General features: G+C 48.8%; 4 protein-coding genes across 9 annotated transcripts; 3 read left to right on the forward strand and 1 right to left on the reverse strand.

Moving 5' to 3' along the window:
- Positions 1 to 1,622: 1,622 nt before the first annotated feature.
- Positions 1,623 to 16,142, reverse strand: MFAP3 (microfibril associated protein 3). Of its 4 annotated transcripts, XR_009278608.1 has the most exons (4): positions 15,969 to 16,096; positions 11,062 to 11,522; positions 8,839 to 9,701; positions 1,623 to 2,266 (listed from the first exon to the last, which is right to left on the reverse strand). XR_009278608.1 is itself a non-coding variant. In XM_058848339.1 (3 exons), the coding sequence occupies exons 2-3, from the start codon at positions 11,339 to 11,341 to the stop codon at positions 8,956 to 8,958; spliced, it is 1,026 nt and encodes a 341-aa protein (XP_058704322.1). In that variant the 5' UTR covers positions 11,342 to 11,522; positions 16,005 to 16,142; the 3' UTR covers positions 4,318 to 8,955. The 4 variants fall into 4 exon arrangements, 3 of the variants coding, with proteins under 3 accessions (XP_058704322.1, XP_058704320.1, XP_058704323.1); XM_058848339.1 differs by lacking the exon at positions 1,623 to 2,266 and having other exon boundaries at positions 4,318 to 9,701; positions 16,005 to 16,142; XM_058848337.1 differs by lacking the exon at positions 1,623 to 2,266 and having other exon boundaries at positions 4,318 to 9,701.
- FAM114A2 (family with sequence similarity 114 member A2) lies at positions 16,044 to 24,976 on the forward strand. The gene is made up of 14 exons (XM_058848336.1): positions 16,044 to 16,182; positions 17,249 to 17,454; positions 17,665 to 17,761; positions 18,201 to 18,296; positions 18,592 to 18,704; positions 19,668 to 19,802; positions 19,970 to 20,128; positions 20,480 to 20,603; positions 21,557 to 21,636; positions 22,248 to 22,376; positions 22,586 to 22,725; positions 23,466 to 23,538; positions 24,087 to 24,140; positions 24,856 to 24,976. The coding sequence occupies exons 2-14, from the start codon at positions 17,251 to 17,253 to the stop codon at positions 24,952 to 24,954; spliced, it is 1,503 nt and encodes a 500-aa protein (XP_058704319.1). The 5' UTR covers positions 16,044 to 16,182; positions 17,249 to 17,250; the 3' UTR covers positions 24,955 to 24,976.
- A 215-nt stretch (positions 24,977 to 25,191) lies between these two features.
- On the forward strand, positions 25,192 to 32,558 carry LOC131583832 (glutamic acid-rich protein-like). 3 transcript variants are annotated; one of them, XM_058848342.1, is made up of 5 exons: positions 25,192 to 27,619; positions 31,519 to 31,579; positions 31,674 to 31,798; positions 32,235 to 32,291; positions 32,432 to 32,558. In XM_058848342.1, the coding sequence occupies exons 2-5, from the start codon at positions 31,561 to 31,563 to the stop codon at positions 32,474 to 32,476; spliced, it is 246 nt and encodes an 81-aa protein (XP_058704325.1). In that variant the 5' UTR covers positions 25,192 to 27,619; positions 31,519 to 31,560; the 3' UTR covers positions 32,477 to 32,558. The 3 variants fall into 3 exon arrangements, with proteins under 3 accessions (XP_058704325.1, XP_058704326.1, XP_058704324.1); XM_058848343.1 differs by lacking the exon at positions 25,192 to 27,619 and adding an exon at positions 28,078 to 29,441 and having other exon boundaries at positions 31,501 to 31,579; XM_058848341.1 differs by lacking the exon at positions 25,192 to 27,619 and adding an exon at positions 28,079 to 29,441.
- Positions 32,559 to 41,976: 9,418 nt separating this feature from the next.
- LOC131584026 (LON peptidase N-terminal domain and RING finger protein 1-like) lies at positions 41,977 to 55,474 on the forward strand. Its single transcript, XM_058848761.1, has 12 exons — positions 41,977 to 42,497; positions 46,245 to 46,363; positions 46,776 to 46,898; positions 47,100 to 47,225; positions 47,832 to 47,967; positions 48,758 to 48,851; positions 49,958 to 50,072; positions 50,701 to 50,822; positions 51,219 to 51,377; positions 51,832 to 51,994; positions 52,080 to 52,226; positions 53,321 to 55,474. Exons 1-12 carry the CDS (start codon positions 42,125 to 42,127, stop codon positions 53,516 to 53,518), a joined length of 1,875 nt encoding a protein of 624 aa, XP_058704744.1. The 5' UTR covers positions 41,977 to 42,124; the 3' UTR covers positions 53,519 to 55,474.
- The last annotated feature ends 12,864 nt before the right edge of the window (positions 55,475 to 68,338 follow it).

The raw sequence follows: 68,338 nt of genomic DNA on the forward strand, positions 1-68,338 counted from the left end.
CATCCCATCCCATCCCATCCCATCCCATCCCATCCCATCCCATCCCAATCCTTTGTTATCCATGTTTCCCTGGCACAGTGCTGCTCCTCCTGCCACTGCCAGCCCAGATCCTGGCTCTGAGCTCACCTGCGTGTTCCCGTGTTTGGATTTTGCCTGGCACATAAAAACCTTGACCCAGGCTCCCTTGCAGCCAAACAAAAGAAAGCCTTCTCTGCTGAGCTGAGAGCAGCAGCAAAGGTACACCTGGCACTTCGCTGCGTCACTCCAAGGACAATTTGGAGGGAAGAAAAGCACAGGTGCTCACAGAAAAAGGAGAGAACAGCAGGGATGGCTGGCAAAGGACCATGTGTGCTCCTTTCCAGGGGTGGGAAATGTCAGGGACTGAAGGGAATTGGCCCATCCTATTGTCCCCATGCCTAAGGGGTCGTGCTCAGCCCTCAGCACTGTCCCCTCTCACCCTGATTGTGTCCTGTACTGCCTCTAAGTGTTGCATACAGGTAAAACCTTACGAAGGGAAGGCTTTGTAGAACCGTTACTCAGGCCTGCTACTTTGGCTAAGCAAGAAAGGACTGTGGGAAAGTGACTCAGCTGAATTAGAGGTAGAAAAACAGGTTATGTAACTGTTGTGTATGGTGGTTGGTTGAATGATTGTTATGATTTAAAACTGTGTAGCTGCTAACTGGCTAATTTGCTTAAAAAGGCTGGGGTTTTGGAGTAAGGCAGCTCTCCTTTGCACCTGCCTGGGGACCCTGCATCACTACAGACCATCATCTCACATCTAAGGAGACCCTTCCATACCAGGGGATGCTGGAAATGCTCTGGCTGAGAGCTAAGAGATGGGGCAGCTCATGAGTACAACATCCCCAGTGCTATTTTGAACTCACACCAACCAAATTATGTTTTCTCTTATTCAAAAACCTCCCTGTGACAAACCTCCACTAACTCTCCTCTTGCTTCACCTACAGAATTAGGCAGGCAAAAAACCTCATGGTCCTTTTGGAGCTCCTGGTCAGGTGAGCTCCACCAGCATCTGTGGGGGCAAAGATCTCATCTCCCACATGCTGCTGATCCTCTGCACTTCCCCCTTTGCTCAGAACAAGCCAAGTGATGAGATTTCCTTGATCACGCACCCAGGGGTGCTGCTCTATACTCCTGTGCTTCAGGAATGAGCAACTAGGCTGTGAGGCTTCAGAAGAAGGCTGGAAATCCTGGAAACAATGGAATTGAAATGCAGGGAAGAAGACAATGAGACAAAGGTGAATTGGCAGCTGGGGCTGGCATTCCCAGCCCAAACTCATGGGAGGAAGAGGGGCTGGCCTGTGCTCCCTGCTGCCAGTGGAAGAAGGTCACTGTGATTGAGGCATGTCAAGAGAGCTGCCATTCTGTATGACCACTAATGGTATTTGCAGCTCTGCATTTAAAAATGATGATAAAGGTAATCAAACTGTCAGGAACAAAGATGGATGGGGAGCTCCCTGAAGCCAGGAGGGATTCCTGCTTTCAGTGAGCAGCAGCAATTTATATTTCACTTGCATTACTGGACCCAGAGCAAGGAGCAGGGCTGAAGTGCTTTGCAAAAACACGGTAGGAAGGAGTACACAGACACTGAATTTGTCTCTGCTTGAGCTGCTAGACCTTTTTATGCCACCTTTAGACATCACCAGGAAATATTGCAGGGGTTATAAACTTTTCCCAGAAAATATTTTGATGAGCAGAAGTCCCTGACAGGATAACAACTTCCTGCAGCCAGGTGCATCCTGACAAAGAACAACCCCTTTTTCCCTTCCTTGTACTCCCTCTCAAGGCTTTGATGAGGTCCTGCCAGCAGGAACTGCAGCTCTTTAGATCTGTCTGAGCTATGAGGTTCAAGGTTCTTTCAGAAACACAGTGTGCAGGTCCATTGGTGGAGATGAAGGAAGGTGACAGAGGTGCGAGGACTCTCCAGCTGCAGAGCCATTGAGCTTGGCCTGCCAGCCAGGTCCACAGCTCAGATCTTTGATGGCTGTGGATCCAGAGCTGTAGAGTGGAGACCTCTCTTGCTATTCTCTGAGTTCTCCCTTTGTCATGACTCTGGCACCCCTCCTGTCTTCTGTCTTCAGATGTTGCCTCTTTTCTCCTCTTACCTTTGTGCGGTGTCACGCCGGCAGCGGGGACAGCTGGCAGCCTTTCTTCCTTTGTGACATTGAGTCATCCAGCACGGGGCTGTGTCTGTGCTGATACCGTATCCATGCAACCCTGCCTTCCAAGGATCGTGTTTGCTTTATTTCTGCGGATTATAAAAAAGCCCCAAAACCCAGTAAGAAAACAGCCTTGCTCAGAAGAGTTCTAGCAGTTAATTAGTTTCAACATTGCAAGGCCCACTGCCCAGCAGCTAAAAATCATCGTGTTTGAATGGTGAATTAAGTCAGCCAAGCAATAAATCTGAGCAACAAAACAGTCCCTTTAGCTCAGAGAAGTTCTCTTTCCCCAAAACACTGAGAAATGGCTTTTCCTGAGAGCCCACAAGGTCATCGAATTAATAAAGCATTTCAAGTAATCTGTGGAAGTGAAGTGAAGTGACACCCTGCTGCAAGAGATTTCCTGTTAAAGCCAACTTTCTGTAACAGAGTGTGATGCATATAGGATTTCCAAAGTAAACCTGCCCTCTAATTTAGGACAGTTGTCCAAACTCCTTCATGTCTGTTCTGGTCCACTGTCTTCCTCCCTAGTCATTATTTAGGAGAGTTAAGCTCGAAAAAACTCTTAAGGAAAAAAAAAAACCAAAACCAAAACCAAAAAACAAAACAAAAAAAACCACCAAAAAACAAAACAGAAAGAAAAAATGAAAACTTGGGATGCTCCCATTGACCAGGCAAGATACTCTGAATATTTTCATGCACTAAAGTGAAGACACCCAGGAGAGAAAGTGAGTGAAATTCTGCAAAATCTCTTGAGATAAGGATGGACAGGCTCGTGGGCTTTGCAGTGGCTGCCTCTGCCTTCCAGCCCCTACCACATACAGGTAGAAAGCTATCATGAGACTGCTGCACCCAGAACACTGGAGCTACTCCTTTGCTATGAAGAGCACTGCTGTCAGGGACATTTCCATGACCCAGCACAGACAGCAAGAAGGTCCAAAGCTCAAGAAGCAACACTCAGACATCCAGGCATCAAATAAACAAAAGGAGTTTGACTTCCAGTTAAATTCTGCCAGCTTAGGCCAAGCACAGAATGATCCCTCCATGCAAGGCGGGCACATAAAGCCAAGTATGGCCCCTATTTTGTGTTGCCCTCCAATTCCTTTCCTGCATGTTTGGGGTGGCCCTGGTTTGGGCTGCAGATGTAGCACCAGTAGGCATGGAAGGGATGAGATGGGTGATGCATTAAGAGATGCTTTGTGGCAGATATCAGGGAAATCTTTCCAGTAGTCTGGAGGGTTTAGCAGGAGAACAGATTGCCTGGGAGATGCAACATCTCTGCCAGCAGCTGTTTTTAAGCCAGGATGAGCATCTGTGGCTGAGAACACATCCTAGGTGGCCTCTCATTCTCCCTTCAAACCCTGTTCTCAGTGTCCTGATCTTTAGAGGAAGAGAAAGTAACACAGGACAGGATTTTCTCTTTCAGCTCTTGCAGATGGCCCACAATAGATTTATAGGAGAGCAGGGAAGGCAGGAGGAACTCCAGCCAGTTATCTCCAACCCCTTCAGTGGAAGCTTGTGTGATGGCAGCCTCTGCCTTGCACTTGGAGCCGAGTATGTTCCTTCACTTTCCACTGAGGTGGCTTTTTGCACGTCTGTAGAACCATTCAACATGAAAAATACATTTAATAATATGGTAGCACTAAGAGGCACCGAGCAGGACCAACATAAAGAAGAGATGGCAATAGCCTCTGCAGTATTGTGTCCACTGGGTCCCTTCTTCATGAAATCCTAGCCCAGGTTCCATTTGCCTTGGATTTACTCGGTACAAGCCTCTTCAGAGAGCGTCCAGTGGCAGAGCTCTGCCCTCCCAGCGCTACCACAGCTCACAATGACCGTGGTGCCGCAGGCAGCTGAAATCCGAGGGATGCTCATCCCTCTCCAGCCTCTGACAGCTCTGACATCCAAACCCTGCAGCACACACAATGTGGCTCCAGCCTCTGCACGCTCATTGCCATGCAGCAGGACCCCCAGATCCCATATGGAGCGTGGCTGCAGATGGATGGACATATGTGGATGCATTCACATCCCCACTGATGGCAACGTCCCCGTGCAGCCATAACGCTCGAGAGCGCGGTTTGCATTTGGGGCAACAGAGGATTTTTCTCCCATTAAATAAATAAAAGACATTCAGAGCAACTAGGGATAAAGCCATTCTAATCCTTTCATTCTTTCCAAAAGGAAAATGATTCCATATTCAGGGCACTGTGCAAACAATTAATTAGCCTAACGCAAATGAAAGACCTAATTGCTCGGTATTATTGCGCTCATTGGCAGCCAGGCATGACCGAAGAATAGGTACTGTTTTACCAGGGATAAAGAACAACTTCCCAGCTTTTAGAGCTTTTTTGATATTTCAGCATTTACCAGAATGATTTTTTTCTTTTTTGAATGATGGTGTAATTCTCACTTCCACATGCAAAAAAGCTGGCAGTTATTTGGAGACATCTGAATGAGCTGCTATCCAATTAAAAAAAAAGAGGAGAGGAAAGAGACTCAGCTGGCGTGAAATGACCTGGCTGAAGGGAAGTCGATAAAGCTGTAACTTGCCTGAGTTGAATGACACCGTGGTGTCTCTGCTGTGTCTCCAGCTGGAGACTTCACTCACAGAAGTGCTATAACATTAAGAAAAGATCGTACTTTTTAAGGTGTGAACCTAAAATGAAAATACAATCATCCTTAATGCAGCTCCCTTTTCAATGATCTGTTGTTACCAGATGGAAAAGTGCTGGAAATGGATGCAGATGAATTTGTTCACTGTGGATAGGATCATGAGGGATCAGGTTACAGGAGCTTTAAAAAACTGAACTGTTATCATTAATGCATCTCTTGTAAAAAGGAGATAGAAAACAGATGCTGACTGAGTATTGACCTGGCATGAGGAGTATGGGTCCAATAATTCTTCCTTTAGGCAGCTGGTTCTCAGGGGAAAATCCCCAAATATTCAGCTGTAATGCCATTATCTGCCTTGTGCAGAAACTGGCAACCAGGGACTCGTCTTTAAAAGCAGTGTGGGTGAATCCTGCTCTCATTCACGCTTGCACACCCCCATGGAAGGTACTACAGGCTTCTCAGCAAGGTGGATTTTTGGTGTTTGGGGTGAGGGATTATAAAAAGAAAACTGCTTACAATATAGAATAGTACTATCATGTGAAAAAGGTAGGAACAAATAAAACAGATTTATGGCTGAAGGTCACACACACAATGTGAAACAAAGAAGTAAACAAGGTCTTTGGTATTTCAGGTCTGTACCTGTTTGTATATGCAGCTGGGAACAATTATTAGATGCCGTTAAGACTTTGAGACAAAAAAAAAACAACAAAAAAAACCAAGACAGATCCAAAGATGTCATAGCAGGAATGGTCCTTCAGATGACTGAATATCCCAGTAACCTCTGTCAGGCTGATGAACAACATTCTGCTGAGCTCAATACAGCTGCTACATAACCTTGGAGAGACAGGCACTCCTCACTTGGAAAACAGAAAATTCCAGCAAAACGAGATCTTTCTTTTCAATTTATTTTGCAAATCTACCAATTCGTTTTATGAAAGTATGAAATCCTACATGGTTACATTAAACAATTACTTTACAATCCAGGTAATACAAATAATCACTACAAAGTTAGTCTTAGGTACTCTTGGATAACAAGTAGATTTTATATTTTTTAAAATAAGTCACAAAGAAGAGATAGAATAGCCTTGTGATTGTCAGAGACTTTAGTTTAAAGCAAGGAAACCACTGTAAATTCTTCTCATCCTACAAAAAGTTAAGAGAGAAACACTTTCAATGTTAATGTTCAATTGGATTCATCAAAGACATTAAGTGAACACATGTACTCTCAGGGTAACAAGAATAGTTCACAAGTTGTTTGGAAACTGGTGTCAAATTTCATTCTCTGGAAATTACTCTTACCATTTAATATCACTATCGTCCTTGCCTTCAGATGCATAAAAATCCTGTAAAATGCACAGAGCTCCAAATCCTCTCTAATTGAATTCAGTGGGAGTAGGATCATCTCCTACATTCATAAGGTACTCCTGATATACTGAAATCCTTACAGAACAATGTCCTTCCCAGGAATGAAATTCATTTAAGGAAAAAAATACTGCAGTAATTCAGGAAAACTCTCAGCTTTGCTATCCAGCAATTGACACTGCAACTGCATTTCTGAGGACCTTTATGCATGGTCACTCTTTCCTCTCAACCAGCAATAGGATGTATGAAGACACCAGGTAACTGCTCAGTAAGAACTTGGGGCTACATAAATAAAATACAAAAATCAAAAAAGAGATCAAATCAGTCTCGAAACTGCTCTCCTGACACCCATCTGACACACCTCCAGTGTCATTCTGCTGCCTGTAAGCTGCCACTTCTGATGTGACATCTGTCAATCATAAGTGCTTCTTAGGAAGCAATTAAATAGTTTAGATTTTGTAGAGGCACCTCTCTCTGTGTGTGCATTTAGGGGTAACACATCCATATGTTGCGTATCATGCAACAGTTCCACAGAAGCAAGGAGAGCTGTTTATATGGAAATAAGGCAGGTGTAGGTACATTCTGATGGCCTGTGGCACAAAGGAGATTAAAACAGATCATTCTCTCTTGTAGCCTTCACCTCTTTGGACCAGCGCATCCTAAAGGGTGCAAACTCCCAAATCTCCCCTCTGACATGTGCAACAAACCTGCAGAACCCATTGTAGCACAGAAGTGAAGCCAGCAGCTTCCTTCTTCTAAGAGAAATAGATATTTATCCACAGAGTATCTTTTAACACTGATAACCTCAAAAAACTTAAAAGAAACCAGACAGGTTACACAACACTATACAAACTTCTCACCTGGACATAAAGTGCCATTAAACTATGGAAGCAAAACAAGAAGTCTCTGTTGAGGCAGCTACTCGAAGTGTGTACAGAGGCTTTATTCCCCTGAAGCAGACAAAGTTTGCTACAGTCTTGGAAATGGCACAAAGCTGGTGGGAATGTTACTGTAATAAAGGCTAGCAATTTCCTTCCTGACTAACATCACTCTTACCCGACAGGCCAAAGGCAACTAGGGTGATTTAACTGGTGGCTGACTGCAGGACTTTCCCCAGAAGGTAGTTTAAAATGGTAATAGATGCTGTCATTTCCCCTCTCTCTGATATGGTAACTATAATTCGTTCAGCCCCTTCGTTCTGAGCATGTATTACCACAGTCAGCCCCACCCTGCTATTACCACTGTGCCTGCTTGTTTTCCACCTCTACTCATGTAAATGCAATGTCAAATCCTCTTAAGAATCCTGAGCAGCCCTCCAGAATCACTTGTTCAACTGACATTTCTGTAATAATAAGGAAAGAAAAAAGAGTTGTGTGAAATTAAATGGCGCTCCTGTTGCCAAGTTGTTAAAATTATATGGCAATATGCTTTCAGTAGTTGTAAGAAATTAATTTGTGGAGTGCTTACAAGCTTTACATCTACTAAATCTCAACATGATATAAAATGCTATTTAAGTGATACAACTTACAAATGTTAAGGAGAAAAAAAACCAGCACCAAAGAGTAGAAGAAGAAGGTAGATTCTTGTCTGCACTCTGATTCCTGGAGGCTGGATCTCTACAGCTGAGGAAGCCAGGTGGGAGATCCTTGGTGAAGTACTTGTGTGTCTACATATGTCAGCAGCTGCAGCTCTCCCTTCTGCCACCTCTGCAGCACAGGAGGCTGGGCTCTATCAGTGAGTCAGTCCCCTCCTGCAAACAGTGCTGGAAACAGCTCAGCCAGCCCCCACTCTCTCTGCCACTGCCTTCTGACAGGACCAGCCAGAGCAGAGCGACTCAGTGTCACTGCTTTTCACCTGCTTTGTTATAATGCTGTTCAGGAAGATGTGCCTGAGACACCTGTCTGTAGATGATAAATTCATTTACTAGTTTTGCCACAATGTGATTACTGTCATCCTTTTCTCACCACAACGTCAAATACAATATAAAACTTTGGATTTTCTATAGTGAGTGAAATCAATGAAATGAAAAGCCAGGCAGTGCCAGCAGTGCTGTCACTGCTCCGTTCTGTGGGACAGGACCATGGTAAGGCGCTTTGGCAATCAGCACCAAGTTTAAGCAAAAAGCTTTTAGAATGCACACAAGTTTCCTGCAGATGCACAGAAAACTGAGACCACCTGGTTGTTCTCTAAGCTGCTTTGAAACTACAATTCATTTAATCCAGCAGCAGATCCTGACACTATTCTTTTCCTAAGTACAGTACATTTTGATAGCAACACAGAAGCACGTGACACAAAACAGATTTGTTCAAGTTCACCATGGTTCTGATGGGCTACACGCACCAAGAGGCAACTCAAAAAGAGCACAGAACTCAATTCATCAGGACAACAACACTGACTCAAAGGAATTTCAGCTCAACTTTGTGAAGAAAGAAGGAGCTCACAAAGGAAAAGTTCTTATTGCAAGTTGTACTGCTCAGCTTGGTCACTTCTCACATAGATCTGAAGTATCAAAAACTACTAAGGAGCCAAGGACAAAGAATTCCTGTTTTGTAACTGTTTTAAATATAGCCAGCCTGCTTTAGAAAGAAAAGCCCCCACACAATATTCCAAACAGCCTTTTCTAGCAGACTGGAATTGTTAAATCAACACTGACAGAAAATACACACTTCAGAACTAGCTCTGGCACCTTGCAATTTGGAAAACTCTTGTGCACGTGGGACTGAGGCAGCTTGTTTGCAGACATTTTTGTCACAGTACCCTTGGATCACCCGAGCTTCCTCGGCCCCTCTGCGGATCTCTGGGCTCAGCAGGTGCCTTCCTCAGCAGGCACGGAGTGGCAGCTGCCGTGAGACACGGTGTCGATGCTCTGCCCTTGGGACTGGGGGTGGATGGACACCTGCACGGCGATCTCCTGGCCCTGCTCGCTCAGGGAGCCATCGTCCGAGTCCCCGGCTGGGGAATCGCTGCGCTTCATCTCGGCGCTGCTGGGGAACAGCGTGGCCTGGGCCCCGCAGCCGGGGGGCTCCTTGTGCTCCTTACCCACCTCATCGGGGTCATCCACCCGCACGGCCTCGAAGATCTCCTCCATGAACGCCCTGCAGTTCAGGATCAGAGGCGGGAGGGGAATGCTCCGGGCGAGCTCTTCGATGTAGCGAGCAAACTCCATGGTCTTAAACTGAGTGACTTTGGCCAGCTCGAGCGTTTTGGCAGATGTGATGATAGGGATACGCTTGGCTATCTCGAAAGCCTTCTGCAGCTTCTCAGCCCCTTCCGTGCGGAAGAACTCGTTGATGGCCTTCTCCGTTTTGCGGAGGTGGCTGCTCATCATGCACAGGCGGGTGATGTTCAAAATCAGGGTGATGGCAAAGGCAACGAGGCACACAATCATGTAGTAGATGCTCATGTCCCCTGAGGTGAAGATAACCCTCAGGGTGACTGTGTAGTACAAGGTCTCGTTATGATTAATGCCTGCACACGTGTACCGGCCCCGGTCAGCAAAGCTGACCTTTGTGATGTTGAGGGAGTTATCGGCAAACCTCCACCGGTCACCTGCAGAGGGGTAAGAAATAAACACAGCTCGCCAAACAAAAATCCCAGGGTAAACATCGACAGGAGTCAAAGCTTGGCAGTGAGCAGTCCACTTGTGGCACAGTAACAGTATACCAAGGACTGAAATGTCCTTTTCATGTGGACACAGAAAGCCATAACCCACTTACCCATCCTACTGCTTAATGGTAAATTTTTCTGCATGCTTGCTATGCTGCACATACATCCTTCTCTCATCTGCACTTTCCAGGGTGTTTCTGGCCTGCTGGCTCTTTCTGACAGGGGTCCTAATTCTTAACTAGGGCTTCTCACCCTATGTTAGAGGACTATCCTCTATAGAGTCTAACTTTCCATACGTTCAGAGTCAAAAGTCAAGGGACCCATGAAAAAGATCAGTCTGTAAATGGCTCTGCTGGCAAAAGAACACAGAATTTTCTTGAGACGGTTTTCTGCTGAGCATGCAGTGCTGACATGCAAAACCCAAGTAAAAAGAAATCAATACAAGAAGCTTTATACAGCATTTGCTGTGCATTTATAACTTAGGGGGAAAACTGTTTCCATAACTCACTTCTTCTAATTACTCTGCTTTGAACTGTTTTCATAACTTATTCTTCTAATTACTCTGCTTTGAACTAATCTCCAGATGGCATTATAAGTACAAAAAGGTTACTGAATACTTAAGGCAGAAAGATGGCTTCCAACAAGATCTGATCAATTAGTTTGATGACCTTCATTAATACTAACAGAGAAAAACACATGCATCTCTAAAACATTTTTTAGATTAAAAACAGCAGAGTAAGAGCCAGTGGCTAGGAAAATATATTCTCCTTCAGTTCAAAAGGGTTAAACAGCATGAATTCCATCACTGGCCATTACATACTGTGTTACTTTCCACAGTCTCACTGGTGCACAAACCAAAAAATAAATGTACTACGTTTTAAAATGTCCTGTAATAAAATTAAAGCAACAACTGCCAGCTCAAAAAGTCTCAAGTTGTGGAGAATTGTGCTTAATTCATGCCTTTGGAAAAATATTATTTAAACAAAGGCAATAATAAATAAAAACATCAGTTAGTATTGGGTAAGATGAAGACTCATTTCTTCTGTATGGAATACTGGGATGACTCTTGAACAACATCATTTTGTGGGGCACCAAAGCAGGATGGATGGGCTGGAACAGAAGTACCCAGGTGCAATTCCCATGCAACACTTCAGAGGGAAAAGAACTTTGTTTGCTCTCTCCTTATTTCCCCATTGTAAAAATGGCAGGATAGGAAGAGAAAATTATAATAAAGTCCCAGGGGTTTTCCAATACTGTTTAAAATGGGAATAATGATGGATAGAAAAACAGCAGGAAAACTCACCTTCATCTTTCTGTTCAAGCAGGTGTCCTCTGGAGTTATACCAAAGGATATGTTCATACTGGCTGATATTCAGTTTACATTCAATTAAAATACTGGTCCCCTCTTTGGCTATGATATCATGGTGTGCTGGAGAACTTATTAAAGCTTGAGACACTGCATGAAGTGATGCATTGAAAGACCCGAAAGCAACTGTCCTGTTAAAAGCTACATTTTCCACTGTGAATCCAACTGAAAGATCAGCACTAACAGTCAAAATTAACAGGCAATAGCTGAGCTTCATGGAAAGCTAGTGAAAATTCTTCTTTCATTTAATTTGGAGAAATGAGGTCATATGACATTAAGCTGTCTGTATTGCTCTGAGATAGGAGAGGAGCTCTTGATTTGTTCAGTGCTGGAAAATGTCTGTGATCCAAATGCACTTTCAAGACCATCAATATTTGAAGTGGAAACTGGAAGTAAAACTGAAAAAAAACCAAAACAAAACAATAAGTTTATTAATGACAGCAAAGTTACCATGTATTCAAATTTAATTTCCAGTAAACAGATTTCTATTAGCATAATAGAAACTGTCAGCTGAGAGGTTCCAAATCAGAGCTTTGCTCAGTACACAGTAATAAAATGAGGGTAAGAAGGCATTAGTACAACCTCCAGTCAACAAGATGTTCATCTTCTCAACCAAATAAATAATCTCTGGAACAATAATCATTAAGGGGAAAAAGGTTTTACAAAAAGAACAAATTGTTCAGACTACTCAAAATGCACAATTATCTTTAAAAGTGGATTCTGCATTTGTTACCAGAGAAAAAGTGCTTTCTTAATAGAGGGAGAAAAGCGAGAAAGAGGATGTAATTTCTGCCTTCCTCTCCACCAATATCAAAGTGCTTTTAAGCCTTGGTTTTCTAAAGCCCGTCTTTCATTTACCATCCAGAGAAAAACCAAAGCACACACACACATCTGATTTTTAGTATTTACATCTACTTAATTGATTTTAGGGGCACAATTGGTATTAGATATCTAAATAGTACATCTTATGATTTAATTATTTGGTAAAAGTCTCCTGGTTGTTATCTACAGCCAGAAGAGGAAGTCCCTTTCTGAACATCAGGACACGGATGTCTACACGTATTTCCTTTCTTTGCAATACCTCCTGTTGCTGCTTCATTTTCTAAGTCTGCTTCCTGTTATTTTTGTTTGTTTTACAATGAGCTCCATCTCAGCAGTCATATATTCTTCATTCTCTTCTCTACCCAAACTTCATAGCAATGTGAAAAATTATTTTGTCTAGGGACAGATAGTCCTCAAATTAATGTGCACAGAAGATATTTTAAGACATTAGGATACATTCATTTTCTGTCTTTTGCACACAAGCCAGAATAAAACTAACCTGTAACAAAATGAGATGACACTGATAAGAGACAATCTGTAATCAATTTTCCTGGAAGCCTGATTCAAGAAAATTTCTAATCCAATATGGGTTCCCTGAAGTTATGATTCCATCTAGACTGCTCCAGAGCCTTAAAAAAACATTTACAAAGTACAGAAGCCATAAGCTCAAATGTTATCCTAAAAAATATCTCACTTCATGCCATTGACTGTGTGACTTCAAATTTATCATCTTTTCTTCTACAAATAACAGATGTTAGTGGAAGGGAGTTTCATAAATATCACAACACAGAGGGACCCATTTACTTAATAAATAATGCAGACACTTTTCATCCTTCTAGAATTACCAGCTAAGACTATCTAAAGCACTTCTGAAAAATAATGTAACATGCATAAAACCAGGTAATTTCTAGTAATTGTCTTTCATCAGAGACAAGCTAAGCATATTCAAAAGGGGGAATTCTGCTGATGCTATCCAGGCTGGGAATTTTTTTCAGTGAAAGTTAATTTGTCGAAGGTCAAACCAGATTCCAGACTTGACAACTGATGAGAAATGTGTTATCTGACCCATTTCCATTTCTGTTGCAGCTATTGCCAAAACCAGTTTAACAAAGAAGGCAAAGAAGACAGCTGTGTCCAACTCTCCTTCAAGCTTGACTAACCAACTCACCCACTGAATCCTGCAGGAGAAACTGGAAAACAGGCTCCCCACTTGTTTCTCTGTAAACAGCAATCCCTTCATCTGCCTACTTCTTTTTTTTTTTTTTTTTAATCCTTGGCCCCACTCTGTTTTCCATCATGCCTCTTGTCCTTTCATTTAAGATGAGACTAGTGCAGAGAACTCAAATATACCATTGTGCTGGAGAAGCTACTTTCCCACAGCTAAACAGTTAAAACCACTACCAAGGCCTCTTTCATTCCTGTTTCTCACCAGCTACACTTTAGGGAAAGCATTACTGAGTCCTGCTGCCTCTGAAGAAGAGCATCCCACCCACAGCAACAACATATGTGTGAAAAAAAAATAAATACTAAGGCTGCTGTTGATCAACAATTATTCTGTTTGAGGGAGTGGTTTTAATCTTTCATTTTTAGACCCCTGGTATTTTCAGAGTGTTTCAGAGGCTGCAAAAGGCTGCTGACACTGGCCTGCTTGTTTTGGCAACCTTATGCAGACCCCACACAGACAGGCTGTGGACTGGTAGTGGTTTGTGGACCACTGACATTTGAGTTGCTTTAAAGGTCTGTCACAGCTTGTGGTGGCAAGAGAGGTGCTGTGGTCCCAGACCTTCAGCAGACATCACCCTATGACCCAGCTGCCTTCAGCTAAAAATGCACTTTTGCATGCATCAGACTTGAGTTCACAGTGCCTGATGCAGTTAAAACTGATGACAGTTCTGCAGCAAACACAAACCCTCATCTTCACCCTTGAATCACAGGCACCTCATAGCTTCCAGTCTTCTAAAACAATAACCTCCCAACTGATACTTTGGATTTATTAGAGAATAATCCCATGCCTCTTGTACTTTGCCTGTGCTATTGTCATTTTAAATTATTAAATTTGAATTGTTAAGACTTCCAAGCGTCTGTGACGTTTCTCCTAAATGACATTAGGAATCTCACTCATTTATTTAACACAAGAAATGCTCAGCAACATTTTCCCTCATAAGAATAATTATCTTCAGTAATTGCATATGCTCTCCACTATACTTGCACTGAGCCTGCATAATGCATAAACCATTGGTGATGGGTCATTTAATTTTACTATTAAATTCTTCGAGGTCTGATTTATTAGAAATTGTTTGTCTTTTGGAAAAGCCATTATTGCTAAGCAGACAATGATCTCTCACTGCCGAGTGCTGGGAACAATAAAATGATTTGCAAAATCCATATTCTTCATCCATTGCACTTATGCAAAACAGCTGCTGGAGCTGATAAAGGACCCAAAAAGGATAAAGCGTGATCAGCGCCAACATCACAATTCCTCAACAAAGTGTTAAGCTCAATCAAGATGAAATGTGCCAGAATAGAAACTGGCTACTCTATAACTGAACCTGAAGCTGAGCTCAACCCATTTAACCTTTATTAAACCATAAGTTGTAACAATAAATAGCAGTGGAAAGATAAAAATCTGTGATGCATGTGCCTATATGAGTCATCCTTGGCTCCTACCCTGCAGAAGTGTATTTGTGTCTAACTTAGGGCACTCTAAGTAGTCCCACTGAGGTCAGTGGAAGCACTGATAGTACTTAAAATTACACACATCTATATGGCACTGCAAAATTGGGGCCCAAGAGGTTGCAAGTTATATGGTTTTACATTCACTGCTTATAACATCACTTCATACCTGGAGCAACGTGAAGCAATAAACCGAGACACACCTGACAGAGCACAGGCTGCTGATGTCTTGCAGAAATACCATTTGCAAGCCCCCTCTGACCCTCTGTCAAACCAGGGAGACACATTTGGCAGAGCCCTGCAGACAGGAACTCTTGGGAAGTTTATGAACATAGACAGCATGGTTTTGACATGAGCCATTCTGGGTGCTCCCAGCATGGGAGAGGCTGCAGGGAGGGCTCACCTTCCCCACCAGCCAAAGCTCTGCGGGGCAGTGACAGCACCCACGGCCCAAAAACCAACCTAAGGGGCAAATTCACAACACCCCAGGACCAGCCTCGCTGGGGAGGCTGCCTGATGGGATTTGTTGTTTTGCTGTGCACATCCCTTGGCTGCCTGATGGGATTTGTTGTTTTGCTGTGCACATCCCTTGGCTGCCTGACACCGTCACGGGCTAACTCGCCACGACACCAAAACAGGTTTTTTTGCCCTGTCAGCCAAAAACGATCTGGCACAGTTTCACTCAACATTACCCTGTCCTCATAGCCCCTGTTGACTTGGGGAAGAGCGCTGTGCCGGTGGTGGCAGTGGGACACAGGACACAGGGTGACGTCACGCGGGTTGGTGGCACTGGGGCATGACGTCATGCCAGAAACACAAACAAACAGGATATGCTGAGTTGGAAGAAAACCACAAGGATCATCCAGTCCAGCTCCTGGCCCTGCACAGGAAGATCTCGAAAGATCCCACTCCGTGCTGGAGAGCGCTGTCCAAACGCTCCGGGAGCTCTGGCAGCCCCGGGGCCGGGACCGTTCCCTGGGGAGCCTGGGCAGTGCCCAGCACCCTCTGGGGGAAGAATCTTTCCCTGATATCCACCCTAAACCTCCCCTGCCACAGCTCCAGCCGTTCCCTGGGCGCTGCCGGTGTCACACAGAGCAGAGCTCGGAGCTGTCCTTCCGCTGCCCCTCGGGAGGAGCTGCAGGCCCCGATGATCTCTGCCCTGTCTCCCGTTCTCCAGCCTGACCAGACCAAGCGACCTCAGCCGCTCCTAATGTGGCGTCCCCTCGGGGCCCTCCACCACCTTCACTGCCCTCCAAACCCCTCCCCAGTGCCCCTATTTGCACGCCAAAACAGCGAGGCGGGACATGGGCCCTCAGCCTTCCCCTCCGCCGCTGCCCCCCGACCCCGACCTTGCCCGGTGAACCTGGCGGTACCGCCGCTCTCACCGGGACGAGGGTGCCCGGCCCGGTCCGGCCCGTCCCGCAGCTCCGCCGCCTCCGGCCCCGCCGCCCGGACGCGCTTCCCCGAGCTGAGGCCGCTTCCGGGGCAGCGCCGGGGCCGCTCTGCGCCGGCCTCGCTGGTCTCGGTCCGCCCGGAGCCGCGGGGCCGCGCCGACCGCCGACGGTGAGGGGCGGCACGGGGCCGTGGGGCTCGGCGGGGCACGGCGAGCCCCGCGGGGAGACGCGCTCTGGGGCCCGCTGTGGGGCAGGCGGCACCGTGGGCGGTGGTGTGGGCCCCTGGCGGGCTCCTTGTGCGGCAGGAGCCCCACGGCGAGGTTTAGGGAGCTCAGGGTGCCATATGGGGCAGCCCCGTGTGGGGGTCATGGGGCTTTGGGGATCTCCCGCGGAAGCGGAGGCACAGGGAGGCCTCCAGGGCTGCGGGGTGTGGAGGCTGCCGGGGCCGTGGTCGCGGTAGTCGCTGTGGAGGGTCCTGGGCAGATGGGGTGGCGGTCCCCAGCCCGCAGCCGGAGCTGTCGCTTCCCTTGGCTGCCCCGGCTGCATCGGTGAGCGCCTGGCCGGGGACACGGCGTCACCCCGGTGTGATCCCGGCTTGTCCCTGCCTGGCCCTGCGAGTCACTGCACCCGCAGCTGCTGCCGGAGGAGCCCGGCCGGGTGACGCGTGGGCCCCGGGAGCAGTGTGGCAGCCCCGCTGACGGGTGCCCGAGCCCGGCCCGCCGTGCTGGGGCGGCTGCTGTGGCGCCCGGAGCTCATCGCAGCTCCTGGGGGCTGCTCGTGCCTGCGCTGCCCATCCCCAAGTACACAAGTGACCCGCTCTCTGCCTCCCTGTCTGCTCAGCTCTCTGACAGCTGTCCCCATTTGTGTCCTGCACTCCTCAAACCAGCCATCCCAGGAGATTTGTTTTCACTTTTATTTTGGTGGAACATGTAATGGATTTAATTAGCTGAGGCCGTTTTGTACCTTCATTTGTTTTTCAGAGTTAGCAAACTGTTTTTTTTTTCCCTTGGAGAGGGTGTGTCAATTAGATAAAGCCTGGTGTCCCTTTGGGACTTTAAACTTCCAAGTATGACATTTCTTCCAGTCAGACATAATTTGGTGTACACACATGTGGGTACATGTTGCAACGTTGTTGTGTTTAATTATTTAAAACACCAACGTGATGCTCTTGAACTGATGTCAAAGTGCGAGGGAGTGGTTATTTTATTTGCTTTGCTTTCTATGGATATTTGTAGTCATGTCTGAGGAAGACAGTGGTGAAAATCTGAAAGATGAAACCTCTTACGAAGCTGAAAATGACCAGAAGACAGAGGAACGTGGCTGCTCTGAGAGCAATGAAGGGAGAGAACAAGAGACTGTGCCTGTGACTCGGAAAAGACCTGAACCCAAGCCCCCAAGCCAGCCTGCTGCCACAGAAAAACCTGCAGATGAAACCATCAAGGTATGTTCCTGTGCTTCTCAGAAAGATGTGACTTCACATTCCATGGCTTTGAGCACAGGAGAACTCTGAGCATAAGCCTCACTCCTTTCTGAAAATTCACATTGCTGTTCTCTGAAATGAAAAAGCTGCACAAAAGTCACACGTCACAGACTGCCTGTGTTCCTTTCCTCACCATAATGCCTGCATCAGTCTTGTTTTTCTTCATTAAAGGTCTCAGATCCTCCTGCAGTTCAGACAGGGTGGGGATACTGGGGAAGCTGGGGGAAATCTCTTCTGTCAACTGCGTCTGCTACCGTAGCTACTGTAGGTAAGGCTCTTTCTGGTGTTTGAAAAATATTTTAATCATGTTTTGTGTCTCAAGCTGGTGCTTTATAACTTGTTTCTACTGAAGGGGATTTCAGTTATAGCAGCCATTATTGGAAAAATGTCAAGAGAATTGTTCAAGTAATGGGAAAAGCTTGTACCAAAAGGTACAGTAGATTAAGGAGATATGCACAGACAGAATTACTTTCAAGTCTTTAGGCGTTTGTGTAATTTTCACCTGGTATTTTAAACTAGTTTTCTGCCAGTATTTACAACTTTATTTAAAAGCTAAGATGAAACCTTGGTTCATTACAGTGGTAGGTGAGCTGGATAGAAGGAGGTTTTAATGCTGGTTAAACTGTTTTGAACAGAAGAAATCCAGAATAATAAAAAAGAATATTCAGCTCTAATTCTGTTTCTGTTCTGATTTCTGTCTTCTCTAGGTCAAGGTATTTCAAATGTTATAGAAAAAGCAGAAACAACCCTTGGGATCCCCAGTCCTAGTGAAATATCATCAGAGTCTAAAGATGCTACAAGAGGTCAGTATTGTATTGCATAAGAACAGCCCTGGAATGTTTTTCATAACATAATCATCTCCAAAATAACATTACCTTACTCTGCACCTTGCACCTTGAGACTGATAATAAAATCATTAAAATTAATTCTCTCTTGCTTTGTTCTGTGAGCTCTGAAAAAGTAGAGAGGAAAATAATCTGAATTGTAGACTTGCTCGTAGCTGATACTTGGTGTCTGTTGACTTTCTCCACTCTGTGGCTGACAGGATCTTTTTTTTTTTTGGAAGTCAGGAAGTTAATTTTCTGCCTTCTAATGCAGGAAGTGAGAATGCTGCTGCCAGCAACGCTGATGCAGCTGATGATGGCAGCTCCTTCCCTATTGCTGGGGCTCTTGAAGTTTTATCAACCATCTCTACTGCTGTCCAAAGCACAGTGAGTGAGTTGGGAATGCAGGAGAAAATGGGTTTAAGGGAGCTTTGGGGTTTTGGCCTTTCATCTGAAAAGTTGTAAGAGGAAACTTAATTTAGACATTTGTGGGATGCATGGTGAGAAATTCTTCCAACGTTCAGACATCCCTTATACTGGGCCTTGCTTTTAACTGGCACCTAATGTGAAAGATGTCTTGAATTTTGATAGTTCTGTATTGAATGTTGTATGTTGGTACATAACAAAAAATCCTAATGGTGGATTGTGCAGAGTGTGCATTTCTGTGCATGTCACCTCTGTACTCTGTCACCTCTGCCTTTCCTTTGGAGTAGTCAGCTAAATGCAGGGTCAGACTCATTCCTGGAGTGTTTACTGATTTCCACAGAGCTAGAGATGAAATCCATTCTCCTCTTCAAAAACCTATGTGAAACAAGCCCAATTCGCTTGGAAATCAGCTTGCTCCTGTGACCATGAGAAATGCACTTCAAAGGAAGCCATTACCCTTAGAAACTGCTTTTGTGATCTGCTGTCTTGTCAATTTGCCTGGGAATCTGAAAGAGCTGCAGATGGAGAGCTGGCTTCTGTCTCTGCTTTTAAGGCTCGAACAAAAGTTAGCAGTGAAAATCCACAGGTCTGGTGTTTTCTCATTGGAAGGATGAGAACTGAATACTGCAACGTGCTGAGAACCAGCTTGTTCATAAACTAAAAAAAATGTATTTCCCATCAGATTGCTGCAGCTGTCTGAGTGCTGTAATAAGCTGTTGGGTGATAATGTGTTGTGGCTCTTTCCATGTCCTGCTGCTCTCTTTGTGATGATTAGGGTTGAATTTTAGGGTGACAAGGACCAATTTGGCTTTTATGTGAGTGCCCAGTGTAAGATTGCTGATAAAACTCTCCCAATTCAATTTCTTCCGTTGTGTAATCTTCTCTGAGTTTTATGTGCTATTTTTATCCAAATCTGATTCCTAGGGTAAAAGTGTTATTAGCGGAGGTCTGGATGCCTTGGAATTCATTGGGAAAAAGACAATGGATGTAATAGCTGAGGGAGACCCTGGATTCAAAAAAACAAAGGGCCTAATAAACAGAACCTCTACGTTATCTCAGGTACAGCAATTCCCTATCAGCACCTCATTGGTTTCTCTCATCTCTTCTCTGTTCTTTTGTGGTCCTGTCATTAAGCAACCATTTTTTCCTACTGCACCAAAAGCCTTCTCCTCCTGTATTCTCTATCTCCTGGCACTGTCACGAGGCCTCTGCTTTTTCTTTTTCAGGTCTTACGAGAGGCAAAGGAGAAAGAAGAGCAGCAGACAGCTACCGAGGTTACCATGGCTACTGAGAAGAAAGCCCATTATGGGTTACTGTTTGATGAGTTCCAGGGTCTTTCGCATCTGGAGGCCTTAGAGATGCTTTCCAGAGAGAGTGAATCAAAGGTAATGGCCTTGAGCATTTTGCTTTCTATTTTGAGTTCAGCTGAGCAGGGAAAAAAGATTAGAAATATGTGTATATACATGTAAAATCAAGTGCTCAGAACTTGCTGTAAAATGATTACAGAACTTCGCTTTGATCCTTGCATTAGGATCTGGTGTTTACCTCAGGAACAGTTTGTCCTGTCCTCATCTCCTACAGCCATTCTCTTTACCCCAGCCAGACTCAGTTCCTGGGTCTCCAACTTTTCACAAGTTACTCTCCTCACACCCACTGGTTTACTGCCTTGGCCTGCATCTTCCATCCTGTTGGATGGATTTATTGATTCTCACTTTGGCTGTGCTGCCCCTAACCAGGTGAAAGCGGTTCTGAATGCCCTCTCCGGAGAGGAGTTGGACAAAATGAAGGAGGAAATGGAACAACTCAAAGAAGCATTTTCTTTACCTGAATTCTTTGAAGAAGAAGAGGAAGAAAAGAAGGGTAAGAGAGCCCCAGGTTCTGAGAAGAGAAGCTGGTCCTCTGTGCAGAACCAGCCAGCTGTGATCAGTAGCAACGGGCATGATGCCAAATTTAAGTTATTCTTTAGCTGGATGTTTATTCCTAAAGCCATTTCTGTCCAGAGGCATGACAGGTACCAACACCCTTCATCTCTGAGAAGCTGTGCAGTAATTCTATAGCAGGAATGATTTCTTGCCAGTTAGAGTTAGAGTTGTTTGACGCACAGGCAGTTCATACAACTGACCCTGAGCCAAGATGCTAATTCAGAGAGAGAGTGGGTTTCCTTGACCAGGAAGAGAAAACTCTGAAGAGAGTTGTCCAACATGTGGGAGAGCAAAAAGCCTTTTTATTTGTTTTTTGAATGAGATTTAGCCACACAGAGCAAAAGATTCAGCGTTACCTTCGCACACAAGAGCCCTGATTCTTGAGAATTACATGGATTTAAATGTAAATTTCTTGCATTGCTTTTACCTAAATGCTCATCAGGGAGGGCTTACACACCTGCACTTGCTATCATTCAACATTTAATGTATCTTTTATATTTGCACATAATGGATCTCACATCTGCTGTGCTATATATAATAGGAGAACCGTAGGCTCTAAGTGATATTTCAGACTCTCCAAGGTGATGTGCAAGTTAGTGTGTTATAAAAGGCTGCCTGTAAAAAAATAAAAAAGAAAAAAAAAGGACTGTCCTTAGCTACAAAACCAGAATTGAGAAAGCAAGAACTAACCTTCAGGCACTGATGTCTCCACCTTTGCAGAATTTACCTTAGAAATTGAAAAGACTGGGTTTGATGTGTTCTTGCCTGAGGTGATGATTCAAGGAGAAATAAAGGAAACAGTTGACAGACTTGTGCAGAACTAGTTGTGCATTGCTGCTTATTCCTGAATCTGTCCTTTGTGTGGATTCTTTAATCTTTCCTGTCCTTTAGGAGATGAGGAGTTTACAAAAGAAGTAACAGAGTTGTTTTCAGAATTGCACATCTCCTCCAAGCCAGACAAAATGATCACGGTGAGTTATTTTCCATATTCCAAAAGCTGGAGAGTTTCCTCACAGAAAGGCTTCTCTCCACCTGCTTTGCTTGTGAAAATATCAAATATACAAAAACAAGCCATATTTTAGATCTTTTGGCAATGGTAGGCAAAGGAGATGGGCCTTTAACTTTTTGGGGCAGAATCATGTGAGCCTTCGGCCACCATGGTGAAAAAACCTACAGTCATGAGCTGAAGGCCTCCTCTTCCTACAGAGCACCTGGTTTTACTGTGTTCAGTGCACAGGAGCTGGTATGGTGTACCTCTTTTGCCATCATTTCACTACCCTTCAGATCCACCAAGTGGCAGCAGCATTCTGCAGACGTGTTTTTAAAGCACCTCTGATAGTCTGGTCTTGTTCTCTAGCACCAGTCTTAGCCCCTGGTGCTAGAGAAACAGCTGCCCTCAACTCAGTGCAGCCAAACTTCTGCAAAGTCCTGAAGGCACTGGGATCATTTCTCCTGGTTCTTCTCAGAAGCTCACAAAGAGTTGTAGCTGCTTCTTTCTTCTGGAGAGATCCAACACTCCATTAGTGGTGTGCAGGGGGGGCTTCATTCCAGTCATTAAATACTATGGCACATCTTGCTACAGGTGAGGACATCTGCTCATGAGTGGATAGCACGATTCAACAGCAGTCTTCTTAAAGAAGAAAAAGAAAGTGAAGAAAACCAAGAAGTAGAATCCAGAGATGGTGACCAGGATGCTAAGAAATCAGTAGAGGTAACTGAGTAATCATGGAAAAGAATATCTGCCTGCCGAGTGTTTATTGGGCTGCTGAGTTACAGCTGTGAACCACAGGGTTGATGGGTTTCTATTTCTGTGTGGGTTCTGTGGTCTGAAAGGGCAGTGATTGTATGTTGTGTGATTGACTTGTCTTTAATAAAAGCTGCCGTTTTTTGTTGTATGCAGTATTTTTGTCACTCTTGCAGGATATTCATGCATTTGCCATAAGAAGCCTGGCAGAGCTGACAGCCTGCTCCATTGAAATGTTTCACAAAACTGCAGCTTTGTTTCTCTATGGTCAGAGGCAGGAGGTGACAGTCACCGACAGAGCCAAGTCCCTTTCACAGTGAGTGCATCTCTCAGTAGATAGATAGCATATAATTACTGATTGGACTGTCTAATAATTCTTTGGCACTCTATGTAATGCAGGGCTCTTGAATTCTGCACAGGTGTTTAAATTAGGGTATTGGGCAAATTTGTGAATTTATAATGATAATGATGGGTGGCATCATTATCTTCCAACAGAACTCAGCTGTCTCTTTCTAGCTTAAAGACATTTCTTGATAAGAAAGAGAAAACCCTTCTTAAAAGCTTTGTGTAGCCCAGAAGAATTTGCCTTAAGCTTGTGCTAGTCAGTAGGCAGAGATTTAAAACACGACAAAAGAGTTGTACAAAAGTGACGCCTGATCACCTCTTTGTTAATTGTTCAGTATGCTTGGTACGTGAGATGGCAAAATTGCTGCACAGGAGACACTTGGCATGTGTCTGAAATGAGCAGTACTTTCTAATTCAGAAAATGACACTTGCCAGTAAAAAAGGGCAAGTTAATATTGTTCCTTCTGGAATGGATGTGTGTCCTCTGTGTGCTCTTTAAGATCTTCTGCTTTAATTATTTATTTTCCCATCCTTCCCCTCTCTATTTTATTTGGGAAACTTCTGAATCTTCATGCACCATTTATATAAATTTTGGTTTAATTTAACTTCATAAATATAGAAACAGGGCATTTATGTTGTAGAGGAATGCTGAAAGAAACTTCATCTTGGGAACTGTGTTTGCTTCATTGTTTTCCCTGTCTTCTTGCACAGACTGACGATCATGCTGTGTAAAGAACTGTCAGCTTTCTCCAAAGAGTTCACAACATGCTTAACGACTGCAGGGGTAAGAGTTACACCACAGTTCTTAGGAATGACATGTGGTTATTTGATAACAGCCTTGGGATCTTTGCAAGGAAATGGTTTTTTGTTTTTGCATGTTTACCTATGCAGTTTTTAACTTGTGAACTGATCTTTTAGGCCAGGGTTCCTCAAACTGCGGCATCTGAGCTTTTGAGAGAACGTGGCACAGAGTGGGGGTGGGAACTGATGCTCACAGTGCTAAGGAGACAGAGGCAAATAAAGTTTGTGAGTCTGTTAGGGATTTTCCAAAGCACTTGGCTGTTCCTGAAGATGGTATCAATCATCTCTGGATTCTCCACTTGTCCCCAGTTCATTTGAAGATGTGATGTGTATTCATACCCAACCTGTGCTGGGCACATGCAGGTTACTTGTTCTTATTTGCATGCCACAAGGCTGCTAAGCTTGTGGCTTAGCTTTCCTCTAGTTAAGGGAGCAGTGGTGGTTTTAAATTTACTGAGGATTTAGCTTTATCTTGCTTGAAGAAATGTGATCAAATTTTCAATCAGGATAATATATGTCTGATCTCTGCAGGTCAAAGAGAAAGCAGATGTGCTTAATCCCTTAATCACTGGAGTGTTTTTGGAGGTCAGTTATGCTAACGTTAAAACTTTAAGCTAATACTTCAAAAATAGATGTGCTGGTTCTTCCCACTTTAGGATCCTTATGCATGCCAAATTCTCTAACCCATGGTCTAAAATTGTGCTTACCTGTCTAATAACTTGAAAGTTCTGATAAATGTCTGTAGATTTGCACAAGAGATAAGTTACTTAGTGAGGAGTGAGTGTCAGCTCACAGTTATGATGGGTCAGGAGACATATTAAATTCAGCAGTCTGGATTTTTAGAATTTAAATGTCCAAAGTTAAACCTTAGACAAGTTCAGAAACTGGCTTGCAAGAGTTCCAACACTTCCTTACTGACAAATTGGTTCTCACGGCTGCAGAGCTCTGAGTTGTGGTAGGAAAGAGGTGTTTCATGTTCATGTATTCTTCCTTCCTGCCACTGCATGCTATGCTTCACTTAGAAATAAACACATTTCTTCTCTCACTGTAAACAGTATCCTGCATTTGGATTGGAGCTGATCTTGTTTGGCAGTCTTTAAGCCATTTGCTTTCTTTGCCTAGTAGCATAAAGCCCCTCAAAAACCTGACATTCTAGAAGGAAGCCTTTAAAATCCAGCAAGCACTCGGCTTCTGTTTTTTTCTGTGCAATAACCAATGCTGTTTGAAATGAGTATGTGGTGAGTAAAGCTGATTGGTAGTGTGGCTTTTCATTTGTGTATTTTGATTTTTGTTTTCACAGGCTTCAAACAGCGCTTCCTATATCCAAGATGCCTTCCAGCTCTTGTTGCCTGTACTGCAGATTTCTCTTATTGAGGCTAGAACGGAACTATCACAGTAATAAAATTCCTTCTAATTAAGAACTTTTTGACCTTTCCACTTTGTAGTTTCCATGCTGGAGAATGATGTAATGGCTCTTATTAAAGGGAAAAAGATGAACTCTGTTCACTGCTGCTGCAAGAATGGTGATTAAGTGCAGTCTGGCAATGACAGCTCTTCCAGCACACTGAGAGATGTGATTAGCATAGTCCAGGCTGGTGGACAACGTGACAGACTTAAAGTGCAGATTGCTTCTCTGTTTCATGGACTGTCTGTATCTTTTCACTGAAATCTCTCTGCTGTATGTGTTAATAAGCTCTTTGTGTTCACAGTCCAGAGAGCTTCTCCGGTGCTGAAGAGAAGAGTAGCAGCTGGCTAGTTAGAGTTAGCTAAAATCATGGTGTGATTTTTAAGTCAGACATAATTGGGTTCCTGATAGCTCTGCATTTGTGTTGAATATTGGATAGGAGGTGCAAGAAGAGGCAAATTTTTGTGATTATGAACTTTGCAGTTCTTAGACTGGGCAGAACAGAGCAGAGAGGATTCCTGATTAAGCTGTTGTTGCTGAAGAGAAGTGCAGCTCCCTGAAGATGTCTTACTGACTCAGGGATGTGGGACAGGGATTCTCACCAGGGGGCTGTTTCTCATTCTCTCATGCTGTGCTTGCTTCAGCACGAGCTGGGAAAATGCTGATCTGGCCCTGAGAATGCAGGTACTTGGCTTTATAGCAATAAATGAGAACTGACTAAAAGGGATTGATTCGTGTTTGGGCACTTTAATGAGAGAATTCAGCAGGAGGATTTCCCTTTTTCAGGGCAGCTTGACATGTCAGCCACAGGCTGTTCACAGACTCACACACTGCTTGTCTTCTCTTTCTGTGGAAAAACACCATAATGCAATGCTCCTTCTTGGAAGGTGTATATTAAAGTAAGGGAGAGAGGCAGCAATTTGGTTCTGTTAGTAGGAGTCCTAATTTGCCTCAGAAGCTGCTCCATGTATGGTATCTGTTTCTTTGTGCTGTGCAAGTTCCCTGCTTTGTTCCTTTATCTTTTGAGCCTGCCCATGGGGAGGCAGCAGCCTCTGTTGGAATCACAAGAGCAGAAATGCACAGCTAAAATGGAATTTCAAGAAGTCCATAATAGCTAATCAGAGGTGACTGTCACACCTGCCTCTGCACTTGCTCATTGGTAACAATGATGCTCAAATCCCCTTTTGAATATCCTCTGGGTTTTAGCAGGTCTTGCACATCTCTGCTACACTGAAGGCTTAGAACATTCCTCTGCTCTAGTTGTGCAGTGGAGAAGTGATTTTTGTATTAGAATACCTTTTGGCTAATGCTCTGATTTTATATATATGAGAAAAAGCCCTGCCTTAGTCATGGTTAGACTGATCAGATCTCTAAAGGGAAAGCTTTTTCTGGCATCTTAAAACTGGACTTGAAAGGAGTGTGTCTGGGGTGAAAAAATCTGCACTACAATAAAATCTGTATTTTTTTCTTCTTTTGGTTGATAGCATTATTAAATAAAGGATTTGTTTTGACAACTGTTTCAGTTAAAAGCTATCAAGGTAGCAGTGGGCACGACTGAAATAAAAGAACTGTGGGTGTTTTTCTCTGCCCTGATAGTGTTTTTTGGGGCAGAGCTGGGTGTAGCTCTGGGGCCAGGACAGCTGGGATTTTTCTTATGGCAGGAAACAGTGCTCTGAACCCAGGCTGGGGAGTGAGAGCTCCCACAGATGAGCTCCCAGTTCCTGTGTCAGTGCAAAAAGGCAGCTTTGCTCCTGCCAAAAAGCCAAAATGTACAAGAATGTCAGAAGAGAAGAAATAAACGTAATGGGGTTTTATGAAGCAGCAGCTGGTTTTTTGCAGATAAATTCTACTGACCTGCAGTGCTTTAGTGTAGAGTAGTTTAATAATTAAAGGAAATGAGGTGATTCTTTTTTAAACATGCAGACAGTAATTCCTTCAGTCATGTGCCCACCTGGAAATTGTTATGGCAGCCAATAATCAAATATGCACCAGCTTCATTTGTGTGCCAGTGCAAGGACTGCAACAGATAGACAACAAAAACAGTTCCACGGTTGCTGAAATCTTTCCACTGAAAGGATTCATCAGAATTCAGCATCCAACTGTCTGGAGGTCTTCCTGCTTGGCCTTGCCTTCTGTGTGAACTTAATGAGAGCTGACAGTAATTTGAACACTTCTGGTAGTGTTTGGGGAGGTGAGAGGTGGCTGAGAATAGATAAGAGTCAGCTGAGACGCTGGCAGTGTCTTGGAGGGGGAAAAAAAGTGCCTTCCACAATTGTTTTCTTTCCCTGGGAGTGATTCTGTTAGTTGCAGCTGTAAAAGCTGCTTCCTGGCAGCCACTGTGGAAAGGTTTAAAACATAAAAAAGGCTTGGGCTTCCCAATGGGCTTAGGGATGTGCTTCCAGGCCTTGCCAAGCACCTTCCCAGGGACTCATTTTCCATTATTAGAACACGCATGGTCAGTAGCAGCAGAACCTCTGGTAGGATGAGCAGTTGTTCTCGTTTGGAAGAAGCAGCAGCTATGCTGCCACTGGCACCCTGACTAAAGGGACACCTGTCCCAGGTCACCCACAGCACAAATTAAAGGGTCTGACTCAGAGGCAGGAGTAGGGGAGCTTGTGGCAGGAGGAGGAGGAGGAGGGCTCTGGCATTTCCTTCCCAGGTGTGCACATTGAATCCGAAATAAAGAGTGGTCTATGATGATGTGACCTGAGCAGAGATGGATGTTCTGTAGTCAAAGGCTCCTTGGCATAGAAACAGAGAACACAAGTGGCCTGTACTGTGCTAATCCATGTTTTCTGGGAGTCTGGGGTGACAGCAGCTTGAGATTACCATGCACTGGTGTTTTGGGGGCTGGCTGGCAGGTTGCTTTCCCTCCTTCAAGGACAGCTTTGTGCCTGCTGCAGGGTGAGACCAGAGCCTGTGCAGTCTGCGGGCTGGGACCTAGAAGTGTCCCTGGCTGCCACTCTGCTGTCCTGCTGCAGGAAGATGCTGCTGGCTGCAGCCTGGCCTGCTGCTCAGGATGGTCCTGGTTCCGTGGGTGACGCTTTGTGTCCCCGTGTCCAGGGAGCACTGGCAGGGCTGTCCCCTGGGCTGTTCTCACTGGAGGGTGCTGGAGGCATCAGAGGGCTGAGAGCTCAGCTGGGGCTGGCAGGGAGTGAGCAATGCAGTCAGTCACCAGTTAAAAATAAGTTTGAGTTTGGTATTTGTGGGGGAGGATCCTCCTAAGGTGGCAGGAGCTGCTCAGAGGCGTGGCTTGGATGCCTGTGCTGGTCCCAGCACCAAATGAATCTGTTTTCAGATCACATTTCCACCAAATTCCCTGGCTGCACCGACCTGGCAGCTGTCTCATGCTGGCACAAGATGGGATTGCTGCCAGTGTTTATTCCAAGTTCTGGCAGCAGGAGTTCCCTCAGTGATTTGTGTGTGAGCTGAAGCATCTCTGTAAGAGCACCAGAGCTATTGATTGTAAACTGGGCAGCAGCAGAGACTCTGCCACTGGCTTGGCTGAGCTGCTCCAGGGTTTATCCGCCCTGGATGTTAAAACCCATCCCTCATTTCTGACCCAAACCTGCCAACAGGACTCTTGCTCTGGGTTTGGGGCCAGTGCAGGCTGTGGTGCAGGAGGTCTGGGGCAGAATTAGGCGGGTTTTGGGACAAGGGACTCCTGTAGAGCTGCTTGCTCCCTGCATGGGTCACCCAGAGTTAGGTTCACTCTGTCGGAGGGGGCTCCACACACCCTGCAATTACTGTAAATGAAAGTCAAATGATTGTGGGAGCAACTTTGTTGTAGAGTCGAAGGTGTTAAATAGGACAAATCTTACGGGAGAGCTAATTCCTTTTATTAGGTGGGGAAAACAAATTAGCTGGGTACACAAGCCCTTTCTGACATTATTGTTACTGTTATTATCCTGTAGTGGTGCTGTTAGAAATGAGGGCATTGCATGAGAGGGGAGGAGCATTATGCAAGTGTTTAGATGTGCTGGTAACTGCTCTCTGCTGACTTAATGATATGTTGGAGTGAAAGCCAGCAGCAAGGACAAGCATGGGAGGGAGCTGGGACTGCTGAGCTCTGCCTGGTCCAGCCTTGCCTGGACCTCCTGGAGCTGCCTGACCCTTGCCACCCCAGTAGCCCCTTTTCTGTACTTCCAGCAGGGTCCTGACCATAGCACATTCCCAGACTGAGTCCCCAGTGCTCTCCCTGGTCCCAGGCCTGGTCCCCACGGATGTCTTCAGCTTCCAGAGCTGCCCTGACTTGCTTGCAAAAGGTCTTTCTGCTCCTGCCCGTGCTGGAGGCAATGCCTCGTGTGGGTACCAGTGGGACTGGTCACGTTTCCGGTGTCATGTGCTGTCCATGACGGATGGCAGAGCCAGTTTTTCTGCTCCAAAAGTGGGACTGGGGAGGAGACCACAACACTCAAATACTCAGAGCTCTGGTTGCTGCCAGCCAGGCATTGAGGAGATCACTCCTTTTTCAGCTCCAGGTAAGGCCCTTCCCTTTTTCTCTCATGCCATCCAGGGAATTTACAGACTCATCTGTATATTTTCCAGGCTGGAGAAGCAGAGCAGGACAGCAGGGTGAATGAGGGTGCAGCAAGAGCATCCCTGGGACAGCTCATGCTCCATGTGGTCTTGGGGAATGGCAGTGGGGGCCTGAGCTTTGTGGGAAGGACTTCAGAATCCTGGCTGAGATGGGAGTGGGCTCACTGAGAGCCTGTTTTACCTGGGCTGCTAAGGCCATTCAGGCTTCATCTAGAAGGGTATGAAGACACAGCTTTGCTGCCTTAGCCAGAGGTCTGATCCAGCTGCACTTCATGGATAATTGCAGCAGGTCCGTGGGGACCATCAGCTGGTCGCTGGGTTTTGCTGGTTTGCCTGCCTGAGCTTTAGGAAACCAGCTCATCTGGGGCAGGCAAACCTGCCTGTGCTAAATGTGAAGCAGCCAAAGCTCCAGAGGAACAGGCAAAACTAGATCTGCTGCTCTGGGATGGGATAGGAAAAAGCTGAGCATTGGCAGCAATCAGGGGCCAGCACCCACAGCAGGGGCTGCACAGGGTGCTGGGTGGCACCACCCAGACAGGAGCTTGTCAGAGCCCACCCCATCTCTTGGAAATCAGCAGGACTGGTCCCCAGGGACAGGGGTAGCAGTGCAGGGGGGATTAAAGGGGTTTAGCCCCCCACAGAGGCATTTCTTGGCATGTGTGGATAGCAGAGCTATCCTTTCCCAGCCCTGGCTGCTGGACTTTGGCCTGGTTGCCCATCTAGTGCAAAGCTTGATGTTCACCTCCGTGCTTTCCCTCTCTGTACCTTGGCTTTCCTGAACTGCTCCCCTCTGGCAGTGAAGGCACAAAGCAGGGGCATCCTCATGGATTTGGGCTGGGCACACCGTGGGAGCCGTGGGGCAGCTTTGGTGAGCAGAACCTGGGCTCAGAGCGTCACCAACACCTTCTCCTACCCCTTCCCAGGGCTGCCTTTTCTTTTGTTAATGTTTGATTACTTTTAATGATTTTAGATTAAAATGTGATTATTTTCAATTAGTAGTTGCACTTCTTAATTACGGAGATGAATTAGATTGCTGTTCATTATTAATTAGATTTTAACTTTGCACTGATTGCATCTTCTATCAGTCACTTCCCACACTCCTTTCCTTCCCATCCAAACTCCCCCTCCCTCGATGCCACCCAAACCCCACTGCTTCCTGCTCCCCTGCAGCATCCTGGGGGTTTAAAAACCTGCCTGGAAAATACAAATCAGCATTATCAGCACAGAGGCTGCAACTGGCTCCTTCAAAAGGGCCAATAATACCAACCAGATGATGTCATTTTGTGGCTAAAAACCTTTAAAAGGAAGCATTAATATTCTGCCTCCCTCCATCACTGGCTGGAAGAGAAACTATTTCCTAATTACCTGCTGTGGCAGGGGAGGATCTGCTCTTCTCAGTGAGCAGAAGGGACCCGATCCCCTCACTCCTGCTGCCTTGTTTGTGTATGAGAGGGAGGTTTGACCTGCCCAGGCTATTTCTTTGGCTTTGTTTGAGCTTCCTATTTTAAAGCAAGCTGTTTCCTTTCCTTTCTTTTCATCTGTCACGTTTCAGGCACCTAATCAATGCTTGGGAGTTATCTTACCCTTGCTCTTGGCTTCTTCTCTGCTTTCTGCTGTCTCCATCTCCCTCTCTGCCATCACCCTGTCCCTCAGGGAAGGTTTCTTTTCTGCTGGGGATTCCTAGGAGCCCCCACACCTGCTCTTTATTGTTTCTTCCTCATTTAATCTGAAATACTTCTGTAATTTGCACCTACACATTTGCCCTGAGATTTCTCTGCCTCCATCACTCTCTACTTGCTGCTTTCCTGGGCAGAGGGGGCTGCCTGGGTGGGCACAAGGTCTGGTCCTTTTGGTTTTTGTGCAGCCCACAGGTTGTTTGATCTCCTTCCCTGCTGTTTTTGGGCGGTAGAAATTACACAGGGCCTGTGTGAAAACAGAATATTCCAGGGAAGTGTTTTTATCCCTGAAATACCTTCCTGCATTCTCTGTTTGCTCCTTCAGGTCCTCTCTGTTCCATAGGTGTGACTGTCTCGTGCCCCAGAGCTCTTTGGCTTTGGTGAAATGTCGACAATCCTGAAATGTGAGTGTTTGCTGTGGGCCCAGGGTACCTGCAGGGTTTGTGTGTGCTGGATGCTGCACGCTGGCAATGAACCTTCCTCTGTGCCCCGCTGTAGGGTTTGGACGGGAAGATAAGGAGAAAGAGGAGAAGGACAAGAAAGAGGAGAAGGAAGAGAAGGAGAAGACTGAGGGAGAAAAAGAGAAGGAGAAGCAGAAGAGGAGGAAGAAGGGAGAAGATAAGGTAGGGGAATGATGGAGTTTTCTGCAGAACCATTTTCATCTGTCTGTAAAGTCAGACCCATGGCAAACCCACACCTGTAGCAGATGGTGCTATGCTGTCCACAGCCCAGAAATCAGTGTCCATGGCTTTTCCACTGAGAGACAGCTGTCTCTTTGCTCTCAACATTCCCAGTTAGTTCTCCCTCCTTTTTCTCTCCCAATGGGATGCTGGTGTGGACAGAGATGCTGCCTGCATTGTACACACTGTGAAATCCTTGCTCTTTGCTCTGGAGGGCTCTCTGGTGCTGTGGTCACACGTGGCTCCACAGCAGCACCAGCGGTGCCAGACCTGGCTCTGGGTACCCACAGGACCAGGAGTCTCTCTGACTTGGAGCTCTGGCTCGAACAGCAGAGTGCCAGGCTTCCCAGTGATGCTTGTCCCTCTCTCTTCACCCCAGCAGGGAGATGGGGAAGAGGACAGGAGCGGCAGCAGCTCTGACTGTGACTTGGAGGAGGTAACCTCACCCCCAGCTCCGTGCCCAGCCCCAGCCCTGGGGCTCCTACAAACCCCAGTGGGGACGCTACCAAACACCTGGGATGGGACACTCAGCACTCCCCTCACATGCTGTCCCTTTTCTTTCTGCTCCTGCCCCAGGACCAAGGCATTGCCAAGGATGATGAGAAGGAAGACAAGGATTAGTCTTCTCGTGCTGGAGCACACTCCCTGCACACTCCGAGGAGGTGGAGATGGAAACAGCAGTTTGTGCTGGAGGGCGACTGGGCCACTCTTAGCCAAATAAAGATGTTGTGGTCTCCAAAGAGAAATGCTATTTATTCACCCAGGCACACCGCCTACCCAGTGCTGTCTGTCCCTCTGCAGGAGGAAACACTCAAGGAAAAGCAATAATAGGATCTGGGGAGCTGGGAGAGCAGGTTTTGTACAAGAACGTGATAGAGTCTGGAGAGAAGTGCAGCAGCTCTGCCTGCCTGGCTCTGCATAGTCCCTCCAGATCCGGCACCCCAACATCCTCCCTGTGCCCTCCACGCCGTTTGCTGTGGGATGGAGCAGCGTGAGGGGGGACAGACGCCTGGTGCTGTGCTGAGCTGTTAAAACTGATTTCAAATTTATCAGAAACAAACGAAAAGCAGTTTTAGGGGGGAAAAATCCCGACAAACCTCTCTCTTTTTGCAGCACTGACCCCAGCGCAGCGGCCGCGCCTGTTCATCCCCAGCCCCGCCGCCGAGGGCCGGCATCGGGCGCGGCGCCAGGAAAAAAATAAGTGGGAAAAATTAGGAAAAATGAGCTGGCACCGCCATCTACCGGGAATGAGATGTCTGGCACAGGGGCCACGGGTTTCATAATCGCTCGGCTGTTTTGTAAGGCTCTCGCAGCGCTCCGGGGACAGGGAGAGAGCACCGGGAGCAGGGAAAACACCGGGAACAGGGAGAGAGCACCGGGGACAAGGAGAGAGCACCGGGAACAGGGAGAGAGCATCGGGAACAGGGAGAGAGCATCGGGAACAGGGAGAGAACACCGGGAACAGGGAGAGAACACCGGGAACAGGGAAAACACCGGGAGCAGGGAAAACACCGGGAACCGGGAGAGAAGACCGGGAATAGGGAGAGCATCGGGAACAGGGAGAGAACACCGGGAACAGGGAAAACACCGGGAATAGGGAGAGAACACCGGGAACAGGGAGAGAACACCGGGAACAGAGAGCACCGGGAACAGGGAGAGCACCGGGAACAGGGAAAGAGCATCGGGAACAGAGAGAGAGCACCGGGAACAGGGAGAGAACACCAGGAACAGGGAAAACACCGGGAACAGGGAGAGAACACCAGGAACAGGGAGAGAACATCGGGAACAGGGAGAGAACACCAGGAACAGGGAGAACACCGGGAACAGGGAGAGAACACCGGGAACAGGGAGAGAATACCGGGAACAGAGAGCACCAGGAACAGGGAGAGCACCGGGAACAGGGAAAGAGCATCGGGAACAGAGAGAACACCGGGAACAGGGAGAACACCGGGAACAGGGAGAGAGCATCGGGAACAGGGAAAACACCGGGAACAGGGAGAGAACATCGGGAACAGGGAGAGAACACCGGGAACAGGGAGCGCTCCGGGGGCCCTGGATGCTGGCAGGGTCCAGCCGGCAGCAGAAGGGACCTCGAGGGGGACACAGGACCAGCACCCTGACCCACTGCTGCTGCCAGCAGGCAGAATTAGGCCAAACCCTGAAGTCTCACCATCAATAAAAAGTTCAATGCAAACCTGAGCGTAAGCTCTCCCTGCTGTGTTGCTGCCCTGTTTTGTTCTCCTTAAGAAGTCTATTTTTGTGAGTATTTTCTTGAGTAATGCAGATTTCAGGCAAACTCGAGATTAAAAGTCAACACCGCGGAGGATTTTACTTGAAACCACAGAATGTGGCTTTGGATGTTCTTTCCATGGAACTAATGCAGCCAGCTCTTGTATAAGCACAACAAACAGCAGGAAAGATGCTGAGGAATGTTGTCTTAATTATCCAGCACAAAGATTAAAGGGAAAACATGAAGATGGGAAAAACAAACAACCCCAAAGCTAAGCTGGGTTTCAATGAGCTGGTTTGGCTTCAGCAGGGAAAGATTGATTTTAACTGCCTTATTACTTCATGAACCCTTGGGTGCATTAATGTCAAATAATCCTGTGAGGGGTTATTTTACATATTTTACTTTTCCCTCTGTGCAAGTACACAGGACTCTTGCACAAGACACAAACTACTTCCAAATAGTAGATGGAGCTGCAGAATTTTATAGTCCCCTCAGGCCACACTACTACAGGATGGGAATATCTTGGAATAAATTCTGTGTTTGGACATGAAAAGGAGAGCTTTTGCTTTTCAAGATAAAGGTTGAAAAACTTTCAAGCATGGTGTGCCAGACTCTGACGTCAAGCCTGCCTGTAGATGCTCAGTTGCATCTCAGTGGAGTGGGATTCTACTTTTCAGCTGGCAGGTATTTCATCTAAAAGCCCTGAAATTGTCCTCTGTGCCTTGTGCACCAGCTCCCCAAATGTGTGGAGCCTGCAAATGTCTGTCTGCAGCTGACCCCACGGCCATGCCCTCACACTGCCCCTGTCTCAGCATCTCCATGTGCTCAGGGCCAGCATTGGGCACTCTCTGCCGTGCTGGGGGATGGTGAGTGCCAAGCAGGAGAAACCTTCCTGTTTGCTGCTTGTCTTTTACAGTCCCTGCTTCAGACCACTGCACCAAGCTCTGTGCAAATACAGCCTGTGCAGCCAGATCCCCGTGGCACAGGAGCAAAGAGGCAAACACACCCAGGGGCTGGCGGTGTGAACATCCACCCGTCTCCTCTGACAGCCGAGCTTCTCCATCCTGCCTTCCACACCTTGCCCTGCACACAGCTCTCACCCCTCTGCACCCTTGTCCTGCCTTCATAGAACTGGCCAAGTTTGCCCAAAACGTTGTGGAGCTGAAAACCATTACAAGTTCTCTAATTCCTAATTCCTCGGTGCATCTCAGCCCTAGCTTGGAGCCGGGTGATGAGAACGGGTGTAGAGCACTAACATTCGTGCCAGCCATGGGGATTAGGGCTCTAAAAACGTTTAGTGGAGGAGGCAAAAGGCAGGTGGAGCATCTGGCTTTTGGGGATGCTGAGGACCTTCAGTCACAGCAGTTCAGTAGCTCTCCTGAGGGACACATCTCCCAGCATGAGCTCGGTGTGCTGAGATGGGTGTTTGCTCACAGACGTGACAGCCAGCAGCTGCCCAAGCCCTGCTGGGTCTGAGGTCTGACTTCACCGGGGTGTTTTAACCACCTCCCTTGCTCGAAGCATCTGCAAGGTTCAGCCAGGGGTTCCTCAGAGCTGCTGTGTCTTCAGCTGGCTGGGAGAGGAGCATGGAGCACAGAGCTGGGCCAAATGCCCATCACACCAAGCTCTGGAGGGGCGGAGTAGGAAAAGAAGAACCAACAAGAGAAACTGTCAGCCGTGGAGTTACTTAAGCAAGTGTTGTTTACACAGATTTATATAATAACTTTGGCTGGTCCTCGGGGAGCAGGAGGGGTTGTGCTGCCCTTGTTCACAGTATCTGGGGGTGCCTGCAGGGATCCTGCACAGCACGTGGCTGTCTGGGGCCTCATAGCAGCAGACATGCCAAGAGAGTTTAGGTGTGGAGAAAGAATTGTTTCCTATACCATTTCATGCAGAGATGCCTCCAAATAAAGGAATTTTTCTATAAATGCCAACCATTTCAGAACAGAAAGGTTGGACCTTTATTTTGTGATGAGACTTTTCATCTTGCATCTAGGGGCTTTATATAATAAAGTGTCCTACTAGGGAAACAAGGCTCTCTAAGGTAGAGATCAAAAAGAAATCTTTCCTCTGTTCCCAAGTGACCTTCTTCATGGAAAATTTCAAGCTGCTTTTTCATTCCACTAAAAAATGGAAACAGTTAAAAATCCTGACTTTCCCAGAAAAGCTGATTCCTGCAGCCCTGCTTATGATCTGCTAATCTCTGCAGAGTGCTGGGCAGAGGTTTCCTATGAAACCACTCTTCTATTTTTGAGCTGAATAAGAAGAAAAGCAAAACCCAAATGGAACTGGAGTCATACAAGTGAAGGGTGTTTTGGAAGGTGAAATCCCTGCTCCTGATTCCTGCACAGCACTCAGACTTGCTCCTCTCTCTGCTGCATCCTTCTACAACTTGTCCATTCCAAATATCTATAAATTAAGAATATTTGCTATGTTAATCAGCAGCTAAAAGTTTTAGCAGAGCTTTATTCTTGGGATTAATTTTCATAAAAATAATGCTAAGGATACACATCTTTCCCAGCACCTTCCTCTGCCCTGCAAACCTCTCTAGGATTCTCTATTTGTTCTTTCAGAAGAGAAGAGCAGGCTCCTTACTCCTCAAACCTTGCTGCAACACCTTCCTAAAACCCACAGTGGAATGGTGCCAGGCTTCTTGAGAAGGAAAACCTTCAATTTGCTCTGGCAGATCCACCAGGACAGGTTTCTGGGTGACAAATGTTCCGAGTACTAACAACTTGACCTCTTTAGAAGCCGTGACGTCTGTGTGTTATGAAAGGAGGAGCTGGCGGCGGGGCGATGACTGGCTTACCCAAACATGATTCACCTGCTGTTCAAAGTGCAGCAGAGGTGGAGGCGAGCCAGCCTGTGGAACAAAAAGGCACAGACAGAAATATTTGTCTACTCCTTGAGCAGAAAGCTTTGCCCGGACCACCACTGCTGCGAACAGGCCAGGAGCCCACAGGCAGCTATTAATAACTGGTAGAGAGACAGGCTTGTTCATCCTGCCTGAAATCCAGCCCAGGATGTGTTTAGGGCTTCATTCTGTCTGCCTGAGGGGAAAGGAACTGCAGGGAGACCCTTAGCAGCCCTCTGCATTTCTCCCCAAGACGTAAAGGTGCTTCATTCTTCATGTGGTCAGACACAGCTTTTGGATGGAATTTGAGCCACTGGCTTTGCAAGAGCTCTTCTGTCCTCACCAAGAAGGACACACAGTGGTGGTGGAGATGCTGGAGCTGAAGGAATAAGGGCCAGGGCAGAGGATGAGGAAGTCAGACCCTGGATCTGGCCTGACAGCCAGGAGGCATCCCTGCACAGCAGGCTCTGCCAACTGCAGCCTCCTCTGGCAAAGAGCAAAGGCAGCGCTGGGTGCCCGCCAGCCCTGCTGGCATCTCTGTCAGGTGGGTGGGAGCTACACAGGAAAAGTGGAAAAAGGAAGAAATGAGGGAGGCAGCACGTACTCGCTTCTTGCTGAGGCAAGGAGCCAAGGCCACTGGAGCTGGTGGGGGAGTGGGGCAGGGCAGCTGGTGAGTCCCCAGTGCAGTGATGGGCCAGCACGGTGTCACCCCCGGCCACACGGACACACAGCAGCCTGTCAAGGTGACAACTCCTGTCTGACCCTGCAGTAAAGGCTGGTTAGACTCTGCTCTCCCCATCCAGGGTGATGTGACCTGCAGGTCTGGCCCGCCGGGATGCAGCTCTCCCTGGACACCAGTCTTCTCGGAAGTGGTGGACCTTGCTGCAATGAAAGGTGTCCTCAGGGAGTTGGCTTCTTATGACTTTTCCTCCTTTAATCACTTTGTTATGTTATCCATGGGTTTAGGTGGTGCTGAACAAGCCCTGCTGATTTTGGGCTCCTCCTTGGGATCTCCTATAGATGAAGGATTTTCAGCTTCAATAGAAATACCAATAAAACAATTGCAAGGCAGCAAGGCAAACTTGCAGCACTCTGCACCACAGCCCATGGTCTTGTCACCCATCCTGGGGACAGTTCTGATCTGTTTTTGCGTCCTCTCCACAGGGGGATGTGGTTTGTACATGACATGTACAGCCCATGCTGTGGAAAAAGACATCTCCATCTATTTTATGTGGGACTTCCCTCCAAGACTGAGTGATAATGTTCTGCCAACCTCTTTGCCAAGATATTTGGCTCGAGAGACTAAAATGAGCCAGATACGAATCTCCAGCTGTGATTCTCCAGTTCCCAGGAGTTCAGGCATAAACTTACTTACATGAACAATGAGATAATGTTACTTTGCAGCTCTCTGTCCCACCAATCCATGTGAAAGTCAACTCATTTCTCTAGGAATGATGCTGCCTCAGGCAAAGCCTGTATGACTCAGAAGGAAAAAGTATTAAAATTTTATTAATTCCCCAACCCTGTTTACATCTGATCCTTTGTACTGAGTGTCAGGACCTCTCTGAGCACTCAAGCAGCAGAGTTTCAGGACTTGGGAACAATACCATGTAATTTATGATTGCTTCCTGCCCAGTGTCTGGTCAGCACAGAACAGAACTCGAATCTCAAATCTCAGGGAGCTCTGTGGCAATCTCCTGCCTCTGCCAAGAGAAAACCAGGCCTGCAGCAGCTCCCCTAACTGCACACAGAGACCTGACAGCAAAGGTGCAGGTAACAAAAGATGAGCTCAGGACAAAGAGTCTCCCACACCACCTGCTTCCTTTTTGCTCCACTTCCCAGGAAAGGCTTTGAACCACATGTGGAAAATGGGGAAACCCAGTGGTTTAAAAACATCCTGGATCTAGAAATACTGTCACGTAAAGAAAGAAAGGAAAAAATTCCAGGAAGCTGATGTAGTTGTTGACAGGCTTGGGTGGGGGGGGGGAAGGGAGGATGATGCAAATAACTCCCTGCATGTTACACGCACGTACTGAGGTGTAAAAATAATTCCTTAGGCCAACTCTCAAGGTTCACAGACAGCCAGGATCCAGGTGCAGCGCTGCTGGGGCACAAGTGTGGCTGCACAGGTGCTGAGGCTCTTTGCCTGAGCCTGAACACTCTGCCTGGCACTTGGACATGCCACTGTGAGCCCAGTGTGGCCCTTGCTGACAGCAACACTCCCCCTCCTTGGCTGGGATTCTGACACTTTCCTCCTTCTGCGGGTTTAGAAATGGGAGAACTTGTTCCACCTCTGTGCAGCAGGACTTTCAGGTCTGATGGTGCTGGAGGAAGCTGGTGGGTAGAGCAGGGATAGCAGTGTGGAAAAGGGGTCATGACATTCAGGGTGCATGTTCCTGTTTACAAGTGCTTGTGGTGCCTTTGAAGACACCCTAAGGAGCACGCAGGCCTCCTCTCTGAACAAAAAAAGGCAACACTGGGGAAGGTGCTGTCACCTCAGAGCCACTCCTTAAACCCTAACGTGTCAAAAACAAGTGTCAATGCTTGCAACAAATATTTATACACTAAAAATGAGCAAACACAGCTGGTGTGAAATCCCTGATCACCATGCTGGGCTGTCAGCAGTCTGGACCACATTAATGAGGCTGTGCTGGAGCTGAAGCACAAGGACGGTGTGGATGGGAGCCAGAGGAGGAGCTGCAGCAACACCTGGGACTCCTCACCCTGCACCGACCCTGGGATATTTCCCACCTCTAGACTGGGAAAAAAAAATAAATCCTGTTGTCCTTTGCAAATAGTTTCTGCACACAGAGTGATCTGTCCTCTGTTATGCAAGATGTGAAGTTCTCATCTGGCCAGAAGAATGGTTAGCATTAAGCATTTAAAGCTTTTTTTTTTTTTCCTTTTGCAGTTATGTACTGAGTCAGCACAAACAGGGCAGTGACAAGAGAAAGCATTCGGAATTCTGAACCAGCTCAGCTCTGGATGAAGAAAACAAAATGTTCTTGCACACTGGTGCTAATGAAGCCTGGTTTGCAATGGCTTCGTGTGTCGTGCTTGATTGATCTTAAACTGTATTATGCAAAGCAGCAGCATTTGCTCTGCTTGTGAGGCGCTGGAGAGCCCACACATGGCTGTGGAGTGAATTAGGAGGTGAGGGAAAGAACGAGGCAGGTCCCGGGTGAACAGCCCGATGTCTCGCAGGGGAACTGGCTGGGGTGATGAAAGATGCTGCACTCCTCACCTGACAGCAGCTGCCCCTGGCAAAGGGCTGCTGCTCCCAGGCTGAGCCACACAAACAGCTAATTGTGCACTTTGCTGCAACGCTGGCTGTGGTAGCTAAAATCACCCTCATTTCATGGCTCACGAGCCAGGAACGTGCCCTTCTTGAGGGGTAAACTGGAGGCAAAACTGGTGAGCCCTCCCTGGTGGTAATTATTTTTTTAGTCAATAGCCAGGTTTTGGTGGAAAAACGAGTCATGGTGAGAAATAAACCATGAAAGGAGAGTGTCTGGTGTGAATGAGCTTCGTCCACCTGAGAAACACCCATGTGAGAGCTGCTGGGGGAAGGGATGTGCAAGGTCCTGAGGCAGGGGGTGGGAGGGGGGAACTAAAGAATGACCCTGCAGATGGGGACATGGAAAATTCCTCTGCTGGGCAGAGTCCCAGACAGACTCCAATGCACCCAGGGTGACCACTGTCCTTAATGCTATGCTCAGCTTTTCAGGGCAATGTTACCAAATGTCACCTGAGATTTCTCCAGTTTGGAGGAATCTCTTAAAAGAATAACGGAGAAAGCAATAAAGTCTATCAAGCCCACATAAAATGCGTGGTTGTTGAGCTTTTAAAACCACTCACGAGCTCTTTAATATAATTGCAATAGATTTGGAAACAAAACCTGCTCCACAGCCCAAACCTCCATCAGCCACTCCCTCAGTGGGGCATGGGTTTCACGAGCACTGAGGTCCTGCTGGTGATGTCTCTCCCTGAGCAGCCCTGCCAGTGCGTGCGTGGGTTTGGATTGTTTTTGGGGACACACAAATGAGCCCTTGGGGAATGTGCATCATCCTTATATAAATTCTGATCTACTAAGCTCCAGAGCTGCCAGATTTCAGTTGTTTTTCTCGGCACCTGCTGTGCAAGAGCTGCTTTTTGCTGGATGGCTGTGTGCTGAGGGGATGCATCTCCCTTGTGAAACCGAGCCCATCCTGAGGGGTCTGTGAGTGGGAAGGGGATTGTTCACATACAAGGTCTGAATTAATTCAGTTCTGGGCAAATAGAGCATCTGAGGGGGGTGCAGTTTCCCATGTACTTTGGAGAGTGCCCCTTTGCCCCCAAACACGGTGGGTTTCCATGGAGGCATCTGTGGCAACCCAGCCTCACCAGCCTGCCCTGCTCCGGAGCACCACAGCCAGCACTCGACTCGCACTCTGGAGAGCCTCAGACAGCTGAGGGACCCCAGGTATCCTGTGCCACCCTCTCTGGAGCACCCCACCCTTCTGTCCATCACAGAGCACATTGTGTCCCCCAGACCTTGTGCCCTGGCCCTGCTCCACAGCACCCCGGATACCCCAGGCAGCCCGCACCGTGGGTGGCTCCAAATAATCCTGGTCCCCCTCTGGGGCACCCCGAAACACCCCCAGCATTCTGCACCTTGGTGGTACTTCAGGGTGCTCCAGACCCGCTGGCACCCCGTGCCCATGTGCTGCAGAGCTCTCCTCCGCCCGGCGCACGGCTTCAGAGCCGGTGTCCGCTGCCCCGGAGCGCCCCAACATCCCCGGCTGCGGGAGGATCGGCAGCGGAGGCCCCCAGCACTCCTGCATCCCGGCTTGGGGGGGCACCCCCCGCACACCGCCCCCCGATCCCCGCACACGGATCCCCGCACACGGATCCCCGATCCCCGCACACGATCCCCGCACACGGATCCCCGCACACCGCCCCCCGTTCCCGCGGGCTCCGTTACGAAACGCGGCCGGGGCGGGGCGGCGCGGGCGGCGGCGGCCAATGGCGGTCGGGGCAGCCCCGCCACCGGCCCTGCCCGGGGTCCCTCCGGCGGGACGGGCCGGGCCGGGCCCGCAGCCGCAGCCTCCGCCGGGCCGGGAGCGTGCGGGGCAATGCGCGGGGCAATGCGCGGGGCAATGCGCGGACACCGCCGGCCCTAGGGACGGCTCCCCCGAGTGTCGCCATGAGCGGCCCCTCCAGCCCGAGCTCCCCGGGCCCCGGGGAGAGCCCTCCCGGGCAGCCCCTCGGGCTGGACCTGCTGCGCTGCCCCTGCTGCCGCCTGCTCCTCTGGGAGCCGGTGACGGCGTCCTGCGGTCACTCCTTCTGCAAGCCGTGCCTCGGCGGGGCCGGGCCGTGCCGCTGCCCGCTGTGCCAGGAGCGGCTGGAGCTGCTGGGCGTCGGGGCGGCGAGGTGCAGCGTGGTGCTGTGCGGGATCCTGGAGCGATGCGTGCCGCGGGAGCGAAGGCTGGCCGGGCTGGCGGAGCGCGCCCGGGAGCGCCTCGCCCGCGGGGACGCGCGGGAGGCGCTGAGGATGGCGCAGAGAGGGGTCGAGCTGGGTAAGGAGCGCCGGGCTCGGGGGCTGGGGGTGCGGGTGGTGCTGCGGGGGGCGAGGGGCCAGCCCAGCCGCCCGAGAGACGGGGATGCACGGGATGCCGGGCTGTTGCAGCAGGTGAGTACCGATGTGGGTGCCAATGTAGGTCACCGTGTCCCTGCAGCTCAGGGCGCTCCAAGCCTGCACGGTCCGGAGCTGGAAAACGTGGGAAGCTGGAAGTGTTGTAAGGCAAGGCTGGTGGGGATGGGGATGGGAAGGGGGAAGGCAGCTGCTGGGCATTTCTGCCACATCCGTGGCGATCCCGAGGTGCTGGGAGCTGCCCGGCAAACCGCGCTGCTCATCCCCTGCCCGGGCCCGCCGCCTGTGTCCCATCGGCCACGTGCTGGCACAGGAGAGGACAGGGCAGCGGACACTCAGTCCCATCTGGCAGCCCGGCAGCGTTTCAGGGTCGGAGGAAGAGCTCTGCCCAGGGGGTGGCTGTTATGTAAAGTGGTTGGGACTTGTCCAGTCGGGGATGGACACGTCCTCTCCCCCAGGGCCAGAGCCTGGCGAGGGCACAGCCTTGGCCGAGCTCCTGTGCCAGCCCCACCGTGCGGGTCAGCGCCCGGCCCGGCTCCTTCTGCAGCCGGCTCTGGCCAGACATTTCCCTGCAGGGCCAGGATCGGGCCAGGATCGGGGGGGTAGGGTTTGATCTGCTTTAATGTGTGGCTGTAAGTGGATTTCTTGGAAAGTAATACTTAAATAAAAGGGGTTATACAATGCGTCTGGAGCAGGGGGCTGGGGAGACGGAGGCAGAATTTCCTTTCTCCGCGGCGTTTCTATGACAGCACTGAGCTCTCCTCCCGCAGCGCAGGCTCTTATTCATCGCCTGCTGCGAGGCAAGTGCCAGAGGTTCAGGGTAAGCCTGGAAACGAAGGGCTGAGCGAACCGGTCCATCCTGGTGTTGGCAGCAGAAAACAGGTCCTTTTATGCAACCTCCAGAGGCATCCATCTCTCCTTGCACACCCTTCTTCAGAGCAAAGGCACATGCACACTTCTCTAGTACTCATTTGCCAGGCTTTTGCCTCATTGGGGTGTACAGTTACACATTTCTTTAAAAACCCTTTGTCAGTGTAAAGAGGAAACATTGCAAACTGTGTCCTCACTCTTCCCTGCACGTTCTGTTCCCCGAAAGACAGGAAAGTCTGGCTGAGGGCAACAAGGAAATTGCAGTCACAGCCTCAGCTCCAGTGAATCTGTGCTTGCTGGGGCTGCCAGGCTCAGCCACGTGGGTGGTGCTTTCAGGATGTGTTTTCCAACTCCTGCAGCCAGCTTTCAGCTGCACAATTTTTTACGGGCTGCCTTTCACTTTGAAACGGAACCACTGATAAATGTTTGACCCATGGGGATGTTTTATTTGTGCTTCAGAGTGGTGTGATAGGCCAGTTTGCAGTGCCCCGCTCAGCCCCCACTGTAGAGCAGCTCGCTTTGCTTGGGTGGAAAGAAACTGTAAACTTTTTATCTTCATTCTTTCTGAGTGAACAACAGAAAAATGTGCTGTAATGCGTAGCACAGGAGGCCCTCTGACATGCCTGGAGCGTGGAGGCTGGCGAGTCTCTGAGGCTGCCAGCTGGCTGATGGCCCTGGTGTGTAATGATATCATAGATAAAAAATAGCTGCAGCAGCAGGGAAATGCAGAATTCATTGCTCTGTTTTACACATCTGGGGTGGGGTTGTTTTTTTTTTTGCCAAATCAGTCGCTTTATTGCTGGGCTGTGCGAATGTTTCAATGGGTTTGCCTACATGGAAAATAAGACTCTAGACTTTGTACCTATTTGTACATCCCTACTCATTATAAGGGCTGGGATATTTAATCTCTGGATGGGTGCTTGTGTGATGGGACAGCAAGTTGCCATGCTTCCCGACTTCAGCTCTAATATTGGCTGATATTATAAAGGAGAACAAACTCCCAGGGACCAGGTGTTGCTCTGCTGCACCGCTCAGCATGGCCAGTGCAGCTTTTGGTGCAGGAGTGGCCATGCTGAGGTGTGCAGCAGAGCAACACCTGGTCCCTGGGAGTTTGTTTTCCTTTATAATACCAGCTTTGGTGCAGGAGTGGCTGTGCCTGGTGGTGCTGCCCTCTGGGTTAGGGTGACACCAGGCAGGGAGCAAAGTCTCACTGTGCTCTGTGCTGGGCACAGGGATGAGGAGGGCACAGCCATGGCAGAGTTTCCTCCTGTGTGATAAGAAGTGTTGGGTGCCTGGGCAGGGTGGCAGCAGAGGCAGGCAGGGAATTGGGCAGATGCTCCTGGCACCCGGCTGCCATGGAGCTGCCAGTCCTGACCTGCAGGTTGCTGGCAGAGCTGCATCAGCACCGTGTTTGAACTGGGCCAGGAGGAAACGCTGCTGGCTTTGGAAGTGCAGGAGAGACATCATCAACAGTGACGTTTCCTGATGACTGCTGATCAGCTGCCAGCCAGGCCCATGCACCCAGCTTGCCCCTGACAGAGCACCCGGCCCTTCAGCAAGGTGACATTGCCCACACCACATTTGCCACAGCAAATGCAGCAGCAGTGTCTGCAGATGGTGCCTAATTCATGATACAAGGCTGGCCTCAACGCCAGTGTCCTGCAGGGCCACCACGGGTAGCCTGTGCTGGACCTGCATGACACTGGAGGCCTCCCCAAATGGACCAGGGAGCAACAAGTCCCAACCCTCAGCAGCTTTGAGCTGATGCCCAGAGCTGGGAGGATGCAGGGCTGGATGCACAGGCCTGTTACCTCAGCTGGAGCACCAGCACTGCACTGGATGTAGGTCACCTCCATGAGCTGTGATATAACGGGGTGGGTCTGGGCATCTCTGCATTTCAAACCTACAAACATTACCACACCTGGTTACTCCAATAGAGTGGGCTCTTCCTGATAGGAAGAAAGGTCTTTATGTGGTTTTCCAAGGCAGGAAAGAAGAGGATCTCACTGCCAATTTTTTAGGAAAAGGCAGGAGCATGTAATGCTTGGTGTCATGATTAGCAATGTCTGTGGGACCTGTGCCCCCCCAGCACCCTGATGTCCCATCAGTGACATGTTACTGACAAGGAGCTGGATCCTCAGTTCTCTTCCTCAGTTTTGGGAAATCTCAGCCTTTTTCCATACTTGGAAACCCCAGGTCATGTGGTGCAGGCAGATTCTTACACCCCCCTTGGTTTCTCATCTGCCCCAGGAGAGCAATGACAGCCAGGTCACTGGGAATTCAGGTATCCAGCACTGCAGTCCTGTTTGGTAACGTGTTATTGTGACTCTGCTGGGTGAGTCACTCCACAGAGCCTGCTGTGGCCACAGCCCTGTAAGGACTACGTGTATGGTAGAGCCTTTCTGCTGCATCCCAAAGAGATGGATGAAAGCCCAGATCCCAGCATGGCTGAGCCCTGAGGCAGTGGTGGAGCCTCTTGGCTGAGGGTGTTTAGGGAAGATGGCTGAAAAAAAACCAAAGGAAAGAGCCTCAAACAATTTAAAACGGAGTATTTAGGGGAAATAACTTCCTTGCAGAGGCTTACAAAGCCAGTGTGTCCTGATGAAGAGCACTGAAGGAGCAGGCTGTGCTCAGTGTGAGGCAGTGGCACAGGGACTGTCCCACTGTGCTGGCCTTTCCCCAGCCTCATCCAGCCCCACTGCCTCACCAGGGCTCATCTCAGGGTTTCTCTTTGGGTTTTTCTCTTTGGGTGTTTTTCTCTTTGACCACATTTTCTTCCATTCTCTTCACATTCTCTTTCCAGCCCTGGACTGCAGCTCCCTGCGGCTGTGCCGGGCAGAGGCCTTGCTGGCCCTGGGGCAGTATCCAGAGGCACTGCAGGACCTGGATGCCGTGTGCAGGGCTGAGCCTGGAGAGCACGAGGTGAGTGAAGGCCACATCGACTGGAGCCAAATCTTACTGCACAGGAGCAATTTCCTCCTCTCCTCGAGTCTCCATCCTGCTCAGAATTGCTCTTGACAGACCCATTGTGTTGCTAATCAAAGTGGCAGGTGCTGTGTTGCTCTCACAGCAGAAGTCTGGCACCATGTCCATCTTTCACTCCTTCTTCAACTCTCCCTAGGCTTGGCTTTTGCAATTGCTGCACTTTGGAGAGTCCTGGCTTTTTTAGGCAGATCTAATCCGGGGAGCAGTGACATGTCCGGGTGCTTTGGCTTGGGATGGGAGCAGGCTGGAGGCAAAGGGACATTCCCTTGGGGCTGGCAGAGGAGCTGAAGGGGCACACGCTCAGCTGGTCACTGTCTCATAGTCACCACATGTTTATTCTTCTCTGCAGGCCTTCTTCAGGAAAGGGAAGGTGCTCCTGGAGATGGGGCAGAGAGCCGAAGCCCTGCTGGCATGGGAACACTGCCTGACACTCAGTCCCCATTTCCAGCCAGCTCGGAGGGAGATGGAGAAGGTGGGTGGGCTCTGCCATGTTCTGTGCTCTCATCACACAGGGAGCTGTCCTTGTCCTCTGAAGGACTCAACAGAGTGCTCAGCCAGCACAGACACCTCCTGGGCAGAAGGGTGCTTTGGGGAAAAAGAGGGAGCCTGGCAGCCCTCTCACCTCCTTGCTTTTTCCTCCTATCATCCCTTAGTGCCTGCTTTGTCCTTGCAGATCGTCATGGAAGCCGATGCTCCTCAGCCATGCACGGCTGCACAGCTGGGTGATGCTCACCTGAGCTCAGCTGGTTCCCAGGCTGATGGAGGGAGCCCAGTGCTCCCATCTTCCACACGAGCTCAGGTAAGACTGCAATATCTGAGTCTGCAAGGAGGTTTAATGTCCCTCTGGGACCTGCCTGTTGGGAATGGAGGTGTGATAAAGGAAGGTTGTGCAGGACATGCAGCCATGCTTGCCTGGTTGTGTGCTGGGGTGAAAATCTGCAGGTACCATCAGGGCTGATGCTGTGGGGACTTGGGAAACAGAGTAGACTTTCTCCTTCTGTTCATCTCACTACCTTCAGGGGGGAAAAAAAAAATCTTAAACTTTTTTTTCATCTAAAAACCACATTTGAGAATAGTTCAGACCATTAGCAGCTGATAAGGGAAGCTTGTATTTTCTTCTTTGCCTTCTATAAACAAACTTAGAAGGTTTGGAGAGAAGAGGGAATTCAGAAGATGGGCTCAGATACACCTGAAGAGCAGTTGGTATGTCTGGCCAGAGTGAACCCATGTTTTAACATGTGATGGGCAGTAATGTCTGAAGGCCATGCTCTTGCTGTCCTGCAGATGCCAGCTGTGAATGTACATGGGGAAACCTCCCGGTGCCATCGGGCTTGGGGGCACAGATGGGACTGTGCATTCAGAGGGAGAAGAGGGTTTGGGCTCAATTTCATCTTGCTGTGCCTAGGATCAGGAGGGAGAGCTGGCAGATGGCCGAGGGGATGTTGGGTCTGAGCACAGCCAGGGCACAGCCACCCTTTCCCAGCCGGGACAACGGCAAGAACCGGAGACTTCGGCAGAGAGTCAGGGCCGGTGCTTGTTGGGTGAGTGTCATCAAAGGTACCACAAATGTTTTCCACAAGGTTGTGTCATGCAAAATACGTGTTTGAAAGCCATTTTGGCTGAAAACTTGGTGTTTGCACCGTGTCCAACTCAACAAACAAATATCCCAGGGGCATGTGATGGGGCAGCTCTGGCCAGGACATTTGCTGCTTCTCATGCACGTGAGGAGGATCCACCTGATCTTCCAGTGCTGAGCTGGTGAACTTACACCAAACCTTTGGCTCCAGCTTGGTGAACAAGTTCTTGCTGAAGCCAGTCATCACTTGCTCCCCATGTGGAGTCAGGGAGAGGCTTTCTTTGGTTCCCATGGGTTTAGGTGGGTTTTGGTTTAGATTAAATTTCCATGTGGGGGACAGGACATGCCATGATCTGGGGAAGCAGCACCTCCAGCAGCATTAACTTGCCATCCAGCCAGGTGGCTGCCACATACCTGGGTTTGCATAAAGCAGTGATGGCTCATGGCAGGTCTCCAGAGACTTCCATCCTGGAGCTTTTGGGCCACTTTGCTGCCCAGTGCCTCAGTTTCCCTGCCTGTAAAAGGAGGAGGTACCACCTTCCTCTGCCAAGCATCATGAGACCCACTGACACACCAGCCATAGATGAACATGGATGGATTAATAGAGGGGTTTATGTTGTATTTCTTAGTGGTTTTGTTTTTCTTTGACACTTTGAAAGCACTTTGTGGGGCAGTTATGTCTGAGAACGAGGTCAGAAAGCAAAGATTAATTTTCTATATTAAAATTGGGGTTGTCTTCTCTTCTGCCACTATAGATAAAGAGGAAGAAACAGCAGCAGCAAAGTGTACCCAGCCATGCCTCAGGGAGTCACTGAGCATATCTGACTTGGAGTGCTCCCTCTGCATACGGTGAGTTCTCCAACAGGAGAGCTTTTAGGATGAAGAATTAGAACCTGCTGGGTTTTCTTCAGTGGTGTGAGCCTTTCCACACATCTTAACAGCAAGCTCAGTCCTGAGTACTGCTGAGATGTAGGTTTTGGTAGAGATAAGAGGGAAAGGCAGGGGCATGGAGCTCCCTGCCAGGCTGCAGGAGCTCAGATCACCCTGTCTCACTGGGGCTGTCCCCAGGGACACAGCTGTGGAGGTGGGGATGTTCAGTGGGGGTCAAAGACCAAAAGCAGTGGTTGCCCTTTGTACCTGCAGGCTGGGGCAGGAAGGTGTTGCCCAGGGAAATTCCCTCCGTGAAGGGGATATTGCAGACCTAGAGGGGAGCATTTCTGAGCTCTTTGCCTGGTGCAGGTGGAGAAGGGAATGGGGTAGAGCCTGTATTTGTCTGCCAGCTCAGGGCTGGGGAGGGGCTGGTGTTGCAGTGCCACAGGGCATGCTGAAACAGGGCTATTATTCCTGGTGTGTCCCAGGACGTGGAGCAGTTGTGCAAGTGGCTGCTGGCAGAGAGCTGGGTGGGTGTTGCACTGCCAGATGTGCAAGTCACTCAAGGTCCTGCACGGCAGCTTTTTCCAGGTCTGTGCATGGGGGAGAGAGATTGAGGCTGCATCTGATCTGAATTATGTGAATTTGGGTCTCTTCTGAAAGAAGAAAACTGTGTTTAGGAAGAGTCAGGGCTTTCTTGAGACCTTAATTTCATTTCTGATCCTGGAGCTACCTGTGAGCAATTTAAGTGCTTGCTGCTGGCTCTGCTCCTGGAGCAGGGGAAAAGGAAGCACTTTCCTTTGGATTACACACCACTGGGGGTGTCTGGGGAACCACAGCCCTGGCAGGACCAGGGAGTGCCATGTGTGTACTGGTGGGGTCTGCTGGAATTCCATGGAGACCCTGCAGAGAGAGGGAGTGGAGCTCAGGCCTGGAACAGTTCTCATCTCATTATGCAAGCCCAGCAGTCTGAGCCCAGACTTTCTAATTAAAGGGCTAATTAAAGTCTCTCTCTGGCAGACTTATCTGTGCTCCTTTCCCTTTGTTGCTCTCTGCAATCCATTGACTCTGATCATCCTTTGCAGGATGTTTTTTGAGCCAGTGACGACGCCCTGTGGTCACACCTTCTGCAAAGAGTGCCTGGAACGCTGCCTGGACCACCGGCCCAACTGCCCCCTCTGCAAACAGAGTCTGAGAGAGGTGAGGGCACGAGTCCCACGGGATGGAGCCCGAGGGAGAGCTGGGAACCAGCTCCAGCTGCTGGCTGCCTGCCCAGGGCTGGGGTGGGAAGGTGCAGGACTCTTACATTAGCAGCTCCCTGGCACGGCGATGTCAGCTCCACTCACATGGGAATGACCAGACAGTTGATAATTAAGACCAAGAGATTCATTTCCACAAGATGCCACAGTGATTTAGTGAGATTGTAAACTGGAGAAGAGAGAGAGAGAAGCAAATGCTAATTGCTTTAAAAAATGGAAATGGATGGAAAACCTGCTAGCCTGGAGATTTGATTTAATCTTTAATGAAAAGGGATTCAGATGAGACCATCAGGGAAATTAGGTTGTCATACAAGGACTGCATCACTGTCAGAGACAGGACGCTGTGTTGGACGGGCCCTGGCTCTGAGCTGTGTCTGGAGGTCTCGGTGGAGCTGACATCCCATCCTGCTCGATGGCTCAACATCCCCCAATAGATTTTATCCTTGACTTTCTCTGGTCTAAAATTACCTTCAGTTCCAATAAAAGTGAGCGTGATTCAGAGTCCAGCAGGGATCCAGGGCTTCCTCCCTGCTCTTCTCCAACCTATTTTTGTGTCTAATTCCTTTCAGTACCTGAAGGCTGGGAGGTACAGCCCCACGGTGCTGCTGCAGGACATCATGCTGGCCACCTTCCCCACACAGCTGGCTGAGCGCCGGGAGCTGCACCGGGCAGAGATGGCAGAGCTCTCCAAGTAAGCAGGGACTGCTCCTGTGTGTGTGTGTGTGCACATGGGGATTGGGAGGCACTCTGAGAGGGCTGTCCACACCCCATACCATTGCTCTGGCTTAGTTCTGCTCAAATGATGTCTGTCCCACCTCCAGGACCACATTGCAGCAGTGCTGGGTGGGTGTGGAATGCCCTATGGGGCACTTGGGGGTGAGGGACAATCTTTGCAAGGAGCTATTTTGTGGGCAGAATCTGTCTTTGGTCTCTTGGTGAGCCAAGTGGAACTTTAGTGTTGCTCTGCACTGGACATCACTTCTTGTGGTGAAGGACACCCCTGGTTTGGGGGAGCAGCTGATGCAGAGCCATTGGGATGGGATTTGCTTGGAGTGGCATCACAGTGGTTTCTCCTTCTGTCCCTCAGCCTGACCAAGAACATCCCCATCTTTGTGTGCACAATGTCCTTCCCTGGCATCCCCTGCCCTCTGCACATCTTCGAGCCTCGCTACCGCCTGATGATCCGGCGGTGCCAGGAGAGCGGCACCAGGAGGTTTGGCATGTGCATATTTGAGAATGGGAAAAGGTGAGCTCCTGGGCTCCTGCCCCAGCTGATTTACCCCTCTCTTCCTCAGCCTCAAATATCTAAAATATTGAGTAGGTCAGAGAGATTTCCTATCAGTGCCATCTCGTAGATGAAATCAGCAGGGAGGTGGTGCATTCCCCACACTGCAGAGTGAAATGGGATCGAGGAATGAGGCCAGCACTGGAGCTGCACAGAGCCAGTGGTGGCTGTTAAATACAACATTCTTGAACAGCATCTGACTCAGGATGTCTCTGAGCTCCGTGGTTCTCTGGCTGTGACCTCCAGCTCCTCTTAATGAGCACCGTGGGGAGACCTGGTTGAATCTCTGAATTTGCCCCTGCCCAGACATCTTGTTCCTGGGCCTTTTCCTGCTTTGGAGATGGTACCTTTAGGAGAAGCAGCTCTCTTGCCACCCATTACCCCAGCTCAGCCCCTGTTTTCTGTGTCCCTGCAGCTTTGCTGACTATGGCTGCATGCTGGAGATCCGTCAGGTGGAGCTGCTGGCGGACGGGCGCTCCTTGGTGGACACCATCGGCCGGCAGCGGTTCCGGGTGCTGAGCCGCGGGCACAGGGACGGCTACCACACCGCTGACATCGAGTACCTGGAGGACAGGAAGGTGAGGGCAGGGCTGGGCAAAATCCTGGGCTGCAGTGGGACAGATCCTCCCCACGGACACCTGTGTCCCTCTGGCCTCCGTTCAGGTGTCCGGGGAGGAGCTGCAGGAGCTGCAGTGCCTGCACGAGAGCACCTATCGCCTGGCCCAGCGGTTCTGTGAGCACGGAGACCTCACCTCCAGGCACATTCTGATGCAGCATGGACCACTGCCAGAGAAGGAAGAGGACATCCAGGTAATGCCCAGAGGGAAGGGATGCCCCAAACAGAGTACCAAGAGAGCCTCTGAAGCAGCGCTGTTCCTGCACTAACCACCCTGCTTCCCTACTCAGCTTCTCCCCAGAATGAACAAAACAAATCCAGTTTTTCACCCCTGTTACAGCATCTCATTCAGAGAGTTGGTAGGGCTTGTCTTGTAAATCTGCATGATGTTTCTTTATGGTTTTGAACTGGAAACTGAGCACTGAGTTCTAAAATCTTTCCCAGGGTCTTTTTCTAAATGAGAACTCAGAAACTGAACTCTGTGTTTGAAAACACTTTGGGAAAAAGAAACCAAACAAATTGGCAAAGAGGCAAACTCTGCCCCTGCAGCTTGTTGAGTCTGCAGTCTCCTTTCTCACTGTGATCCTTTGAGACAGTCATAGCTGGGCAGAGGTGAAGAGCTAAGAGGACAGGATTCAATTTGCTTATTATACTGCTCTGACAAATTCAGATTCTGTAGGAGAAAAAAAATCCCAAAATCTAATTTTCACTCCTTTAAGAAAGTGTTTCCTGTCTGGATCATTACAAATAAACTCTTGCTGGCTTGTCCCAGGCTAAGGCTGTCCTGGCCAGCAGTCATGTTAATGATGTGCTCAGGAATTACAAAACACTCAGCCTCCTTCAGCTTAACCGAGCTTTTCCTTCTTAGTTTGCCTCAGGTTATAAAACAGCTGCTTTACAAAAGCAGTGCCCAACAGCTGTGCCCTCCTGGCCTGCACCGCACCTCTTCAAATGATGGCCAGTGTTCCAAAAACATTGGCCATGCAGGATTTGGCCTGTGTTTACAAAAAGCACCGGCTTAAACAAGGAATGCGCTAGATATTTCATTGTCTCTTTACTATAGACTTTTTACCAGCTACATCTGTGTCTGGAGGCTCCCTGGGGAATGCTTGCCTGGAAATTAAATTAGTTTGTCCAGCAGTTTTGAGCCTGGATGACGAAAGGGCTGTTCAGATGAGTACCTTGGCCAAGGCTGTTGTTGCTGTCCTGACAAGAGTTTCCCATCGGCGATGCTGCCTGCAGGGCATCCCTGCCCTGACGTGGGGGTCTCTCCCTCTCTCCTCTCCAGGGTTCAGCAGACGGCCCGACGTGGTGCTGGTGGCTCATCTCCATCCTGCCCCTGGACCCGTCCTACCAGCTGAACCTGTTCTCCTGCACATCGCTGCGCGCCCGCCTGTCGCAGCTGCAGCGCATCCTCACGGCCCTGCTGCAGCAGCCCCCTCCCCGCCACCTCCTGCCCGAGCGCAGCCCCCGGGGCCGTGTCTGAGCCCGCCCTGCCCTCCCTCGGGCTCGCCTCCACCCTCGGCTTTCTCTGTGCGTTGCTTCCACGGTTTGTGTGTGGTTTGAGCCGCCCCAAGCCCCAAAAACGTGACCTCAGCGATGAGCTGGGTGCGCTGTGCCCGGCTGTGCCGTCCGTGCCACCTCCGTGAGCTGCCTGGTGCCACCGCTGTGCCACCAAAGGGGATAGTGGCACGCAGAGCTGGCTTGTGTCTCCAAAGCCAAAATCGCTTGCTGAGTGGCTTCTGTGCTGAGGAGGGTTCTCTTTAGGGAGAGGACTGAGTGCAGGGATTGCCTCCGTTTTGGTTCTTCCACTTTGAAGGATAATTTAGTAGATAATTTGGTAGATGATCCTGATTGATGCAGGAAATTTAGAAGGTGGGGAGAGGTGGCACTGGGGAAGCAGAGAAATTCCAGTGGTGTCCCCCAGCCTTGGGAGCTGATGGCTCTGCCACTGCTTACAACTTTGACTTAGTCTGTGTTTGAACAAGAGGAAAGGTTAAATTAAACAATCTGAAACTCCTGGTCTTGCTCCTAGCCACCTCCATGGCCACGTGGTGAGGAGATGGTTCTCTTTGAATGCTCTCAGGTCCAGACATCCCCTGGACACTGCCACCAGCCACTCCCCTCACTGCAAGCTCCAGTGCTCTGAAGGGACATGGGAGGGGGGATTTAGTCAGCTTTGGTGCTTTTTCCCCTACTGTTGCTGACCCTGGCTGGGTTCAGGTTACAGGGTCGGATATGGGGGCTGGGAGGAGCTGACAGCACAAGGGAAGTTTAATCTGGAAGTTTTGTTGTGTGACTTTCTGCTCCTTGACTAATGTAATTTCCCCTGTTCTGTGTTTCTTGTGGACTTTCTGCCTTCTCAGGAGAAATCAGGATCTCAGCTGAGGCTGGGCCCTTGCACTTGGGACCCAGAATAGTTCAGGATCCCCAGAAAAGCACAGTGAAGTCAAAGGGATCCAGGAAGAGTCAGTGCTTGTGTCTAGACACAGGGCAAAGACTCTCTGGAAAGACCAGGCCTCCATGGAAATCCTGAAGATTTGGATTTTTTGTCTTTCATCCATAATTCCAGTGGCTTTGGGTTCAATTCTAGGAGTGACATCCACTTAGTTATTGGATTAACATTGCTTCTGGAATTTTATCCCTGCATTTCTCAAAGGCACCACACCCCCTCAGAGAGCTGTTGGATGTGTGTGCAGGAGAGAAAATCAGGGCAGTGATCCTTACTGCAGGTATTGCTGGGCTGACCTGGGCTGGGAGACTGGATATAGCTCCAGAGAGGTCCCTGCTCAGGGCCACCACCTTTCCCTGTCCTTGTGTCTCCAGGAGTGAGAAGTCCCTCCTGTCCATCAAAGTGCCTCCCTGGAGCGACAGTCAGGAACCGAGGGCTTGCTCCCCAGGAGCCTCTGTGAGCACAGGGCAGCTCAGAGCTGGATTTGCTGCTCAACCTTTGAGCCGTGGTGCTGGCCCAGGAGCACCACAGCTCCCAAGGAACCCCATCCCTGGGATGTCACACTGGCATGGGCTGGGGTAGGTGATGAAGGGATGCTTTGCAGTCCCAGGGCAGGATGACACTAAAGTTCAGGAAGTGCCTTTCTTTTCCCCAGGGCCAGTGTGGGCTCTCCCGGTGACATCCCCACCCCAAGCCACTCACCTACCTCCTGAGCTGCCATTTCCTCAGGGTTGAGAGGTCCCTGTGGGTCTCTCCAGCAAGGGGTTGGCATGGGGGGCGTGCAGGGAGAAGTGTGGCTCTGCACCATGTCACACTGGGGAGGAGCCAGGGACCAGAGCCACCTCAGCCCGGCTGCTTTGGGAAGGGATCTGTGCAAATTGCTCCAGTTTGCTTGGAGCACCTTTGTGGTTTTTATTACTATCTTTGCTCTTGGAATTACGTGTTCTTTCAGGTCATTGAAATAAAGATCTTTGTTGTTGTTGTTCTCTTGCTGGTGTTTAATTTTTATCTGCTCATTAATAAAAGTGCTTGGGCATCCCCAGGGAGATTTGGGGACATGTGGAGAGGTGACACCCTGGCCTTTGGACAGCAAGCTAGGCACAGTGATCACAGTCCAGCAAGTGCAGATGGCAACAAGGGGAAGAAAAAACGTGGTTTTGCTTGCAGAATGTGTGTGGAACAAGACAGGAGGAATGAGCTCCTGCCTGTCATTGCAGCTAAAGGCTGTGAGCAAGGATGGGATGGGAGATCAGTCCAGTAGAGATGCTGACCAGTGTGGGATGACCCTGGAGGCAATGTCCCCAAATGCTGTGGCCAGCATCTGTCCCTGTCCTGCCTTTGCAGCCATGGGCAGAGGCCTGGGAGCTGGAGTAGGTTAGCTTTTGGCATCAGGGATGAGAGATGATCCAGGGAGATGTGCATGGGCTGCATGAGAGGGTGGTCCTGGATGGAAGATGATGTCCTGCTGGGACAGCTCTCACCTGTCTCTTGCTCCCATCTCACCTCTTCCCTCTGCTTCCCAAAGGTGCCATCCAAAATCAAGGACAAGAAGGGAGCTGCCCAGCTGTGCTGTGCACCTTTCCTGGGGACATGGAACAGCTGCAGCAAGAGAGGGAGAGGGCTCAAGAGGTCTGAGATGGCAGATAACCCTAAACAGATCCCACACCTCAGAGCAGTATCCCTGCTAACCCATTAATAACTGCTTCCATGAGGAATTATACCTTGAATTCCCCCCCAGCAATGCTCCACAGGAGCAGCTGTGCCCTGATGAAGCCCAGCTGTGAGCTATGGCTGGTGCCAGCTCTTTTGGTGGCTCTGGCAGCCCAGGCCTTGTGCCCAACCTGTGGCTGGCGTGTGCCCGGGAGTCTGGAGCTGACAAGGATCCCTTTGCCGTGTTGCCCTGCTCCCACTAGGTGTCAGGAAGAGGCTGAGTGTGGGCGAGGAGGAAGGCACAGAAGGGATGTGCAGCATCAGCTGTTGCCAGAGCCTTTTCTGTCCCTCAGCCCCACAATCATCCCGACTCCCAGCCCTGGCTGTGCTGTGCTCTCCATCAGCACAGGAGAGCTGTGCAGGTCACTTTGATCCACCTCCAGCTCCCCAGTCATGCCAGGTCTGTGCTGCAGGCTCCTCTCCCCACTCCAGCCAGTTTGCTCTCTTGGGACTGGAGCAGGGCACTGGGGCCTTTGGGGGTGTCCTGCTCCCCATCATCAGTGCTCAGGCAGAAAGGGACCTGGGGGTGCTGGTGACAGCCAAACACGAGCCAGCAGTGTGCCCTGGTGGCCAAGAAGGGCAGTGGTCCCTGGCCTGGATCAGGAATAGTGTGGCCAGCAGTAGGGTGGTCATTCTTCCCCTGTACTCGGCACTGGTGAGGCCACACCTGAGTGCCGTGTCCAGTTCTGGCCCCTCAGTTTGGGAAGGACATTGAGACACTTGAGCACATCCAGAGGAGGCAACAAGGCTGGTGAGGGGCTGGGAACCCTGTGAGGAACAGCTGAGGGAGCTGGGGTTGTTTAACCTGGAGAAAAGGAGACTCAGAGGTGTTCTTATCACTCCCTGAAAAGTGGCTGTGGGCAGGTGGGGTTGGTCTCTGTCTCCAGGCAGCAGCTGACAGAACAGAGGACACAGTCTCAAGCTGCACCAAGGGAAATATAGTTTGGATATTAGGAAAAAGTTCTTTATGGAAAGTGATAAAGCACTGGAATGGTCTGCCCAGGGAGGTGGTGGAGTCACCACCCCTGGATGTGTTTAAAAAAAGGCTGGATGTGGCACTTAGTGCCATGGTTTTGTTGAGGTGTTAGGGCTGGGTTGGACTCGATGACCTTGAAGGCCTTTTCCAACCCAGTGATTCTGTGATTCTGTGATTCTGTGATTCTGTGATCTTCCAGCCATCCTGCTGGGCATGGCCTCAGCTTGCAGGTGGGAGGTGAAGCAACCCCTTGTCCCAGCACAGAGCTGGCACAGAACAGCATCCCACAGCCCCTTCTGAAGGCAGCCCAGGCATCTCAGCCCCACTGGCATGAGCAGCTGTTTCACTGAGCAGCTGGGATGGGTCAGCAAAGGCCTGGCAATTCCTGTGCTGCCTCCCTCCCAGCCTTGCCACAGAAGTCTGTGTGGCAGAGGGGACTGCATGTGACAACCTCAGCCCCAAACCAGCAGCAGAGCCAGGGGCAGATGGGTCTGTCTCTGTGTGGGCTCCTGATGGCAGTCAGGGCCCAGGAGGAACCAGGCACCTGCAGCACAGGAGGTCCTGGCTGCCAGGCCACTGTGATTTACCTGCTGCCTAAGGACCTGAATTCCTCCCCTGCTCATCCCAACAACATCTAGTAATGATTTCTGGACTTTATGTAACGCTACTCTGGGTTTTACAGGCAGGAAGTGGGGTGGGAAGAGGAAATGTGCTGCCCAGGGTCACACAACGAGGTCCCTGGTAGTCACTCACACCCACCCCACCCAGCCTTCCTCTGTGGGTGATGTATCCTGCACCTGGTTTTCCATCTGTGGGGAGGTGGAAACCAGTGCTAGCACTGGCTCCACTTCCATCACCCCAAAATGTGACCTCCTCCCCAGCAGCATCATTTCCTGCCTTTCTGTTCAACAGCTTCCCATGGAGACATGGGTGACAACTTCCCTCACCTAACAGTGTGGGCAAGCAATTAGATAAAGAGGTAAATAATTAATACAGCAGGTGTCAGACTGTGCCTCATATTTCTTTAACAAATGGTGCATTTCCAAACTAATTAGACCAGCCGGTACTTGAGAGAGCAGAAAATCAACACAAGATTGTTCGAGCTGAGATGTTCTTCTCTAGCAATGCTACGTTCATGCTGGAAGAGGAGCACAGTACATGTTAAAGTTAATGAAGGTGGGAAGAAAAAGGAAAAAAACCCAGCACCTAATTTTTTCCACCCTTTAGCAATGCCAGTTGGTGCAATGAAAGATGGGTCGTATTGTTCCTGCTTTTTCAGAAGAAAAAAAAAAAACAACAAAGGAAAGCAATGAAGACAGATGTGCCGTCTCTTTCAAGAAACTCACCCACGGGATGTATTCAAAGCTGGAAAATGACAAGTGATGAAAAAAAAAGTGACTGCTGGAGCAGTTGGAGTGGGACCTGCCTATTCACCTGGAGAAGTGGTAGAATCAGAGCAACACTGAATATCCTGAGTTGGAAGGGACTCACGAGGAACACTGAGTCCAGCTCCTGGCCCTGCACAGGACAACCCCAAAGATCACACCATGACAATGTTTGGGATCTTGTGATTGTGCTGTCCCTCCCTCTGGGCAGGCTGCGTGAGGGGTGAAATCTGTACGGAGCAGAGCGTGGTGATCACGGGCATGTGCTGAAGGTGACCCAGGGCACAGATCAAGTGGCAGCTGGATAAATGCCTTTGTCTCCTGTGCAGAGCATTGTGGAGGTGCTGCTCTGGCATTCCCTGGCTGTGCTGCAGATGGGAACTGTGCAAAGCCAAGCCCTGATCCGAGCGGGAGATCTGGGATGATGCATCAGGTGGGGCTGCCTGAACATGAAGGTTGGTAATTCACACCATAAATAATCTGATTTACAATGACAACCTTTCTGCAAAGGCTTTTCCAAAGCCATTTAGGCCCCTCAGATCCAGAAACACTACCAGCCTGCAACTGGGAAGCTCTGGATTTTGGACAGTAAGGAGGGGCTGCCTGCCACACCACCTGACTGAGGATCACCTTTCGGCCCCTGGGGAGCACCTGGAGCAGGGATTAACCCCTGAGTCTCTGCCCCCAGCCACATCCATCCCAAGTGCCCCTTGGTGATTCGGGTTCTCCCCGCTGATTCCTGATTTCACAAAACCTTTTGAGCCCAGGCAAAATATTTGCAGGACTGATTAAATATCGAGGAAATGGGAAACTTGTTAAAGGTGTGGAACTTATATAAATACAGCATTATTAAAATAAAATGTGACTTTTAGCGAGGACAGCTCTCTCAGCTGGGCTGTGTTTACCTTAATTTTTTTCCTCCATTAATTACAGTCTGAGAGGAAGACTTGTGCAAATTGAAATAAATTAATCGAATTTGTTTAGAGTTTTGTGTGTCTGGCTTATGGGGATTGCAATTAAACTGGTATGTTTGGTGTATTAAATTACATTGCCTAGATCTATTCTTCCCTTTTCAAGCACCATGAATGTGAAAAGGCAGAAGTCAGTGACAATTAGAAGGTAAACAGGCAGTGTGAGTGATGGTTATTTTACCTCCTGTGCCTCAAGAATTTCACTCTTTGTAAGTATTGAGGCTCATTCTGTAATGAATAGATCCCAGCTCTGTGCAATGAAAGATAAAGGGGAGATGATGGAGCAGAGACCAGGGCACATCCCAGCTCTGCCCTGGCAGAGGGAACAGTGATGTGGGTGGGAGTTTAGTCTGATTCTCCAGGAAAATCAGGCTCTGTGACTCAGCAGCCTTGTGTGTGTTCCTGCTGGTTCCCACCAGCAGCTGCCCAGTACCACCCACGTTTGACACAGGGGAAGAGGCTTCCAGATATATCGAGGTCCTGGCAAGGTCTGTGAATATGAGAAATGAAACGGATGAAAGAAATTCATCTTCCATTGGGGAGGAGAAGGGGATGCTCAGCCCTTGTTAGACAGCAGAGAATCTACACCACAGTCTTTTTTAAGATGGGTATTAAAGAGGAAACCTCACTTCACTGGTCTCATCCAGTTTTCTCTGGTCTTGTCCCAAACCAGCCACAGGAACAGGCTCAGTGGGAGCTTGCTCCAAGACCCTTGAGCCCCATGGAGAAGTGCAGCTGAACTTCATGAGGGATTCCAGCACAGACTAAGGAGAATGGGGCAGTTTCCTCTATAGAGTAAAAGGAATTCTGAGAAGAGGAAGAAGGAAATCCAAATTTTAGTTGGTGAAGCTGTGCTGTCCACCCAAGGTGACTCCTGGGGGACAATTCCTGTAGCATTGACTCAGGCAATAGAGACAGGCAGGAGGTGAGGAGGGTGTCCCAGAGCTGTGGGGGCACGCAGACACCCAGGGAAGTGCTCTTCAGAGACATGTAAGTAAGGTGCTTCACTCCCCTCCCTGCCTTGTGACTCGTTTATGAAACCACAGAGGATTCAAAACTCACCTCCTGTCCTTTCCCTGCCACCCCTCTCCCTCCACTGCTTCCCGAGCCATGCTCAGTCCAGAAGTCTCGCTGCTGTTTGTGTTCCTGGTAAAACCCATCCATCATGCCCCAACAGGAGCAGATTCCCATGGGAATCCCCCGTTGGCATTGCTGTGTAGAACAACCCTACACTGTTCTCACCTGCTCCCACCGCACTGGGCTCTGCTGGGAGGGCAGGAGGACACAGCCTCCTCCCTGGCCATAAACAGAGGGTGAGCAGGGCTGCCAGGGCCCAGCAGTGTCTGGCAGATATGTTTCCTGCAAGCAAACCTCTTCACCTGGCCATTGCCCGAGCCCCGATGATGTATGGAGTGGCTGGGCTGCAATAGGATTTCTACCCAGAATATTGGCTGGATGATAAAGGAGTCTGTCTGCGGTGATAATTGCACCATAAATAGCTCTGGGTTTGGTAGTGAAGAGTGAGGCATTCGAAAACCTCACTCTCTGGATTCCTCCCACTTCCTTCCATCTTCCTGACTGCTAACAAGAGGGGAGAGCAGCTCGTCGGTTTTTAGCAGCCACGAGAGGTTTATTGTGCTCAGACACAGCTGGGCACCTTCCTGCCCATAAATCTTAATAGCAAGAAAGGAGAGAGGGGGGAAAATCCAGCCCAGTTGGGTGATTACTGAAAAGCAGCAGGTAGGGCTGGATTGTGGCACAGCTGTCCCTCTTCATTGTCTCCGCTGCAAAGACGCCGCTGTCTCATTCCCTCCTCCAGGCTTCCCCTGGCTCTTCTGAACACCCCCGGGAACCTGGGGGTAAATATCCTCCTTACTCCACTGATGGAAACTGAAAACCTGCCAGCCAGCCCCAAACACTGAAAAATGAGCTCAAACTGGGGGGTGCTGTGAAAGTCAAGGCTGGAAAGACAATAAATATGACCAGACTGGAAGCTCTCTGGCTCCTGGATTTGTGAACCTGCAGAAAGCACATGGATGCCTTGTCTTTTCTTCCCAAAAAAAAAGATGGGAAATGGATCTGACTTCCCTGGTACCTTTACCTGCTCTTGAATTCCAAAAGATATTGGAATAAACAGAGGGTTTAACCTCTCATGTTAGGGTTTCTCACTCACATTAAATGCAGGTTCTCCTGAGTTCTGTCCCCTGCACAGATTTGCTCACTGCTCACAACCAGCCACCAGCTACTTTGGGGAGAGTGGTGTAAATGGAAAAAGTGGTCAGGACTGAGTGGAGGCATCTCCTCATCAAATTTTATTCGTGGGTCAGTGAATTGCTGCTGTGGCATTCCTTTTTCCAATGTGCAGTGCCCAGATTTGCTGCAAATAGCTAAAAGATGGACTGTGTAGCACAAATACTTTTTATAAGCTTGGAGATCCTGCAAGATCCTTGGCAAAATTTCAACCTTGAGGAGTCAGGTGTGACAAATGCTGTGACAATCCCATTCTTGGTTCCTGGGTCCCAGCTCAGACTGACAGGTTACAACATCCTGTTGTAACCCAGACACACTGACACCACTGTTGTTTTTTTAGGAAAGTGATTAAATCTATTTTTTTCTAGAATTTTGAAGGGTCAAGGACTGAAGGGGGAAAATGGTTCTCCTTCCTGGACACTTTATAAAGCTCCCACAAATAACTCCAGTAGGAGGAAGGCAAATTTTATTCTCAGATGGGAAAAGAGATGCTGAAAAGGCAATTTTTAAAGGAATTGAGTAGAACTGGGGGAATTCCATGCCCAGTGTCCACATTGCAGCAGAACCATTCAGCAGGCATGGAGTCAGTGCTGGGGCTCACACTGCCAAGAACAGGAGCAGCTCTCTCCTTTCTGCAATGAAGGTGCAATGAAGGCTGCTAAGCAGGCAGAAGCTTTTCAGCTCCTGTACAAATCTATAAGCTCCCCCAAACCTTCCTCTCCTGCACACTCAACAAATCCAAATACCAAATATAGAACATGATTTTTCTTCTTCTTCTTTTTTTTTTTTTTTTTTTTTTTTTTAATTGCCATACTGTAGAGTTTGAAGCAAAACAGTTTACCCTGTTAAAGCTTTGAATTTGCAAGTTTAAAGCTTTCACAGTTCCAGGTGCACCCAGAAAGATAAGGGAGCCTGGAGGTGCGATGTTGTACCTAGAAATAGAGAAATAAAACTGTGATTAATTTGAAGGTAGTTCTTAATGCTCATTATTTCATAATTATCTTCTGCTATTGTTACAGTGACCTCACCTGAGCTGATATAGGATGGCACAAATCCCCTAAAGCAAACAAGGGAGAATTATAATGAGCATTTGAAAATGCCAGAGATCCCGAAAGCTTGGGACCAGGGAGGGAATGAATGGGCAGAAGAGAGTGGTGTGTTCCTCCCACTGACTGCTCCTCTGCTGATGCCAAAAGCTGTGGCATGGCCAGCATGGCCTGGGATGTGCAGAACACCAGTCCCTGTTGGAGGATGTTACTGGGATTCCTGGCAGGCCATGTGAAACCTGGCTTCATAAAGCAGATCCCAACATTTACTTGTCTGGACACAGAAGGAGGAAGAGAACCAGCCCAGGCTTTAAAAATATAATGAGCCTGAAGAAACAGCCTGGGAGCAGAGGGATCTGTGCTGTGGATGACTCAGTGGAATGAGGCGAGTCAGGGCTTTGTGGAAGAAGCTTTGGGAGAAAGCAGCCAGAGCTGAGATGAGATTAATCAAGTAGCAAGAGCTGCCCAGACATGGCTATTCTTGGCTGTTTTATTAGAAGGGAGATTACTGCCTATGGTCCCTCAAAACAAGTTTCAAGGCAATTAAACAGGCTTTTCAACAGGTCCCTTCCTTACTCAGCAGCTCTGCCTCACTCAGCTTGTCTGGCACAGGGATGGATTTATGCAAGGTTGGATGCTCTGGGTCTGGAGAAGCAGGAAATCCTCATGGGGGCTGCACTGGCCTCCAGTCAGTGCAAACTGCACCACCCTGAGCTCTGTGCCCTGTTTTTCCTGGCCTTTTTCCTGGCAGCTGCTCTGCCTGTGCCACCTGAACAGACAGCTCTTCCTCCTCCTGCCTGCTTGAGGCTGGACTTGGAAGTCCTGTTGACAAAAACAGGTGAGGTGGGAGATTTGTGCCACCAGCACCCCAGATCAACAGTGAGGACACAGGGCTGGGGCACCCACAAGACTGTTCTGGGGTGGGCATAGCAAATGCAACCAGTTTTTGGCACAAAAAAATTAAAACCAGGCCCGTATAATGTTTCTGTATCTGCAACAAATGAGTTCCATGGTTTGGAGCTGAAATAAGCTGTCAATGTTTGACTGTCTCTGGGAGTTAAAGCTTTATGCAAATGGTAGTGAGATTTTAGTCCAGGCCAGGAAAAAAGACATCCACTCTGAAAGTTATTAATTTTCTTGTCCTTACTTTTGAAAGTCATTCTCTGAGTTTTATTTTGTCAGCTTTCTCTCTCCTTTGAAAGCTCAATACCACCCACAGCACTGGGTACTGCTGAGCTCTGGCTCTAAGTCAAATCCACTTGCCTTCAGGGAGATGGAAACTAATCAATGAGGAATATTAAACAATATGAAAGCCTCAATGATTTTTTTATTTCCCATAAAGGTCAGAGTCCCCCTGGCAGCTCCACGCTAACACTGAGATAAAGGTGGACGAGAGAGATGACAGATCTCAGAAAAAAGTTCTCATTCCCCTGTTTCCTGCAGAAAATGTTTTCTTACATTAAGGAAAAGATCCCAGTGCTGAGCAGGCTCAGGCTGGCTGGGCTGCTGGGCTTCTGCTGAACTGAATTTCAATTTTTCAGGTGCTCATGGGGAGCCTGGGCTGTCTCAGGTCTGGGCTTGCAGGTGTGGTGTTGCAGGGGAATGGGGTCCAGCTGCTTTTCCCAGCATCTTTTCCCAGTCTGAGGGGCTCCAGGGTTTTGCTGGGAGGAGGATGATGCATTCAGGCTGCCCCAGGGATGCTCAGCAGAGCTTGCCAGTGGGATTGTGGGATCCTTCAGTTGACTGAGTATAACTCATCTGCCTCCAGCTGCCTGAGGTTGGGGGTTTCACTGGATGCCTGACAGGAGATTCTAGTCCAGATTCAGCCCTGGGTTCAGCTCGTGATTTGGCACCTTGCCTCCCTCTCAAAGGTGCTGGGATGCAAGGAGGCCTCTCATGTAATAAGAGGTAAGGTGCAGGATGCAACCCAGCCCAGCCTCTACTGACCACAGAAAAGTCACAGAAATATAAACCCTGAAGTGTATCCATTGTTCTTCTCTGCACAGGTCCTTCTATTCCTCTGGTGGCAATAAGAATTTAAATAATTTCAAGGTGAAGATTATTTTTCTTTCTGAGTGATCTTAACAAGTCACTTTGCACTGTGTCTGGGACTTGTGTCCCTCTTTAAGGCTGATGCCACTTAACTTTCATTTCTATATCCAGTAATATGAAGAGGTTGATAATATTGAAGCACCAGTGTGAGAGACTTGCTAAAGGGAGACCAATAATCAGTTGAATCCTTGTTTCCATTCTAATAGCTACCTGGTTAAAATCTAAATCTTTTATTTTGAGCATTCCTGGCAGGGCTGAAAAGCTGCTGACACAATAGTTCAATCCAGCCAGAACCACTCAAGCCCCTTTTTGTATTTAAGGTTTGTAAAAAACCACTGCAATTAGCAAAACAAGGGGAGGAGAACAGCAGGAGGGACCTTGAAGAATGCCAAGCTGCAGCAAGGCAGTGCTCACTGGATGGAAAGCCAAGGAGCCAGGAGATTCTGGAGATTGCTGTGAGCCATTGCATTTTCCATTCCAATTATTTCTCTCAAGTGCATTGTTAACTGACAGAAGTTGGTCCCCTTCAAGTTTCTTGACAAGCAATATATTGTTAGAGAGGATGAAAATCAGCAGATGCCAATTCCATCTCAATGTCCCTCCTTATCCATCCCAGATCTTCCCATCTTCTTCATTTGCTCCTCTTGATAAGATTTTGTATATGCTGCTGCACCTGGTTGAACACTATGGTTATGAGCTTAATGTGAAAAGTTAAATGTAAACAGGATTAAAAAAAAATCTTAGCAATTATAAAGCACTTGAAAGCATTCTTCCTCCTCTGCTTTGTTAGTACACTCTTCACTTGGCCTGTCTTGCACACCCAGCATTGCAGTAATTGTCAGGGGTAGCTCAAGTCCTTCCAGGCATTTCAGCCAAAAAGAAGCATTAATTTCTGTGGTAGAAGTGGCACAAGAAAATGGAAAGTGTTTGCCTTTATTCAACAGGAATGGGGAAAGGAATGAAAGTGAACTTCATTAAACTGAATTCAAAAATGTCAGGTGAAGTTTTGTCTCCTTAGAACCAAGGACAAACATTTATTTTAAATTCTGTGGCTTCAGAGAAAGACAAAACCACAGCTGTAACTGCCTTTACCTGAGCAGAATCTGGCTGTCAATCTGTACTCCTTGGTGATGTGCTTCTCTGCTGTTATAATCTGGGATTTTTTATTCAGAGGGCATTAGCAGAGATGTTTAATTATCCATCTCATTTAGAGCCATTTCAGGTTCAACAGAAGAAAACATGGCACTACCATTCCAATAGGATCGAAATTTAAAGTAGACGTTAGGTCAGCATTTAGGGATAAAGCCAGAGCTTCTGTGGGGTGCTCAGATGCTCCTTAGTGCAGCTAAACAAGAGCTCCTGAAATATTGTGCCTTGGTGGAAGCATCTGTCATCAGAGGCTCCCTGTGAAGGCAGCTTGAGCCGATTGACCCCCTGCCCTGCCGTGGGAATGATTGACTCTGAACACAGCTCACTCCTCTTCAGCTGCCCAGACAGCACTGTGTGGCTGGCAGGGGAAGAGAGAGACTCAGAAACAGCATAGTTAGATGGGATTGGGGGGAATTTAGGAAAATCCCGATCTAGGGGCTGCAGGCTGTAGCAGGAGGGAGATCCACTGCTCGTGCTCCCACTGCCACAGCGCCCTGCAGAGCCTGCCCGGTGCTCCTGCTGCACACCAGGTCCTGACACTTTGCTGCTTGTAGCTGTATTTCCAAGTTTTCAAAGAGAAGCAGAAATTGCTCAAGAATACAGCTAATTGACAGGAAATCAAAGTTTTGGCTGGCAGGAGGAAGAGCTTGGCCTGAAGGTGGCTGCTGTCAGTGCAATGTCCCCACAGAGTGCACCATGGCCATTGGCTCCCTCACCTTGGCACGTGGCCACTGGCCACCACAGCAGAGCCAGAGGCTGCCTTGCAGGGCCACAAGGAGTTGGCTAAGCCCAGCCAGCACTGCTGAGAGGCACATTCTGCTTTCTAATTTGCCTGAACTCTCAGCGGGCTGGCACCTTCTAATTTGCTGTTTGTTGCTGCTCTCCTAGAAGTCCAGCTGATTGCTCTGTTGGTGCCAGCAGATCAATCTCACTGAAATAGACTTATTTTTCTCCTCATCTTGAAGAGGTTAGTTTTCCAAACATCTGTGCTTACCTGCTGAGCTGAGTGAGATTGCTCTCACTCATCCGTGCTGCTCCTGCTTGCTGCCAGGCACATCCTCAGCCCAGGGCAGAGCTGGGAGAGAGACCTGAGGCTGGCCAACAGCTGGATTTTTCTGTGTGGTGGGAGGATGGTGAGGGAGGAACACACAGGAAAGAAGTCCCCAGAGCTATTTTCAATGTCATTAGTTTTATAGTTTATTAAATAGAGTTTGCCTCGACAAGATATGGTGGGACACCATGCAGGCTGGGCTCGCACAGAGCAGCCATGGAAGGGAGGACACACAGCAGCCCAGCACTGCAGAGGTGGGGTTAACACACCTCTCACCTCAGGAGAGCTTTTAGAGCCTCTAAATTTAAAGATCTGCACAATCCACCTCCCTGAGAGCATTTGCACATTGCAGTCTGTGCACACCTTGTGAGAGGAACTCATCTGTCCTATTCCAGCTCCAGCCCTGTCCCTCTGAGTGCAAACACACATTGTCCTTCTCTGTTCCACTGCTCCAGCTTTGTGCTGGGCAGCTGGAGCACCTCCCTCACCCTGCTCTGCCCCCCGGGGCAGGAGCTGCTCCAGCTGTTTGCATTCCTGATGTCTGTTGGCACCTCTGTAGGGCACAGGATGAATTTTGCATGTCAGGTGTCATCTGGTCCTCATGAGACATCCTTCAGGGGGAAGCAAGTGACCCCTGCAGCCTGACCCCTGTCAGAGAGGGGCTCAGCTGCAGCCTGGGGTGGTGGGAGGTGGGCAGGGAACAGTCCCTGCTCAGCCCCTTCCTCTCCTCAGCATCCACACTGACTCTGGCACATTGGTAATGCAGCAAAGATTTGCTTCTTACATCTTAGAAGGGTTAGGGCAGAAATATCCTAGAAACACAAGAAATAACTGTCATAAAGGAAGAGCATGTAATTTAGTACTTTTTTTCAAAACCCAAGTCATTATTTCCTCAACACCAGAATTTGCTGAAAGCACTCCAAGTTCTGTTTTGCGAGTGCCACGGAACAAAATAATTGTGCGATTAGTAATGCATCTCACACTCCATGAAATGAGAGATTTTTTACTTTCAACAAGTACAAAATGTAGCATTTTGCTTTTCCATGGTGGGAAAGTACTGGCCATTCCTTCCCCCTCCTCCCTATTTTAAGTGCACTGCAGTATGTAATTAATAAAGATAATAATAAATACGCTTCACAAAGCAGGAGGGATGTGAATGGCACAGGCACAACGTGGATAGCTTGGGATTGCCAGAGCAGCCAGCAGCTTCCTGATATTAATTATAGCTCCCTGTGGAGGAGCTGTGCCCTCTCCAGCCCTGTCC

Source organism: Poecile atricapillus, chromosome 13, assembly GCF_030490865.1.
Source record: "Poecile atricapillus isolate bPoeAtr1 chromosome 13, bPoeAtr1.hap1, whole genome shotgun sequence".
NCBI classification, from domain to species: Eukaryota; Metazoa; Chordata; class Aves; order Passeriformes; family Paridae; genus Poecile; species Poecile atricapillus.

Excerpts from the sequence above, each read along its gene's own strand:
- FAM114A2 (XM_058848336.1), top strand. The coding sequence starts at position 17,251 with ATGTCTGAGGAAGACAGTGGTGAAAATCTGAAAGATGAAACCTCTTAC. Across the intron at positions 17,455-17,664 it reads CTGCAGATGAAACCATCAAG|GTCTCAGATCCTCCTGCAGT; the intron begins GTATGTTCCTGT and ends TCTTCATTAAAG. Across the intron at positions 20,604-21,556 it reads AGAAGAGGAAGAAAAGAAGG|GAGATGAGGAGTTTACAAAA; the intron begins GTAAGAGAGCCC and ends CCTGTCCTTTAG.
- MFAP3 (XM_058848339.1), bottom strand. The coding sequence starts at position 11,341 with ATGAAGCTCAGCTATTGCCTGTTAATTTTGACTGTTAGTGCTGATCTT. Across the intron at positions 9,702-11,061 it reads GCTTGAACAGAAAGATGAAG|GTGACCGGTGGAGGTTTGCC; the intron begins GTGAGTTTTCCT and ends ACCCCTCTGCAG.
- LOC131584026 (XM_058848761.1), top strand. The coding sequence starts at position 42,125 with ATGAGCGGCCCCTCCAGCCCGAGCTCCCCGGGCCCCGGGGAGAGCCCT. Across the intron at positions 47,968-48,757 it reads TCAGGGCCGGTGCTTGTTGG|ATAAAGAGGAAGAAACAGCA; the intron begins GTGAGTGTCATC and ends CTGCCACTATAG. Across the intron at positions 52,227-53,320 it reads AGAAGGAAGAGGACATCCAG|GGTTCAGCAGACGGCCCGAC; the intron begins GTAATGCCCAGA and ends TCTCCTCTCCAG.
- LOC131583832 (XM_058848342.1), top strand. Across the intron at positions 31,799-32,234 it reads GGAAGAAGGGAGAAGATAAG|CAGGGAGATGGGGAAGAGGA; the intron begins GTAGGGGAATGA and ends TCTTCACCCCAG. Across the intron at positions 32,292-32,431 it reads CTGACTGTGACTTGGAGGAG|GACCAAGGCATTGCCAAGGA; the intron begins GTAACCTCACCC and ends CTCCTGCCCCAG.